This window comes from Protomyctophum parallelum (assembly GCF_964188405.1).
Source record: "Protomyctophum parallelum genome assembly, chromosome: 2".
NCBI classification, from domain to species: domain Eukaryota; kingdom Metazoa; phylum Chordata; class Actinopteri; order Myctophiformes; family Myctophidae; genus Protomyctophum; species Protomyctophum parallelum.
Window position 1 is genome coordinate 23,392,575 of NC_139699.1, and position 59,192 is coordinate 23,451,766.

The 59,192-nt window shown below is 43.5% G+C and overlaps 2 protein-coding genes across 5 annotated transcripts; one reads left to right on the forward strand and one right to left on the reverse strand.

Annotated features, from left to right (window-relative positions):
• Positions 1-6,762: 6,762 nt before the first annotated feature.
• Positions 6,763-46,499, reverse strand: ttc17 (tetratricopeptide repeat domain 17). 4 transcript variants are annotated; one of them, XM_083759426.1, is made up of 25 exons: positions 46,264-46,499; positions 43,260-43,349; positions 42,291-42,460; positions 41,173-41,284; positions 36,394-36,516; positions 31,955-32,064; positions 30,256-30,403; positions 29,970-30,109; positions 27,965-28,125; positions 27,354-27,466; positions 26,475-26,618; positions 23,224-23,339; positions 20,810-20,972; positions 19,933-20,004; positions 18,965-19,189; positions 17,011-17,230; positions 16,554-16,697; positions 15,395-15,684; positions 14,314-14,458; positions 13,773-13,893; positions 12,769-12,928; positions 12,070-12,153; positions 9,365-9,484; positions 7,754-7,897; positions 6,763-7,148 (listed from the first exon to the last, which is right to left on the reverse strand). In XM_083759426.1, exons 1-25 carry the CDS (start codon positions 46,462-46,464, stop codon positions 7,008-7,010), a joined length of 3,657 nt encoding a protein of 1,218 aa, XP_083615552.1. In that variant the 5' UTR covers positions 46,465-46,499; the 3' UTR covers positions 6,763-7,007. The 4 variants fall into 4 exon arrangements, with proteins under 4 accessions (XP_083615552.1, XP_083615551.1, XP_083615550.1 ...); XM_083759425.1 differs by having other exon boundaries at positions 16,554-16,694; positions 36,394-36,525; XM_083759424.1 differs by having other exon boundaries at positions 36,394-36,525.
• Positions 46,500-49,245: 2,746 nt separating this feature from the next.
• Positions 49,246-49,764, forward strand: LOC310854568 (achaete-scute homolog 1b-like; the record flags this gene model as incomplete). Its single annotated transcript, XM_083759245.1, has 1 exon — positions 49,246-49,764. The coding sequence occupies one exon, from the start codon at positions 49,246-49,248 to the stop codon at positions 49,762-49,764; it is 519 nt and encodes a 172-aa protein (XP_083615371.1).
• Positions 49,765-59,192: the final 9,428 nt, after the last annotated feature.

Sequence of the window (59,192 nt, forward strand, 5' to 3'; positions counted from 1 at the left end):
GGATCCCATTCTTAAACGTTTTTAGGATTTTGTTTAACTGTTAAGCTTAGAACCCCAAAAATAGCAGTGCCACCCCTTGAGAGATATACAACGACCCGGTTGTAATGATTGTGGTTGTGTGTGGGGTACGGTTGTGTCCAGTTGGGCCTTTCTGATAACAAGGAAGTGACAGGGAAATGTACCTGGCTACCTGCTTTCACTGTGATTTGAATTAATTAGATTTAGAAAGACAAATAGCAAAATGATGGCAGAACGTACACTCCATTGATAAATTAGGCCGGGCCATTGTCTATTTCTTCAATTCTACTACACTTGTGATGACACACACACACACACACACACACACACACACACACACAAGTGGTGGTGTGCTCACTCACATGTCTATTACATAACGGCTCTCTCTTCCTCTTCCTCTCCCTCTCACACACACTCCTAGCGCCTCTGACAAATCCATGCACGCTTTGCTGCACATGATCTATTTATACACACACTGTACCCAAGACATCATGGCTGCATGCTCAGAAATACCACCGGAGTCAATTATTCATTGAGAAACATTCCAAAACAGAGTGGCTGCAGTCAGCCCAGTACAGCCAGGAATAGACTGAATGAATGTCTAAGAATGATCACGTCCATTAGCCATGCAGCAGCATCAGCATAGCCTTCTGCTCAATGAAACACAGGACAAACGTGATGCCTTGATAGGGCTGCCAAATATTACATCATCATCTAATCGCAATTCTTTGAGATAATCACAATTATTTTTTGCATAATTGTTGAACTTGAAAAAAAAGCAGAAATATCTGATCTACAAACTTAAAATGCATCACTGACACATGTTGTCAAATTGTAGATCATCTATTTCCGCTATTTAGTTTTTGTATAAAATGAATGTTAGTCATGTCTAAGTTATTTGTCTATTTGCCCCGCAAGTTTCAACTTAATAATTTAAAAACAAAACAATGTGTTTTCTTCTTTTTAGTAGGCTATATACAATGGCAAAAATAGCTCGAATAGCAGATCTATACACTTGCGATGTAATGCACTGTGAGCTTGTATATCCACTATTTCAGCTATACAAGGGAGTAAGTGGTTACTCATACTAATTGATTTAGTTACTCACTGGTTTTCAACCAGTGGTCCGGGAACCACCAGTGGTCCTTGAGGGGGTCCAGGTGGTCCCCATGCTAAATGATGGAGTTGGTAACCAAATGGACCCTTGTAGATCTTTCATTCTTGAGTGTAAAACTAAAATGATTTGGTTTCATTTTACACTCTCAAGAGTTACATTACTTAATTTAGAAGAAGTCTACACAATTAGATAATGTAGAATTGCTTTTATTTTGGTCGTTTGCCTCTTTATCTCTCCTAATGTTACCACATCAATACAGCATGAATTGTGGACAAAATCGTATCCGATGATAATAAAATATTCAAAGTTTTGGCAAAATCTCATCAAATGGTGGTCCGTTGCTCAAATTCCAAATAAATAATGGTTTTCAATGCCTTGAAAAAAGGTTTGATAACCACTGATTTAGTTCATAAGGTTTTTCACAAATGTTGATATATAAAAATAAGTTATTAAAAACATGCTTCATGATTATGCAAATTGTTAAATCAATATAACAATTGCTGCAAGAAAATAATGGATGCTGTATAGTTGCAGCCCTGATGTCATGCACTGGTATTTATAGAAAGCCATGCGTGCATGCACACTGCACAGCAGCCTTCTCTGCAGCTGCGCTGTTGCCTTGCAGGATTCTATAAATAGCACGGCTGCACTGTGGGATCATGCAGCTCCTCAGATACGTGGTGGATGCATTTTCTTTCATGCTCTACCAGTTTTTAATTAACGCCCGGCGATGTTTATCTTATTTTGATTGATTGTGCCGCTGTCGGAGAAAGCATCGTTGCGCAAGGTGCTGTGCTTCATTGTGTCACTCAATGGTTGTGACAGTAACTAAGTGCATTTACTTATACTGTACTTAAAAGTACAATTGAGGCATTGTTTTCCCCTTTGAGTATTTCCAATTGTTATTTTTACTTCTACTCCACAACATTGAAAGGCAAATATTGTACTTTTATTCCACTACAATTATTTGGAATCTTTGTAGATTTAGATTAGAAAACCACTTCAGACTTATATAATATATAAGACTAATATAATTTAGCAATTTGACAATAGCCGATCTAAAAGTCACATTAATTGCAACGTGTTCATTTTTATCTAAAATCTTTATTTAGGACGGGGGGCTGTTGCCAAATACATATAATTTTGGGGGTCCTTGAAGTTTGAGAATCACAGTGACTGAAAACTGTACGTTGTTGCAATTTTACTCAATACAATTTTGATTACCGGACTTTTACTTTTTCTATACTTTTTTTTCTTTCTCCACTGCTGTGCCTCCAACCATTTAATGAATTGTAGATGATTCAAGCTTCATTCATCAAGTAGCTTTTTACTACAAAGCATTGAGGTGAATCCATGTGCACATTTAGATATATGCATACGCACACATACAGTACAAACACTACCCATACTGACCTCAAGTGAAGGCATGGACTATTCTATTGGATTGAAATTTTAAACACATACAATAGTGCATGAATTATGTTAAAACTGCACAAATTTGGTAGACATGATAAGACTACTGGGCCAACCATCTTTTTTCAGCTTTACTGTATCACTCACATTACCAAACATATTGCATTATAAATATGGCAGACTGTTACATTATGAACATTTAAGTAGACTACATACGGATAGAATATGGAATGCAGGTACCATTATGTGCTCAAATGGTATACATTTCCAAATAATTAATTAATGTGAAGTATATATCGTTGTGCTCGGGCAGAAACCTCTTCTCCATATTTTAACGGTTTGTGTTTTTTCGTGAATGAATGCCCTAGATTGCCTAGAACACTAACCATGGGTGATTTTCACCCAGACAATTATATTTTTTGTAATTCTCATAACGTTGCCAATGTCTGAGGTGGGAGGGTCTTTCAGTGCCTTCATGATGCTCAGTGACATCATAGAAGGTAGGTTTCCCTGCACACATCCCCGTTGTTTTTTTTCTACAGGCATGTATTCAGCTGAATTTCACCCGTGTTTAGTGATGGTGTAATAGAGAAAAATCCTATACACCCACAATGAGACTTTTGTGTTTTTCCTTCAGTGGACCATTCTCACATGTCCCAGGAATGGGTGGACCAAAGGAGAAGTTCACAGCTCCATTTTTATTTGTTAGGAATATTTTTAAATATGCACTTTTTTCACAGATTTTTCGAGATCTATGAGATCATTTTTTTTGCGAAAAGTCATGATACAATATTAAAGAAGAGTACCTCAAGTTGCCATGTACTACTTGCTGTACTTGCATATTCCATATTTTTTTATGGAATATTTTAAGTTGGATAAAATATACCAAAATGGTATGGTGTAACAAAAATGTTTAGTGTTCTAGGGTTAATGCTATAGTTTCACACAAGCATCAAAAGAACATTTTGATTGGTATAGATATACATCGTCAGTCGGGTTAAAACCTTACATGTCCATACTAGCCGTTGCCTTTCAGGATCCATATTCAAAAATAGCAAAAACTGCAGATCTACAAGCTCAAAGTTTGTACATGGGTTATTTCTTTTGTGTGGCACTGTAGTATGATGATAAAGTAACATTTATGAGAAAACTAAGTTAAAATATGGAGATGAGGTTTCTGCCCATAGTGACGAGGGTGTGTGTGTATGATCACTCACTCAGCGGTGCCTCTCGTGGCTCGAGACGTCATGCCTCAGGTTGTCGGAAAAACAGTGGTGGCAGCGGGATTCGATACCACGACGAGGACTCGAGTCAGGTGCTATAATAGGGTTTCGGCCGGGCTGTATATTAGAATGTAACAACGCCAAATATGAGCCAAATCTGATGAAAAGTTCCCAGTCTAACCAAATGACAGTTTTGCATCGACAAAACAGACAATCTACAAAACATCAAAACGTGTTGCATCAGCGATGCATTGTGAGCTTGTACATTTGCTTTTTCCGGCACAAAAAGGCATACATTAGGCAGAATCATCTGGATCACACTGAATATTGAAGGCCATTCTCATTATGAATATCAGGAAGATAATGTGTCAATCAAGGAATATGAAACATTTGTTGAACTAAATAAAATGTTTTGTTTGCATTTAGATTATAAATTATTATCAATCGATTTATGCATTAAAATTTAAAACCCATGGATTGCTTTTGATAGTGTAGCTAAAACAAAAAAGACACCGACACCTGCAGGCCATGTTGTGAAATGCACGCACAAAGCTGAGATGAGTTTGTGTTCGGTGTACAGCATTATAGTCTGTCTGTCTGTCTAGTGAAAAACTCATGTACAAAACTGTTACTTATTAAGGGACCAGTCCCTTATTGTTTTTGTCTTTTTTTATTCTCCATTAGTTCTGGCTGAACCGTGCATTCAGATTTCGAAACTCAGCAATGCCAAACGGTGACAATGGGAAGCCCACGACCATTGACCAAAGGGTGGCGCTATAGCACTCAAGTAAAAATGCTAACTTTGAACGTGCATAGCTCATGAACCGTTTGACCGTCGGCAATGCAACTTCGATATACATACGAGTCTCCTCATGCCGAACAAAGTTCGTGCTCTTACATTTGACTTCTGACCTTTAGATCACCTGCCATTTTGAATTATATGAAAAACAGATCAAATCTATCTCCTCCCGGGATCTTTGATCAAAACTAGTAGTGGATATTGCTTGCAAACTCATGATAGATCACGATACAGAGGCCATGATACAATATATCGGTATATCTTGATTAAACGTTCGCAGGGGCATTCACATGGAAAGGTTTGAGCACCACGGATATATTTAGCAAGCATCATAATTATGTTTTTCAGAAAACTGTTAGGATTTGTAGGATCGGCCTCAGGTCTTAATGGGTTAAGGTCGATTTGCTATTTTACATTTTACAAGTACCGGTAAAAGAAAATAAATATGGCAACATTTATTATTCAACTTAAGCATCAAGGAGCCAAAAAAGGCCCTTGGTTTTATTTCCCAAAGAGACAATGAATGGATGCATTGTAATGAGATTAGACAGATGAAATAATGCCTTGAACACTGTACATTGATTTACTTAAGATCTTACTTTAGACATTTTTTTTAAAAGATGGTTCAAAGATAAACGATATCCTCGGCCAGATTACTTGCATGAAGTAGAAAAATGCAGTACTTAAAACTCAATTCACCGCTTTATTTTCTTTTTTAAATGTAATCAAGTTCGCTTGGAGCAAAAATCAAAAGGTTTATTAATAGGTCCCACATAAATAGGAATGATGTAAAATTAGGACAAAGTGCAAATAAAACTGAGAACCGGTTCCTTTTATGAACCAGACATACTGTGGGCATACAGTATACTATAAATTATAATATTCAACACAATTAACCTCTGAATTACTGAATGTAGCAACACTTACACCCGACTTATACTCTGTCTGGCGCAGAAACTAGCAGATCTACAAGCTCACAACACGTCGCAGCTCTGAGAGCTTGTATATCGGCTATTTCTGGTGCAAAACAGAGCATAATCAGGCTTTCCTACCTCCTCAAGGCAGAAAGAAAAAACCCTCAACATATTACATTACGTCTCGATTAAAAAGAAGAAAAAAAACCTCAAGTTTAAGTTAAATTAAAACATGGCACCATCTCCAGGCCACATTTGAGCATTAACCACAGCAGTATCGTCCCAGAGAAGTAGAACTTTATCATATTATAACAGTATTTCCTTTGGTGCAGGATGTGATCCTAAACTGAAATTGTAAAAACGCGAATAAGACTGGAGTAATCCTTCCAACTATTTAGCTTGAATAAAAAAAAAAAAATAGGTTTTCTCTTTAAACTAGGCCGTTATGGGTAAACTGCTTGTTTGTGTGAAAAGCACAATAAATAAAATGAAGGCGTGGGCGGGGGATGATTACAATCTATTGCAAAGTTATTCCCTTTAGTTTCTTTTGTTCTCATCAAATGAACACAAAGTAAAACTAGGACTTTCTTCTGAGCTATAACTTTTTTTGTATTGCATATGATGAAGTACATCCGATCGGAACAAAATGGGGGAGGGGGGGTGTGACGATATTGTCAACAGCTTTTACTTTGCAGCGACTTTTGAAGCCTATTTTTGTAGGAGTTTCGGGTCTCCATGAAAGTGTAAATAATAAAATAAATAAAAAATGTTTTCTTTCAGATTCGGTTGGATATTAAACATATGAATTCCCATCTGAAATGTTTCTTTTACACTCATATTTGTGCACGAGAGAGAGTGTGTGTGTGTGTGTGTGTGTGTGTGTGTATGTGTGTGTATGTGTGTGTATGCGTTCATGGGGCTGTATGTAGAGTGTGTGTGTATGTATGCGTTCATGGGGTTCAGAGTGTGTGTGTAGTGTAGTGTAGTGTATGTATGCGTTCATGGTGTGTTCAGAGTGTGTGTGTATGTATGTGAGTATGTGTATGTATGCGTTCATGGTTCATGGTCCATGGTTCATGGTAGTGTAGTGTATGTGTGTGTAGTGTATGTGTAGTGTATGTATGCGTTCATGGTTCATGGTCCATGGTTCATGGTAGTGTAGTGTATGTGTGTGTAGTGTATGTGTAGTGTATGTATGCGTTCATGGTTCATGGTCCATGGTTCATGGTAGTGTAGTGTATGTGTGTGTAGTGTATGTGTAGTGTATGTATGCGTTCATGGTTCATGGTCCATGGTTCATGGTAGTGTAGTGTATGTGTGTGTAGTGTATGTGTAGTGTATGTATGCGTTCATGGTTCATGGTTCATGGTAGTGTAGTGTATGTGTGTGTAGTGTATGTGTAGTGTATGTATGCGTTCATGGGGCTACCGCCTATTTTCTATTCTGTCGCATGATGGCTCCACATGCCAAAAACTGAAGCTTTGTGATTGGCTCATGGCTGCTGCTGAAGCTTTGTGATTGGCTCATGGCTGCTGCTGCTGGCGGCGGTCCCGTTTGGTGAGCAGGTAACACTGGATGGTTCGGAGGCGGTCCTTGGCGGGGGCGAACTCCGGCTGCAGCTTCAGCGTGGACTCGTACCAGCGCATGGCCTTCTCAAACTCCTCCTAGAATACAAGAACCACCACAAGCACGGCATCACCGACTGGACAGCAAGCAGCCATGTTTGGAATTCACTTATTCTCGGTAAAGGGGGGTAAAAAAGAGACGGATGGTAACACAGGACCTAAAAGGGGAGTTCCGGACCAGCCATTTTCTTACCGCAATATGATGACGAGATAATATCCATTGATCACTGGAAGTAGTGGGGGGAAAGAATCCATGCCGAGCATACAGCATACAGCAGGTGAAACACGAAATACGAAATAATCGTGCAATTATTATTATTAAATATACATTTTGTAGATCTGTTGTAGATGTTGTGGGAATGTAGAATGTTGTCACTTTCGCTTCCTGCTTACGCAGCACAACGTTCACCGGTTTGACCCTGCCTACATTCTTAATTATTAAGATAATTTAATGGAAACAAGCCCTGGGCTTATTGGGTTATCCTTTTAGTATTTAGTATAAATCTGTGCCACCGTGCCATTTTTTTTCTCACAAACTGTTAGTAAAGTATGCAATCAATCAAAATCAATGTGTTTAACACAACTATGTAGTGTGAATACCCAATACTAAGGAAGGTAGTGTGAAAATGTGTGTGTGTGTTTACCATTGCGATGTAGACGTTGGCCAGGGTGAAGTGGTTGACCACAAAGTGAGGAGCGATCTCCACGGCCATGCGGGCCACGGTCAGAGCGTCGTCCCACAGCCGCGCGTTCTGGAAGATGTTGGCCAGGCTGATCAGTGGCACATCCTGCATGGTGACCACACCGACACACCACAACATTCATTCACATGCATCATGTACAACCATGGCTTAGACCAGTGGTCTTCAAACCTTTTTCATATTGGGCTTTTGAGCCACGGACCTCCAAAGATTTAATGAGATTAAGGCCTCTTTTAGACGGCAACCATCTCCAGATAAAAAGGCAAAGTCCTGTTGCTTTTTCATTTTTATTGACCCTTTACACGAGAACGCACACTTTATGAAAACGCTATAATGTCGCTAGGTGTCGGTAACGGGCTGCCAAATAGACCAGTCACCCACGTACAAGAAGAAGAACCAGGTAGCCCCTCCTTCACGCAACCCCATCAGGGTTTTGAATGATGCTCTCTGCCTGCTTTCTACTAACACATCGAGGTGACAGGCAGCCCAGAGCATGCAGGCATGCAGGCGTGCAACGGGATGGTTATATATTTTATAATACATTAGGCTACATAAACACTGCTGCCACCTAACCTATCACAAGGCATTTCATTTACATCATGGTTTTACATTCACCATCGCTGATGAGCGGCGCTCATTAGGAGGGAGGCTTGTTCATTGTAGGAACTAATAAACATATGCGCTGTGAGCCAACGTGAGCCATGATGTCACAAGTTTTTCAAAGATTTCCACTCTGGGAGGTGGATTCACTTTGTTCCGTTTTCACCTCCTGAAAACGCCGTTCTCGTCTAAAGGGAAATCAGCAAACGATACTTTATTTTACCGTTTCCTACAGTATGAACACCGTTCTCGTGTAAAGACCACCTTAGCCTCTCCGACCGAAAACTTCAAATATTTTGTCGTCGTTGGATAAGATGCATGCTGTATTGATGTTGGTACGATAGGAGAGATAACAGGCAAACGTTGATCATAACAAATATTCTTAAGTGATGCAGATGTTTAACAATAATTTAACTCTAGGTCTAATAAGAAATTCTCCATCCATTAGCTGGGTACCACCTGGGACCCCCTCAAGGACCACTAGTGGTCCCCGGACCACTGGCTTAGACCAGTACTTCAACATGTGCGTGTTGACATGCATTGAGTAGACAGACAGAAAGTGACGTGTTGTAAGCTTGTAGATCTGCTATTTCTGCTTTTTTTGAGTGGTGCAACCACTCCTACAACCAGGAATGTCCGTATGTATCATGTATCCATCATGAGCACGAGTGGTGTGCGCATGCGTGAAACCAGCAATGGCCAGCAATATCCGCGCGTGTGTGTACAATGCGCGTGCCTCACATCGAGAGAGCAAGCGAGAGCGAGAGAGAGAGAGAGGGGAGTTGCACCACTCGGTTCACACAGGTGTGATTTTTTTATGTATGAACATCTTTCAACATGGAAACGATGATGAAAGAAAATTGCGATTCTCAAATAATTGCGATTAGACGATTATATAATAATTGTGACAACCCTATCAGCGACTGTTAGTTGGTTGCAGAGTGTGAGACTTGCCTTCATGTGATGAGGAGCATAATTTAAACCCTGACGCAGGCAGTCGATGGCTCTCTTGCCCTGACCCTTCACCCTCCAGTACAGCGCTGCCATGCTGGACAGCACCCACGACGTCTGGTTCTGAAAGACATCCAAGATTGGGGGGGAAAACGTAGGTCATTTTGTGTGCCTCAAATCAATTTAATGAACCACAAAGCAGTAGTTGAACAGACCTGGGCCCTCATTTATCAATCGAGTGTAAAATCTGCCACAGATTCGAGTGCAGGTTTCGTAGTACACCCACGTCGCCACGGCATTTATAAAGTGATCGCAAACAGCTGATCCTTCCTTAATTTCGTTCCGACGTTAATAAATGTGACGGCTGAAATCTATCTATCTAGCCTCACCCTCGTTTTTGCGACATGAATGTTCTGCCATACGATCCTGAAACCATGGTTACTTCCTTGCTGCCCCCTTTCTCATACACACACACACACACACACACAGACACACGCACGCAACTTGTTGTATCTTAAATAAATAAACCTGCATGAATTAAATAAAGCTGTCTGTTTCTCTTCTCGCTTCGCTTCCCTTGCTGCCCGCCTCACCCCCCCCCCCCCCCCCGCACGCACGCACATATCGCAATTTGCAAGCAACTTTCACTGTGTGTTGTGAGTTGTATATTAAATTATTAAAGTCTTTTAAATTTAATATACAACATATATTAGTGAACGAAAACCTGAACCTGTGAACCATGAATTAAATAACAAATAGGCACACACACGCTGCTGTTTTGCATATTGCTCCTCCTGTCCTGTCTGTCTGTCTCTCTCTATCACTGTGGTCCGTCCGTGACCAACTGACCATGCACGTTCGACAGTCTATTTAGATTGCCTCGCAGTCGCCAATCGCTGCAGTGGCTGGGCTGTCAACTGTCATTACAGTATATGAATGTGCAGCCGTATAGCTTCATATGTGGCTGGCACGGGGGTGGTGGGCTGGCTGGGTAGCCTACCTATCTCTGATGCGGTTCCCACTTGCGCTGGCACGGTACATTTGGCATTCGAGCGACGCGTCAGGTTTATTAAACGAGGAGGAGATTGCACATACCGCAACTCCAGAAAGACATCGGCCTGCTGTAGATTAGGCTACAGTAGGTTACCCACGTTGGGACTCTCCACAACTGCAGCACAGCACTATACTCTTCAACGTCCCGTCATGGAAATATTTCAGCACAGACAGCCCAAATCCTCGCATGTATGCGCTCATGCAAAAAACTGTTTAAATGGCTTAAGCATCTAACTTGCAACATTGTTTTTAATTGCGCGATTTTAACTCCTACTAATTTCATATGACACAAAGACACATCGTTGATGTATTCCTTTACTTTTAATTTTTTACATGTAGCCCATATACATACCTATACAGTTTTATATAAACATTTTAGGAGTGGATACATATATGTTTAGATGCCTGTGACAGCCTCTCAGCTGGTCAAACAATGCTGCTCCGCTGTTCTACGACAGAAAAACTGGTGAGGACAAAGCATACGACAGCTCCCGACCAGACGCGACCAGCATACTCAAGTTCAATTTCAAGCTTTGCCGGAAATGGTAAATGCCGAAAATGTCGGTAATTTCGGCGTGCACCCATATTTTGGCGTACGCACGGTTGATAAATGAGGGCCCTGGTTTTTAGAGATTACACGTGAAAACATGTAAGGCCCTTCTTTACGACCATGCATTTTGTTAAGTAGACATTTGAAAGCAGGGCATTAAAACCCACCAAAAGCAGGTAAATTTCAATCGTGGAAATTGAATTTAGTGACCGGAATGGTTTACCAGCCTATTTATTAAGAGCGGAAATCTCTAGGTATCCGACGATTCCATTCCGATTCAGAGGGCTACAATTCCATTAAATCGATTACCGATGCATCTTGATTCCAATTCAAGGGATTCATAATCATCTATAATGAAAACTGATCGATTTACTTCCATTATCTTTTATTACACCACAAAACATTAAGCATCTTTCTTATAAAATATATATATTTTGACATTTGTGAATTGATTACCCGTAATTTCCGGACTATAAGCCGCGGCTTTTTACCCATGATTTGAACCCTGCAGCTTATACAACGGTGCGGCTAATCTATGGATTTTTACAGCTAACGCAGAGCCATCTCAGGCTCTGAGCTAACGTAGCTGCGGCTTATAGTCCGGTGCGGCTTATAGTCCGGTGCGGCTTGTATATGGGATTTTCCCTAAATTTGGCTGGTGCGGCTTATAGTCCGGAAATTACGGTAATCATAATATTCATCATAAATCGCTTTTCCAAGTGCTCAAAGCACTTTACAATGGTCCGTCCATTCATTCATAAATTGGGAGGTGAAGCAGCAAACAGTCGACACCAGCATGCCACTTTCACACAACACTGGCGGCAAGCTAGCACCGACCGACTCATTGGAGACCATGTGGGGTTCAGTGTCTGGCCCAAGGACACTTCGACAATCGACATGTGGACAGGAAGACCTGGGTTTGAACCACCGACCTACGGATTATTGGACGACCTGCTCTACCTCCTGAGGCACATTATAGTCCATGTCCACGCCGCGATTAATCAATTTTATTTTCCACCCGCTACTATTTATCCATACAAGTTGGGCCAGATATTTGATATTTCCAAAAAGAGCCCAGTACACATTTTCAGCCGTTAAGACTTACCTTTTCTAAGACCTTGGCGATGCGCGTCCCCACCTGCTCAAAGGACTGGGGAGGGAACTTATCTTTGCCCAGGTTCTGCAGCACCTGGGGGGAAGATCAGAGTAGACTGTAGGATTTAAAATGAAGATGGCCACTGACGTCCCTGGGCGATTTGTGGGAGTAAACCAAAATTAAATGTAGTCGTTACACTTTGAAACACAAATACAGCAAACTAGAGGATGAACATTTTCCGGGATTCCCACGGTTCCCGTGGGAAGTAAACGGGAGCGGGAATGACTTCAATTAGCCTCATATTACCACAGATTAACTGCTCCTGGTGCCATGTATCTTTTGAATTAAAACTGCATGAAACACAGAAATCTAAAAACACAGAATCCATTGCCTTTCCTAATGACTAATTTATTAACAACAAAACAACGGGAGCAGGATGGGAGTGGGAGTAATTTTGAGTATAGGAGGGCTCAGGGGGATGGGATCGGGAGTCATTCTGTAGAAAAGAATACCAGCACTCACGTTTTATCCTGGAAGGATTTAAGTTTTAAGTTTTATCGGGAGTCATTCTACCAGGAGTGGGACGGGATGGGATTCGTTCTGTGGGAGTGAGATGGGACGGGAGTGAAAATCTCCCGTGTCAGTCTCTACTGCATACACTACTTCAACCTAGTCTATAGTCTATCCTGTGGCGTGCCCACTACCTACCTCCCGGAGTTGGCTCTCGCCAGTGTAGTGGATGGCAGCACGGTTGGCCACCCCCGCCAGGTGGTCCAAGGTGTGCATGCTGGCTGGAAGGTTGGCGTTGCATAACGGCTCCACAGCTGGCTCCTGAAGCGGAGTGGCAAAGTCGATGTGTTCAGTGATACTGGAACACAACAAGTGGGTGATGGGACAATCAAGCACAAATCAATTAATAGCACTTTTTTTTACATTTTACATTTAACCACTGTTTTAACCTGTTCACAACATGCTCACAACATGTCACTTCATGCCGCGCTGCGAGCTTGTACATCTGCCATTTGTTTTTTTACTTGGAAAGTGTGAGAACTTAGAAGGCAATTGTATAATCAGCCACAGGTTATACTTACTTTTTTCCCTCCCCTTTACGAACTTTGACTCCAATAATAATTAAGGGGGGAAAGGTTATATATTCGATATCATTGTCTTTACTAGACTTGGAAACAACCTCTGCAGTGTCTTTCATGTTTTCCACAATTTAATGAACCTTGCATAGATAATCATGATAAAACAAGGACTTTGTGAGAAGACTATAAAACGATAAATCAGCAGTGCTGTAATGCAACTCCAGGAGTACAATATACAGTATAGGCGCCTGGGCGGATATCGCTAGGTACCCGACTATTCGATTCTGATTTCATTCATTCTGATTAATTTGGCTTCAATTCAGTCTTTCCCCATTACTGTGTGACTATAAACAAAGTGCTTTCTAATGATCCATAACGAAAACACATCGACTGCCATTATCTTGTATCGATAATAAAAACAAATGGGAGAGATGTGACACTGTCAACTGGAAGGTCAACTGCAGAAAACTCACAGGAAGATAAACTAGTCCTTTTTTTTTTTGCAAAAATGATATCAAATAATAATATAGCATACTATAGTAGTATATAGACTGTATGTCTATACTGCTCAAAAGATATATTCTATAAACGAATGGTGAACACAGCGGCGGCAGGAGGTCTTACTCTATATTTTTGGCAGACACAGCCAGCCAGGTGCTGGCCACAGTGGTGAGGTCTACCCTTCGAGTCCGCTGGCACTCCTCTGGTCCTGGCCATCCCAGGCTGGTGTAGTCTCTCCATCGACCTGCTCACAGCACAAACGCATCAATCAGTGCTACATGTTCAGTAGCTGTGTGCAGGGTTGCTTGCATTTTGTATGTCTGTGGCAAAAAAGGAATTTTGACATAAATGTCCACCATAAGGCAGTATGGCGATGTGATGACCCCTGCTCACAATACATTGCGAGACGGTGTGAGCTTGTAAATGGGCTATTTTTTGCCATAGGAAGAACTATATCTACAAGATCACGTGTCTCACTGCGACTCGAAGTGAGCTTGTATATTGGCCATGTTTTCCCCTCTACTTTTCTTTTTTTACAAATCTAATCTCTCAAAACAGATTCCGTCAGCACCCGGGAGGAAGTGGAAGGAGCCAGACTAACTTCTTGTTTCTGCAGGTTTTTCGTTCCCAGAATGGTGCGTGTGTGTGTGTGTGTGTGTGTTACCTGAAGGGCCAGGAGAGGGGATGGTAGGCCCACTGATCTCCAGGACAGAGTGCCCTCCAGACAGAGGCTGTTGGGTCTCATCAGAGCCGCTACCGTCGCCTCCATCCACCTTGTTCTTCCTCACCCTCTTGACTTGGAATGTTATCTAATGGCCAAGGACACATAGCGGTTATCTAATGGCCAAGGACACAGAGCTGTTATCTAATGGCCAAGGACACAGAGCGGTTATCTAATGGCCAAGGACACAGAGCTGTTATCTAATGGCCAACGACACAGAGCGGTTATCTAATGGCCAACGACACAGAGATGTTATCTAATGGCCAACGACACAGAGCTGTTATCTAATGGCCAACGACACAGAGATGTTATCTAATGGCCAACGACACAGAGCACAGTTTTCCTCCTGGCATTTCATACCACAACAATCGGGCTGAGATGATAGAGTGATACATTGGTCAACATTGGTCAATCGACTGAACATGTTTTAGTAACCGAGTAATGGCTTTAGTGATCATACATAACGTATTATGTCTCTGCTGTCGGGAAGAAACGACCCAACTTCTAAAATGTAAATCTTTTCAGGAAATAAAGTTTTCAGGAAATTAAGAAAACTATACATGTTTAAACAATGTAATACCGACTCATCAAAGTTGGAATTGTGAATTTATATAATTTGTCAATTACTTGCATGAGAGGGGGAGAGGTGCTGGAGTTAGCTGCTTTAACAGACAGCTTTGAGGGTCCAATGGAGTTAAGTGGTTTTGTCAGAAGCGCTTTTTAATATTCCTTTACCCATAACACAAAGGTATGAAAAAAAGAAAATTAAAAAACTCAAATTGAGTTAGGTGGTTTCTCCCCGACAGCAACAATGTGTAACATTTCTAATACATAGGGCTGTTCACTGCCAAGAATGAAGTCATTCTGTGCCGCAGTCTTGTGCAGTTTTATGGCGCCGCCGCCAACACACCTGTGTCATGTTCCAAATAACCTGTCATGTGCATTATTACCATCATTTATATTTTATGACCTACGGTAATTTAGCATGAAAACAGGAAGTGAGTGAGCCCCAACAGACACATACCCATTCTGCCCCTTCGTCGTCTTCACAGTTTCCAAAGCAGGGCCCCCCGCCCCCTGCCCGGGCCCCCATGACGCGGTCGTTCTTCAGCACGCGGATGCCTCGCAGGTCGCCCCGCTTGCCCCCGACGTCCAGCGCCCCCTCGAAGGCCCCCATCAGGTCCTCCTTGAGCTGCCACTCGTCCTCGCCCTCCCCCACGGCGCCGTAGGTTTTAGGAGACCCCCCCTGGGCAGAGGGAGGGTCTCGCTGTTGTCCGGCCGCCTCCCCTGAACCGTTGCTGTCCAGAACCACCTCTGTGAGGGCAAGGACATATTATAAGAATGATATTAGGATCGAGCGAAGACATTTAACTAGGGATGTTAGTGTCAAAGTGTCCTTGAGCAAGATGCTGAACCCCTAATTGCTCCCGATGTGCAGGTTAGTGCCTTGCATGGTTTCCTCTGCCATCGATGTGAATGCGTGTGTGTGTGTGTGTGTGTGTGTGTGTATGGGTGAATGAAATGCACAATCTATGTAAAGTGCGTTGGATAAAAGCGCTATATAAATGCACCATTTTTATCTGCCGATATTTGCCATTATCGGTATTTTTAAGCGTTTTACTCATGTCATAATTATTTCAAGGGCTTGTTTTTAACCAACTTTCACTTTCAATAGAGGTGTCACTGTCTAGCTGACACTTTGTAACTTGCATCAAGGCAATTAGGTTGTGTTGCTGCAGATTCTGTAATTTCTTATAATGAAGATGTATTTGTTTCCCTGGCACAAAAGGGGAAAAATTATATTGTATATATTTGTATATATATATATATACATATATATACATACACACACACACACACACACACACACAATATATATATTTTTTTATCGATATCAGTATTGGCCAATCTTTTTTTTTCTTTTTTAATGTTACATCGGTCAAGAGTTTCCATATCGGTGCATGCCTACATTTAACCCATTTAGACCTGAGGCCGTTTTTCAAAAGCCTTCTAAAACTGAAAAACAGGTGGAAACATTGTATGTCCTTTATTATAATTTTAAAAACGCTTTAAAAATAGTGAAAATAAAAAAGAGAAAGAGAAATAAAACTTTGTCCATTCAAATTCGACACGAAATGGAAATTTGCCATTGGCACAATTGGCAAAGTGTATTGGATTCTTACTCTCAAAGAGGAGGGACTCTTCCAGGGTGGAGACGGCAGGTGTTTGAGCTCCGCCGCCTACAGAGTCATGTTTGGTATCAGCGTTCAGATCCCAATCCTCCAACTGGATGCCCAGCTCCTCTTCTGCCACACAGGCGCCCCCTTCTGGACAAAACACGGTGCACTCAGTCACTAATGTGATTGTTAATCCACAGGATCCAGGAGGACTGACAGATAAGAACCAAACTATAAAAACATGTGAAAAATATTTTTCTCTTCCTCAATTTAGATTAGCAAATTATCTTTTCTGTGTTGTCACTGTTGCTGTAGGGCCTTCGTCCTACCTCCAATGCCAAAAACACAATTCAATCGGCTCTGCGTACCGCATGCCCTCTCATGTTGTGTTGGTAGTCGACTCACGTGGGCACGGCTGCCTGTGTGACAGGTTGTAGAGGAAGGGGTAAGGTAGTTGACTCACGTGGGCACGGCTGCCTGTGTGACAGGTTGTAGAGGAAGGGGTAGAACTGAATGCAGCGCATCAGAGGGAGGAGAGAGCGACACTGAGCGCAGCCAGCCATCAGCGAGGCGGCGGCGGGCGAGTTCAGCACCGTCTGCAGGAGAGCACGGAAGAAGGCCAAGGCACCCGACACGTTGCCCTGAGACAGCTCCAAGCTGAGCACGCTGAACAGAGAGTGGGGCTGAAGGAACACACACACACACACACACACACACACTAAAGACTGGGGCCATGGAGGAACACCAGAGGTTTACACCAAGCCCAAACCGCACCAATGATTTGCCACGCAACTCCTTGCAACCGTTATCCCCAAAGGCAGTTGCGAGGAGTTGCATTGGTGGGGTTTAGGCGTAAGTTCTCAAGAGGCACATGCCTGCCACAGGTCATGTGGCAGGCATGTTCTACTTGCCCAAAAGTCGAGCCCACTTTCCCGAAAAGTACATCGGCCATTGTAAAATGGTAGGTACATTTGAATTGCCGTTTAATCCTTTTCTTTTGGTCAACAATATTGTCAATGCACATTAACACACCCTTAGTCAACCATAGAGAACAAAACTTAATATGATATTATATCCCATAGAGAACAAAACTTAATATGATATTATATCCCATAGAGAACAAAACTTAATATGATATTATATCCCATAGAGAACAAAACTTAATATGATATTATATCCCAAGAACTGAAGCTAAAAAAAGAAGAAGATGCCTGTCTTTCATGTTGCTCTTTTTGTCCTAAATGGGTTGCCCTAGTGGGGGTCTGCCCTTAAACCCAGTTATGACATTTTTCACCGTTCTTGGATATAACATAAGATTAAGGTAAGAAATTGGCAATTCTTTTAAATTTGATTAGCTGTGCTGCTTACAATACGCCGGTTTACTATAAGGTCAGCCTTATGCAGCCTGAACCGGAAAAGTAACCCCGACAAGCCCTGGTTAGTGTGTTGACATGTAGCAGATTATCACTACCTCAGAGGACTTCAGTGTGTTGACATGTAGCAGATTATCACTACCTCAGAGGACTTCAGTGTGTTGACATGTAGCAGATTATCACTACCTCAGAGGAGTTTAGTGTGTTGACATGTAGCAGATTATCACTACCTCAGGAGTTCAGTGTGTTGACATGTAGCAGATGATCACTACCTCAGAGTTCAGTGTGTTGACATGTAGCAGATGATCACTACCTCAGAGTTCAGTGTGTTGACATGTAGCAGATGATCACTACCTCAGAGTTCAGTGTGTTGACATGTAGCAGATGATCACTACCTCAGAGTTCAGTGTGTTGACATGTAGCAGATGATCACTACCTCAGAGGAGTTCAGTGTGTTGACATGTAGCAGATGATCACTACCTCAGAGTTCAGTGTGTTGACATGTAGCAGATTATCACTACCTCAGAGGAGTTCAGTGTGTTGACATGTAGCAGATGATCACTACCTCAGAGGAGTTCAGTGTGTTGACATGTAGCAGATTATCACTACCTCAGGAGTTCAGTGTGTTGACATGTAGCAGATGATCACTACCTCAGAGTTCAGTGTGTTGACATGTAGCAGATTATCACTACCTCAGAGGAGTTCAGTGTGTTGACATGTAGCAGATGATCACTACCTCAGAGGAGTTCAGTGTGTTGACATGTAGCAGATGATCACTACCTCAGAGGAGTTCAGTGTGTTGACATGTAGCAGATTATCACTACCTCAGAGGAGTTCAGTGTGTTGACATGTAGCAGATTATCACTACCTCAGAGGAGTTCAGTGTGTTGACATGTAGCAGATTATCACTACCTCAGAGGAGTTCAGTGTGTTGACATGTAGCAGATTATCACTACCTCAGAGGAGTTCAGTGTGTTGACATGTAGCAGATGATCACTACCTCAGAGGAGTTCAGTGTGTTGACATGTAGCAGATGATCACTACCTCAGAGGAGTTCAGTGCCAGAGCGTGTTGCAGCAGGGTGTGTGCGTGTTCGGCCACGCCGTGATGCATCAGCAGGTTGGCGGCGTTGATGAGGACCAGGTGATGCTGGGTAGGCGGAGCTATGGCCAGCGATTGGCGCAGGCACTGCAGAGCGCGGCTACCGTTGCCCTTGGCCCGCCAAAAGAGAGCCGCCTCATTCTGCAACAGCCAAAGGGGGGCGCTGTCCTGCAGGCACAAACAAGATTATTTATTTGCGTTTATTTGGACTGCACACGTCTCACCCAGGGCTCGACAGTGCGAGTAGGTACTCACATTTGCTAGTAAAAATAGTACCGTGTGAATTGTTAAATGCAATTTGTAGGACCCGTGCGACTAGAGAATTTGACCGTTCAAATCGTGATACAGACAAGGCTCTGATACAGCAAGTGCACATTCTATGAGTCGCAGTTCTATACCTTAATTTATATTTCTGTAGTACGGCAAAAGAGTAGATCTACAAGCTAACACCGTGTCGAGGCTCAATGCATCATTAGCTTGAAGATCTTGCTTCCACCACACGACGCACATGGCCGAATTGTTATCGATCAATAACCCTTTGCATCTCTCTTACAAAAGCGTGTGAACAGCGTGAATGATATTAGGAATGACCGATCTAGATGGATACACATCAGTGGTCCATCCATTGTGATCTGCTTAACAAGCAAAGGTTAAAAAGGCAAAGATCTGTCTCTCTAGTAGCACGTGCTACTTGGAAAAATGCTCTGGTATCACCTACCTAAAATGACCAGTTATCAAGCTAAATTTCTTATTTTTTAAATAATCAAGTAAAAACTTTTATGAAATAGATACAATTCATTGCAATTATGGATGGGTCATAATAATCAAATATTCCAAAACGGGGATGCGTCCGACTATTCCATGGACGTTGAAAATATCCACAATAAGTTGTGAAGAAGTCTCTCTCTTACTTGTTTCAAAGCTTCCACTATCCTGGAACCAATCTGCTCCATGGGCATCCCCCCACTGCGGGACCCAAGCACCTGGAAACAACACAGCTCATGTAGGGCTGTCACCATTACAAATTTCCCCCCCCAAAATCACAAGACATTAACCCATTTTGGGCGGGAACCCCTTTGTGTTTTAACTAAGCATTATGTTATACTTTAGCTATTGAAAAATAGCAGATCATAGCGCGCCACCGAGTGTCGCGCTACAAGCTTGTAGGTCTGATATTTTTGAAAAACCGCGGCACAAATCTTTGAATATATATTCTTTCAGAGGACTTTTATTTCGACGTCAGGCCTAATGCCCTAGAGCAGTGGTTCCCAAACATTTATGTCATGGACCCCCAGATTGACACCAATTAGCCCGCGGACCCCCATTTGAAGAGATATGTCAGGGACCCCCATGAGAGAAGATATCCACGGCTCTAGCAGTGATTCTCAACCCGTTTCATTGCAAGGACCCTCAGTTTGACATGCATTATTAGTCTATGGACCCCCATGTAATGGCATTTCTATCTCTGGGACCCCCATTTATATTGTAAAATCAATGTTAATTTAACTGATGGATCAATTTAACTGATGGATCAATGTTAATTTAACAAATGGAACCACATGGACCCTAACGGGTCCATTTGTACACTCTCAGAGTTACAGACCCATAAGGGTCCATTTGGTTCCATTTGTACACTCTCAGAGTAACAGACCCATAAGGGTCCATTTGGTTCCAAACTATCCTTTAGCTGGGGGTCCCTTGGAACTCCCTCAAGGACCCCTGGAGTGTACAGAGTTATATTGATCTAAAAATCAATCAATTATGAAAATCCTTGTTAGGATTCGTTACCTGAGAGGCCATTATGTCTGGCAGGACTTTGCTGCCCTCTAGAGGCCAGTCCAGTGATGCAGGCAGAAGGGCTGGGGGTGGTTCCGCTGTAGGGCCGCAGTCTGGCACCGAAACAGACTGGGGAGGGCTGCTGCTGCTCCCATACAGGACAGATGCAACCGGGCTGAAAACAGTCAGAAAACACACCCAATAATTCAACCAGAGGTCATCAATGCGTCCGTGTCAAAGAGTTTGTCTTGTCCGTGGCAAAGATTTTGGTTCTTTTTTTTTTACACAATTATAATGTTCTTAATCATAAGACCGACTGAATGTCAAGTCTCCAGGTTTTCCTCAGAATATGTATGACACTATAGTATTTATAGTACGAGTCCAACTAGTGGTTCTCAAATGTTTTATTTGCAAGGACCGCCATAACTCTTATTTGTACACTATGGCCTCACTCAGACCTTCACAACAGATTGTTGTATAGCTGATGTATGAGACTTGTTTACCGATGCAAGCTCGCAATGCATTTCCAATGGGAGTCACATGGTTTGACACAACATTTTTGTTGTATGAGGGGGAGGGGGGCAGTCGAAACACAGCCGAAAGCCGTACAACAAAAATGTTGTGTCAAACCATGTGACTTCCATTGGAAATGCATTGGGGCGGCCATGACACTTAACTTTTGTTTACATCTAGCATCCAACAATGTTGTATGCTAGATGCGAAGGTGTGAGTGAGGCCTATGAGCTACAGACCTGTTATGGTCATTCAGTGCTATCCACCACAAGCCAACATGGATTCGATGACCCCTGAATCCAACACAATGCACACGTTTACTGTAAGGGAGTGGTACTTTTTGCACCACCCAAATGACGAGGCAGGCTGACCCGAGGCCCTGGGTTTCAGTGTGAGTAAGGCAGGCTGACCTGAGGCCCTGGGTTTCAGTGAGTAAGGCAGGCTGACCCGAGGCCCTGGGTTTCAGTGTGAGTAAGGCAGGCTGACCTGAGGCCCTGGGTTTCAGTGTGAGTAAGGCAGGCTGACCTGAGGCCCTGGGTTTCAGTGAGTGAGGGAGGCTGACCTGAGGCCCTGGGTTTCAGTGTGAGTAAGGCAGGCTGACCTGAGGCCCTGGGTTTCAGTGAGTGAGGCAGGCTGACCTGAGGCCCTGGGTTTCAGTGTGAGTAAGGCAGGCTGACCTGAGGCCCTGGGTTTCAGTGAGTGAGGCAGGCTGACCTGAGGCCCTGGGTTTCAGTGAGTGAGGCAGGCTGACCTGAGGCCCTGGGTTTCAGTGAGTGAGGCAGGCTGACCTGAGGCCCTGGGTTTCAGTGTGAGCGAGGCAGGCTGACCTGAGGCCCTGGGTTTCAGTGAGTGAGGGAGGCTGACCTGAGGCCCTGGGTTTCAGTGTGAGCGAGGCTGACCTGAGGCCCTGGGTTTCAGTGAGTGAGGGAGGCTGACCTGAGGCCCTGGGTTTCAGTGAGTGAGGGAGGCTGACCTGAGGCCCTGGGTTTCAGTGTGAGTGAGGGAGGCTGACCCGAGGCCCTGGGTTTCAGTGAGTGAGGCAGGCTGACCTGAGGCCCTGGGTTTCAGTGTGAGCGAGGCAGGCTGACCTGAGGCCCTGGGTTTCAGTGAGTGAGGGAGGCTGACCTGAGGCCCTGGGTTTCAGTGAGTAAGGCAGGCTGACCTGAGGCCCTGGGTTTCAGTGAGTGAGGCAGGCTGACCCAGGCCCTGGGTTTCAGTGAGTGAGGCAGGCTGACCCGAGGCCCTGGGTTTCAGTGAGTGAGGCAGGCTGACCCGAGGCCCTGGGTTTCAGTGAGTGAGGCAGGCTGGCCTGAGGCCCTGGGTTTCAGTGAGTGAGGCAGGCTGACCCGAGGCCCTGGGTTTCAGTGAGTGAGGCAGGCTGACCTGAGGCCCTGGGTTTCAGTGAGTGAGGGAGGCTGACCTGAGGCCCTGGGTTTCAGTGTGAGCGAGGCAGGCTGACCTGAGGCCCTGGGTTTCAGTGAGTGAGGGAGGCTGACCTGAGGCCCTGGGTTTCAGTGAGTGAGGCAGGCTGACCCGAGACCCTGGGTTTCAGTGTGAGTGAGGGAGGCTGACCTGAGGCCCTGGGTTTCAGTGTGAGCGAGGCAGGCTGACCTGAGGCCCTGGGTTTCAGTGAGTGAGGCAGGCTGACCTGAGGCCCTGGGTTTCAGTGTGAGTGAGGCAGGCTGACCTGAGGCCCTGGGTTTCAGTGTGAGTGAGGGAGGCTGACCTGAGGCCCTGGGTTTCAGTGAGTGAGGCAGGCTGACCTGAGGCCCTGGGTTTCAGTGTGAGTGAGGCAGGCTGACCTGAGGCCCTGGGTTTCAGTGAGTGAGGCAGGCTGACCTGAGGCCCTGGGTTTCAGTGAGTGAGGCAGGCTGACCTGAGGCCCTGGGTTTCAGTGAGTGAGGCAGGCTGACCTGAGGCCCTGGGTTTCAGGTGGGATGTAGAACGTTGGCAGCAGGTGGGCAGGGGGAACGCTGGAATACACCTGGGCACAGTCCGTCCTTTGGGGCCACATCCAGCTCTGAATGGCCTGATAACGATAAACAAAAACGATGTATGTCATTAGTGCCTTAAACAAACAAATGTGCATAGACGTGGATGCCATATGACGTAATCTTCAATAGCCATGTATTGGAGGGGCTAGCGCACCGCTAAAATAAAAACAGGAATACAATAATCAACCTGACCATATGTGTGTCTGTCCCACATTGACCTCTCACCTCTGTTTTCCCTGTCGGTGTTGAGTGAAATCACCCCTGAGCAGGGCTCGAAGCTTGGCATTTTTCCAAGTAGCACGTGTGTGCCTAAGTTGAAAAATCTAGTAGCACACAAATTATTTTAGGAGCACGATGAAAAGTTATCAAATAATGTGTTTTTGAGGGGCGCTAGACCCTCAATATATACAGCTTTAGTCCCCACACGTCTCAATATTTGCCATTGACAATGAACGGAGAAATTAGGTCAAAATTCCGCTAAATATGACGTAAATTAAATCGTGATGTATGATGATAAGAGTGCCCCTCACTTCACACAGGTGTGATTTTTCTTTAATAAAGTGATATGAGGTAGGGGCAGGCAATATGACAAAATATCTTTTCAGAAATGATCACAATATTGATATTCATCTGGATATCATTTATTTATACAATCAATTTGTTTTTATACTGATAGACTATTAGTTTGGTACGCAGATAGATAGTCAATTCATTTTATGAATGGATGGACAGACAGACAGACAGACTATCCGTTTTTATCTTGCTGTTCTATCATGCGAGTGTGACATTTAGTGCAGAGGCTACTCGATGGTGAATTAGTAATGTAACATTCTCCTTGGTTTTGACTGCTTCAGTTCAGACCATAGACTGTAAAAAATATGGACAAAGCGTTCCCCGGGTCTAACATGAACGTAAAATGAAGCCTGTAATAATATGCTAATTCCTGATGTAAGTCGCCATCTTTGGTACCAGCTGGCCATTGGCTGGCTCCGTTTTGTATACCAGCTGGTCATTGGCTGCCCAGACAACGAGGCGGGACTTCCCCCCTTCTTCTCCGTTGGTTTTTATTTTGACTCGAGTGGGAGGGGAATCCCGATCATAGACTGTAATGGTAGCCACGCCCCTCAGAACATACGCGATGTTTTTTTTTCTTTATGGTCATTTCTTTAATTAATGGGACCATAATTTTCCAAAAAGAATATTATGACATTAGAAATGAGACTTTAAACTAGTGACTGGAAGAAGAAAGTATTCATGACCATGTTTATTAAGGTAATACAGTCTAGGTGAAGTTGGGCCAAAATACATGGGCCTCTATGGAGCTATGGGGCTTTTTGGGTCCGGTCCAGCGCCACAACAGGCCATTATATGAACTACCGATTTCAAATGAGGCTTCACGAAATATCTGGCTGACTGCCCCCCTGGTTCAGACAGAACATCGGACATAAGGCTACACCTCGGCGTGGTGGAAGGAGAAGGTGGGGGGATCTTTGCCTTTTTTACGTTGCTCGTTATGCAGGCCAGTGAGGCCACTGACTAGCTCTGGTCCATAGCTCTAGTCTAATGCGTTGCATTTAGAGTTATGGACCTGAGCTAGCCACTGATTAATATATCCAGCCATCGGTCATTGTCTCCACCAGCCAAGGCATGGGGAGAGTATGTTTTGCACTCCGTCCGTCCGTCCGTGTGTCCGTGTGTCCGTCCGTCCGTGACCAGCTAATCTCAGCCACCGTTAACCCGGTCGATGCCAAATTTTGCACACACACTCCCTGGATGCCAACCATGAACCTCTGCCCCAAACTTTCCAGAACGGCCTGTTATAGCGCCACCAGGAGGCCGCTTTGTGCAAAACAGGTTTTTGCACAGCACACCTACAGATTTTGTCCAAACATCACGCAAATTGGTACACAGTCTCTCTAGAGCCATTCAACCAAACCGGTCTTTCATATTTCTCACACTCCATCCTGATTGGTTAAGATTGGCTTCCAAAGTTCACAGGAGTGCTCAGTTTCAAACAAAATGCTGCAAATCATGAACACATCGCGTGATTTCCGTGAAATTGTGCACCCACATTCCCACTAGGCCGAGGACAAAATGCCACATGAACAATTTCAACTCAGCCTCAAGGTGGCGCTATAACTGGCCGAAAAGTGTTTTTACCTCTAACTGCACGGATCTGTGGATAACCTGGTGGAGACCTGTGCCCAGAAGGGCACTTTTTCTAGTTCGTATTGCGCTGCGCACACGCTTTTAGCGAGGTGCTAAGCAAGGGTTGTTTTGGTATATCAATCAATCCGTCCACTCCATGTGCGTGCGCACGTGCACTCTTTACGTGCGCAGCTGCAAGCTGTTTCACCCACATTTGGTTAAAAGTTATATCAAGTGATGTTTTAACATTACAAACTTTCTAAATAACTTTAGTATTCAACATGTCGGGGTCCTAGCAACTCCTTCTGTCTTCTGTGCTACCATGCTATTCTGCTGCGTTCGCTCCGCTGCTGACAGGGAAGAGAAGAGAACTGAGCAGCAACACAGGGAGGGGCGGGGCGGTGAGAGCAAAAGGACAGATCTTCAAATGAACACCGCATTGAGCCTCGACACGTTGTTAGCTTGTAGCTCTGCTCTTTTTGGCGAACGACACCGCCGTTCAGAAATATAAATTTAGGTATAGAACCGCGACTATAGAATGTGCACTTGCTGTAGACAGAGACTTGTCTTTATCACGATTGAATGGTCAAATCCTGTAGTCGCACCTGTGCTACAAATTTAATTTTAAACTCGCACGGTGATATTTTTAGTCGCACATGCGAGTACCTAGTCGCACTGTCGAGCCCTGCCCCTGAGCTATATCTGAGAAATATTGGTGGGGTTTTTCCTTACTGGGTAGGGTTTTTCCTTAGCATTCCAGCAGCCAGCTCGTAGCATGGCTGGGGTTCGAAACCTGCTCACGCCTTCATTTTTGTGTCCACCGCAACTTTGCGACGTCACCGACGTGCTTGCGGTTATGTTTATGTTTGGGGTAGGGTTTGTAATAGTAATGTCCGACATACAGTACATGTTCTGGGATGGGCTTCCTGGAACCATGTTCTACCCTAGTATGTCTGTCAGAAGCAGCTGAGGGGTGAAAATACCCGTGCGCTGTCTCTGTCCCAGTCAGATTGACCCCTCACCTCTGTGTGTCTGTCCCAGAGGACCTCAGCAGGGTCCAGGTCTCCGGACATGGTGTGGTGCAGCAGGGGGCTGTCTGCCGATTGGTTGGAGCTGTGTGCTGACACCAGAGCCACGCTGGACGCCACAGACACCTCCTCACCAAACTACACACACACACACACACACACAAACTCAGTTTTCTGAAAAACGTATGTTTCTATAGCAGTGGTTCTCTAATGGTTCATGTCAAGTACCCCCAACATTTGATGTATTTATTTGGCCGCAGACCAAGCCATCTAAAAAATATCTGGTCCAGGAACCCCCAGAAACAAGGAACAGATTTGGGGGGGGGGGGGGGGGTTCTATTGTACCCTTACGGGTCCATTTTCTTCCATTTGTACACTCAGTTATGGGGGGTCCTTCTGGATGGGAAACCCTTTTGGTGTTTTAACTCAGCATTATGCTATACTGAAAAATAGCAGATCTACAAGCCACCGAGTGGCGTGCTACGAGCTTGTAGGTCTGCTATTTTTTAAATATCGTGAAAATGAGGCACACATCTTTAAATATATATTCTTGCAGAGCAAACGTTTTTTTTATTTCAACGTCAGGCCTAAATGGGTTAAAAAAAGGTTTGAGAACCACTGTACACTAAATGTAACAGAGCCTTGATTAGCATCACTTACACCTGTTAAGGAAGTAGGTCAAGGAAGTAAGAGTTATTCTGTGTGTGTGCCCATTAAGGGTGGGAACTCCTTTTGGCGTTAGCATTATGTTATGCTTTAGCTATTGAAAAATAGCAGATCTACAAGCTCATAGCACGCCACCGAGTGGCGCGCTATGAACTTGTAGGTCTACCGTCTGTGTGTGTGCCTATTAATCATGCGTGTCCCTCTCACCTGGACATAGTGCACGTGTTCAAACAGGTCTCCACGGTGGTAGCGCACGGGCAGGTCGAAGGGACAGAACAGGCTGCGCTGCTGCTGTCCCAGACGACACATCTGATGGTTACCTGGAGACATTTTAGGATGGACATTTTATGAATGCCATTATTAAAAAAAAAGATTAACCATATGCCTAAATAGTCCAGCAGATTAAGTCAATATTTCAGAAGAATCATTTCACTGCTACAGATGTTATGCGTTTTGCCATAAAGACGTGCCGTGATTGGCCAGCAGTCACTTTGATTCTGATTGGCAGTTATGCCAAACGGTCACCCCCGAAACCCCATATTTATGAGATTGTGGCGGCTCGTGTGGAACAACCAAGGCATAGATGCTACCAACAACTAAATGCATTTTGAGGACCCAACATTTTTGGTCCTCAAATGCGTCTATCATTCTGCAGTCATGGCCCCCTGCCTAATCCAGTTGAATACCCCTGCTGTAGTATGATCAAGTAGAGCGCTAATTAATTTACGGAAGGAAAGAAAAAAGTTAAAATATGGAGATGAGACGGCGACAATGTGAACGGCGGTGTGGTGAGTTGTGTCAGTGTCCCTCTCTCTCACCCAGCTGAGCCTCCTTGGCCATCTGGGTCTCGTGGATGATGTTACGGAGGATCTGCTCCTCCTGGAGCAGCTTGTGTTTGTCCAGAGCCTCCTGCTGCCGGAGGTAGTGGTCATGTTGCTTCTGGTACTCCTTCAGCTCGTTGAGCGTGCGCTGCAGTGACCTGTTGGCAGTGGTGGGAATTAAAACGTTTTTTTAATTTGTTTTATTAAACCCATTAAGAGCTTGAAAGAATCTGTCACTTTAGCTTTCATCCACTTTAACCATTATTTTAAACTTTGGCTATTTATTTATTTAATAGCGAAAAATGTAATATATATATATTTGTTAAAGAGAACATTGGTAACTAAAATCTTTGCTTCTGGGGGTCCATGGAACAAAACATTTTGAGATGGGAGGGCGGCGGCCAAATCTAACTATAATTTACTCAATGAATCAATGAGTCTGTCTGTCTGAATTTTTTCCATTTAACAAATTATAACTTATTTCCCATCGTGTCGCCTAGCAACACCTGCATCACAGGCCACCGTTCTCGCAGTTACTCCACTGTGATGCTTCCTCTGCAACAACAGCAACACAACAAACAGTGGCCTATACAATTTCAGTTTAATACACTCCCAAAGTTTAATTACGGTGTACTTTTTATATCTGTTGTATCCTAATATATCGACAATATAATCCACCACTCGAGGGAGGGGGAAGACAGCTACAGCTCTTGCATGGAAAGGACTGAGCTGGCGCGAAGGGACTTATTTTTCTTCCTTAAAAAAAAAGGGGGAAAAAAATCACACATGTGAAGTGAGCGGTGCAGCTGTAGAATGTGGGGGTCCGCGGGGGGGCCCTGCAACATCGAGACCCCCAGGAACGCACCCAGGGGGGGCGGCCTGGTTCCAGCAAGCTGCCCCTCGTCCGAAATGGTCGAGAAATTACAGAGTTACCGGGTCCCCACAACATCCAGACCCCCAGGAACGTGCCCGGGGGGTGTTCTGGTGAGCCGTGTTGCGACTTCCCGTGCTCGGACACATATACATACATAGCTGCGTAATGGAGCGGAGGCACCGCTCAAAAACAACGCTGACCTGTGCCACCAAAGTGAAGCAACTGAAAACATATCTTCAGGTTTGAACGCACCTTCAGACCCCAAGCCTCTAGCCTGGCTTTAGCCATACTGATAAGCAACGTCGATTCCTCCCCAATATCATAGCAACAACTTTGCAATGTTTGAATGTCACTCGATACGCGGGTGAAACAGCACAGTCATTGTGGTGGGGGGTGTGTTGCAGACAGGCAGCGGAAAGCCTTGTGAGTGACGTGCAGTTACAGATAGTCATGTCCTCCCTGAAGTAGTCAAAGCCAAGGACAATGTTACTTACAATAGCCTAAGCCTACTGCACCGAATGTCATACAATGAGCAGCAGCATCGCCTCCATTCTGTCGTGTGTGGGTGCGTGTCTCAGACACACAGACACGTATTTATGCGAGTCCCAGGAATAAACAGACTTTTCGGACAAGACTTTCATTATTTTCGGTATCAGCAAATAAAATGCCATGATCGTGACAGGCCTAGTCAGCACTGGCCCAGCGGGTGGGTGTCTGTCTATCCCCTTATACATAGACGTCAATTGGTCTCGGGCACTGACGACATGATTACAGCAATGAGTCAAAGAGGCACCGCCCCACTCCATGTCCGTACAACCGGATGGTTTTTCAAAGGGCTTATGACTCACTGTCACAGTGGTGTGTGTGGACGTTTTGTCGTGATAGACCATGGGAAGTGAGATTAGAAAAGCATGTCACGTCCCCGTGTGGCCTTGGGCAATATGGAAGACCTCACAGACAAATCTGACCTCGACTACTATATCGTGCATTTTTTACAAATGTATTGCTTAATCAGCGGTCCTTAAACATTTGTCCGTGCACCCGTTACCTCCTCCTCACCTAGCTGACGCCATACAAAATGGCTGGGTGCCCTGACAAACAGTTTGGGGAGACACCGTCCTGCAGTACCTGTGTTGGGCCTCCAGACGTTGCTCCAGCTTCTGCTGACAGAGCACAGCGTGCTTCCTCCGGAGGGCCTGCTCCAAGCCTGGCTGGGCCTGCAGCGCCTGCTCATAGCACAGCACAGAGTGGTTGTACTCCCCAAGCATCTGAGAGAGACAGAGACACAGAAACACAGCACGTGGTGGTACAGTAGAAATCCTTCATTGTGTCACCGTTTGACAGATACTAGTCCTCGCTAAATGAGATACCTGTGGCTGGTGAACAGATATGAGGTCAGTTTAAATCTACTTACAGCATAAATGTTAGCCAGTGTGTAGTGGCTGGTGAACAGATCTGAGGTCAGGTCCAAGGCAGCGTGTGCCAGGATGGCGGCGTCCGCCGAGAAGTGGGCGCGATGCAGGATGTTGGCCATATTGACCAGGGCAACGTCCTTGTGCTGTCTGCGTTGGAGAGAGAGAGACACACACACACACACACACACACACACACACACACACACACACACACACACACACACACACACACACACACACACACACACACACACACACACACACACACACACACACACACACACACACACACACACACACACACACACACACACACACACACACACACACACACACACACACACACACACACACACACACACACACACACACACACACACACACACCATTTTGGGCATGTCATGCAAGGCAGCAAGGGTGACTGATGTTTCGACTTTCGAAGACGAAGTTGAAACGTCAGTCACCCAGACACCCTGCAAAACAATAAAACACGTGCAGACCAGTCGAGTGCTCCAGGATATTGTATTTGGGATAGTCTGTCCTGAAGTGCTCACTAGGTATTATTTTGACTCATGCAAGTTGTGCCGTTAAGCATTGATGAGCCCTCTACCTAATGTGCGCATTGGTGAAGAAAGTAGGTGGCTAGAAATGTTGGCATAATTGTAAAAAATATGATTAACGGTATAAAAGGCAGCACTCATTTGCATCATCAGCATGCCACAGGTACATGTGATCACTTGAATAGTTTAATTGTGATCATTTGATCCCTCAAAACATACAGTAGGTCTAGACACATCATTCGTTCACTTACAGTACAGTAGGTGCAACATTGGCTGCTTTATAGTGGAAATAGATCTTTTGATAATGGCGGCACGGATTTGCATATAAATGGTAGATGGAACATTTTGACAACTTGTTAAGTTTGGCAACATCTGCTTTACATAAAAATAACATTTTATTTAGCATAAAAACTATTCCAGGTTTTAAGCAGTTAAAGACACTAGGGAACATGATCACGACACAGTGTTTCAGCTGTACCTGGGGAGAAATGCAGGGCTCGAACCATACAGTATTTCAGCTGTACCTGGGGGAGAAATGCAGGGCTCGAACCATACAGTATTTCAGCTGTACCTGGGGAGAAATGCAGGGCTCGAACCACACAGTATTTCAGCTGTACCTGGGGGAGAAATGCAGGGCTCGAACCATACAGTATTTCAGCTGTACCTGGGGGAGAAATGCAGGGCTCGAACCATACAGTATTTCAGCTGTACCTGGGGAGAAATGCAGGGCTCGAACCATACAGTATTTCAGCTGTACCTGGGGGAGAAATGCAGGGCTCGAACCATACAGTATTTCAGCTGTACCTGGGGAGAAATGCAGGGCTCGAACCACACAGTATTTCAGCTGTACCTGGGGGAGAAATGCAGGGCTCGAACCACACAGTATTTCAGCTGTACCTGGGGGAGAAATGCAGGGCTCGAACCATACAGTATTTCAGCTGTACCTGGGGGAGAAATGCAGGGCTCGAACCACACAGTATTTCAGCTGTACCTGGGGGAGAAATGCAGGGCACGAACCACACAGTATTTCAGCTGTACCTGGGGGAGAAATGCAGGGCTCGAACCACACAGTATTTCAGCTGTACCTGGGGGAGAAATGCAGGGCTCGAAGTCGAACCACACAGTATTTCAGCTGTACCTGGGGGAGAAATGCAGGGCTCGAACCACACAGTCCACCGCTTTGCGCGGCTCATTCTTCATCCGCCAGTAGAACGAGGCCAGGTTGTAGAGGACCCAGGATGTTGAGTTCTGGAACACACACAAACACAGCAGTGTTGATGTCGTCTGTAAAGATTTGGCTATTGGTGTTTTTTTTATTTGGCTATTGGAGTTTTTTAATTTTGGCCTTCAAAAAGCAGTTACCAAGTGCATAATTGTTATCGTTTACAATTAAATCCCAGTTCATAAAAAGTTTACTTCCTGGCAGCCATCATGTAAAAAACCATAACATTTATGCACTTGGTAACTGCTTTTTAAAATTTGGCATGGTGTGTGGACATAAGGCTTTCAAAAAACATCACAAATTAATTTGGCACGCTATCATGGACACCAAACGATGCCTTTCTAGTTGTTAGTTTTTCATACATTTAGTTTTTGAAAACGTATGCCCATACCAAACACTATGCTAAAATTCAAAAAGTAGTTACCAAGTGCAGAATTATTTTAGCCACGTGGACACTTCGCACCCAGCAATAACGAAACATTTTTTTGACTAACTTTTTTCACTGACGAAAACTAAATAAAAACTAAGCTATGATGACTAGTAAAAACTAATACTAAATATATTGACTATAGAGCGTCGCAGTCCCTCCCCCTTTCAGAACAACGAGTGGCCCAGGAAATAAATCCCAATGCATTTTTCCCATAGGCATTTCTTAAAGTATTTATTTAAAGACGGTTAGGCCGTGGACAAAGCCAACTCGGATCGTGACAAATCATGACAATGAACACAATGTTTTGGGCTGATCAAAGAAGAAAAACAAAACAAAGTGTTGTCTCCTGCCTTTACTTTCTTCTTTCTAATGATTTGATCGGCCCAAAATATTGTGTTCATTGTCATGATTTGTCACGATCCGAGTTGGCTTTGTCCGCGGCGTAACCGTCTTTAAATAAATACTTATGCCTATGAGGAAAATGAACGGCGATTTATTTTCCGGGTCTCTCGAGGGGGCGGGACTGCGACGCTCTATAGAGCACTGAAGTCTGACGTCACTTTCAGTAGAGGGCGCCAGTACACAGGTTCATGTATTTTTTTAGTTGCATTATAATCCCCATAGGGGGATTTTAGATCGCCCGGCCTGTCTGTCAGGGGGGTGGCTGTGTGTCGTTAATGATGTTCATTAATATTTGATACAGCCAGTTTCTGGAGAAAATGGAATTAATGTGGCCGCAAAAGCCTTGAAACTACATATGAAGGCAATGTCGCTGCTAATATATGTCACGCCCAGCTGTCAACACATTGCATTCCTGAGATTCCTCGCTGACATAAGCTCAGCTGGTGGTGACTCAACTCATACTAACCACGAAACATTAAATATCAATACATAAATAAATAAAAACGTAATTAACATTCAGTTTATGTTGTGCGACAGGCAGATGCAGCCACCCGCCTACCCGGAAATGTAGTCTCTGGGTTATTTGACTCGTTTCTAACGCTTATTTTGTTACTCTTTGGGTATATTTGTACATTTCCACCTTCAGTCGATGCTTCATATCCATATGAGTGAAAAGGCCGGGGTGTTCGGTTTATTTTTCAAATGCAGTTCTTATATGAAGAGATCTAAAATCCCCCTATGGGGATTATAATGCAAATAAAAAATACATGAACCTGGGGACTGACGCCCTCTACCGACAGTAACGTCAGGACTTCGGTGCTCTATATCAACAAATAAAAACTAGAAGAAGATAGCCAGTAGAACTAAAAGACAAGTCATGTTTGGTTGCACACAGGTGTTGCACTCTGAAAATAGACGATCTGCAAGCTCGCGATGCGTTGTGAGCTTGTAGATTTATTATTTTCAGCATGCAATCAAGTGCAGAAGAAATTTAGTTTTTTCTGCAAATACACTTTTACTGCTCCGCCTCCAAGTATTGATGATTTCTTGTATAGTATTGTATGTCTTTTACACAGGACCACAATGGAAACTAAGGTTGGGCGATATGCCAATTTTTTTCAACCGCCAATCGTCTGACCAATATTCGCCGATTGACGATGTATTCATGTCATAAAAGTAGAGTGAGAACAGCTCACTGCAGGTTGCAAAAAAGCCAGATCTACAAGCTCTCAAGGCGCCGCGTCCTGCCTGTTTTCGCAGCTCCGTTCGCTAGGCGTTGAGAGCTTGTAGATCAGTCTGTTTCTGCAGACTGCAGCACAGCTGCGCAGCCAGGGTAACTTTCTCCCTTCCCTCCCCGCACCGGTCGTCGGAGGCTCGGAGCGGAGCAGCGGAGCAGCGGAGCCCACAAGCTGCTGTGGCCGGGCTGATCCACACAGGCTCTCAAGGCATCGCGTCCTGCCTGTTTTTGCAGTGCCGTTCGCTACGTGTTGAGAGCTTGTAGATCTGTCTATTTTTGCAGTGCTGGTGTCGGGGTCCGTTCACGTTGTCAATAAAAATAACTTAGATTACAGGCGGATATGAAGTTCAATCAGTGGGTTGCACCAGTATTGGCTACACGCTAAGCCAATCGCTAAGCTAATGAATGATCCCCGTGCCTATACACTAACACTAGTAGACAGTTGTTTTTTTTTCCCCCCCCGCCACTCACGGGTGGCGCATTGGGATTGTGATGAGACACGAGACAGCAGTGTGCATTCTGTTGTGACTGTATATTATTAAACTGCATGGGTCTGGACTCCGGAGCTTAAACAACATGTAGGCTACAGGGCTCCCAGGCAGGCTCAAAGCCTTTACTCTGGCTGGCGGCTGCCGTAAGTGCCGTGCCCAGGTGCCCTATGCTGCTGACAGTGCTGAGTGCGGGGACTGTGGGAGCATACCATTATAACGGGACGGATTTCCACCCAGCCGCTGTTACTACTTTGCTGGGCCAAATTGATTCACATGTTGCTCACACTTTACAGGTTATCTGGGCTAAATCGTCCCGAGAAATCGCCTAATAAAAATATTCGGCGATTGGATTCGTATATTCGTGATTGACGATGTATTCGTATCGTCACCCAACCCTAGCTTAGCCCTCAGGGTCTTTTTGTCTGATCCTTTTAGCATTATTGTATAACTGCACCTCTGTACTTTTTGCAAACGTATCCAATAAATACAAAAAAACTGGTAATGGAATACCGCCGTCTCAGAAACGCATGTTAGAAAGGAAATGGACTGCAAGAGCAGTCCACTCTTTAGAAGAAAGTGCTCATAACCCAGTTCTAAAGTGCAAAATGTAATAATCAGTAATGCTGACTGTTATCAATGGTTCTGTTCAGCCAGGACAACTCGCATCCCAATGTTTAAAATGTGTATGTTTCGTAAATGGATGCCCTACCAGAGTTAAAATAGGGTGCATTTTGTATCCCAAAACACAGTTTATAGTTAAGGGACGCAATAAAACAACGACCTCTGCATCCACGGAATGCACTACTGTACTGTTTTCTTTTTATTCTAGTTTATTTTGCTAGCTTTAGTTATAATAATCTGTTTTCTACATGAATACAATCACATTATAACCATATAAAATGAAATGGGAGTTAAATGCTGCAATTTGTAAAAATGGCAAAATATGTCCCTGGGATTCATCTAAAAGACCATCCCTGCATCCCGGGACTCATTACATAGAAAACCTATTTACATCACTGCCCTACTTCTGCATACATTGCAAAAAATAGCCGATCTACAAACTCAGAGCGCATTGCATGCCGATGCGTTTTTAGATTGTACAGCTCAAAAGCAACTTTTGAATCCTGAAAAGTGGCAGTTTGGACATATGAGGTTTCCACCCGACAGCAATGATACGGTATATTCATAGTTATGATGCAGCAACGATCTAGATTTATAGCCTTTGTATAGCCTTGTATAGACATTGGTCAGGAAAAGTAATTGTTCCGCAATACCGGAAAGTCTGGTTTCTTGTCAGTGTGCAGATTGAAGTTCCACTTCTCAGAGGAAGTAGCCTCGCATTTTTAGGAACTTTATGAATCCCACTGCATGCAATTAGTTTCCAACAACTTGTACAAAAAAACACAGCACTCAAGGAGCTAATGTGGAGTAAATTGTAGGAATCTGTTCTTTTTGGGAAGCGAAATGGTCACGCAATAGAGTATAAATTAAGTTTTATTTCGTTTCTAATAATATATCAAATTTATATAGCGTTTTAAAAGACACTTTACATGGGGCGGGGGACGATGACAAGAAAACAAAAGTAAATACATTTTATTAGGAAAAAGAAAACACTAAGAAAGGGCATGTGTAGTTACTAGTTAGCCATATTGAAGGAGGGCTTTGAAGGTTTGGGGGCCCTAGGAGATTTGGGGAGTGAATTCCACAGGGTTGGAGAAGCAAAAGCAACTCCGGGGAGCCATTAAGCATAAACATCTTGATGTTTGGGTTAAAACATTTTGACGGTTCTTCTTACCCTGAGTAGCGCCTGGTGTATGCGGTGGCCCACCTCGTCCATGCTGCGGCCCAGCTTGTGTGACAGTGAGCTGAAGATGGGGTCCTCTTTAGAGAGCAGTGGGGAGGTAAGGTTCACCCTCTCCTGCACACCCTGCACAACGCAACACAGGGGACCCATGATCACACACCCAAACCTGTCAGACCCTGAACACAACACAACACAACACAGGGGACCCATGATCACACACCCAAACCTGTCAGACCCTGAACACAACACAGGGGACCCATGATCACACACCCAAACCTGTCAGACCCTGAACACAACACAACACAACACAGGGGACCCATGATCACACACCCAAACCTGTCAGACCCTGAACACAACACAGGGGACCCATGATCACACACCCAAACCTGTCAGACCCTGAACACAACACAACACAGGGGACCCATGATCACACACCCAAACCCGTCAGACCCTGAACACAACACAACACAACACAGGGGACCCATGATCACACACCCAAACCTGTCAGACCCTGAACACAACACAACACAGGGGACCCATGATCACACACCCAAACCTGTCAGACCCTGAACACAACACAACACAGGGGACCCATGATCACACACCCAAACCTGTCAGACCCTGAACACAACACAACACAGGGGACCCATGATCACATACCCAAACCTGGGCCGTTACACCCTGCACAACGACACAGGGGACCCAAGATCTGATGATCATACACCCAAACCTGTTACACCCTGCACAACGACACAGGGGACCCGTGATCATACACCCAAACCTGTTACACCATGCACAATGACACAGGGGACCCGTGATCACACCAGAGACAGCGAAATCCATTCGGGGCGGAGACGTAGGTCCCAGCGTATTATCTTCCTTCGTGGCTTATTATTCAATAGGTCGCTGTTTAAATATTAATTCGCCCCAACGTTTATTTTCGTCGGGGCTATTTATGAATCCGTCGGCGTTCGCGACGTATTTTATAATAAGTCGCGGCGGTTTGATAATAATTCGCCTCGACGGTTTATTTTTCGTCGGCGTATTACAACTCGTCGTGCCGTATTAATTAATACGTCGAAAGGGTGCATGCCTTTTGTGGAGAACCTGCAGGGCAGCAGGCCTTTTTACACGCGCATCGTGCCCGGCGATCGGCCCACGCGCCCGGGCCCGGCACCACGCCACCCGGTTCCGTGGAGCTCTCCGCCGTCTCCAGGCGAGCTCTCACCTCTTTTGCGCACCGAAAAGAGCAGATCTACCCCTGGGGGGGTCCCCGTGGACCGCACGTGTGTGTGTGTGTGTGTGTGTTAGAGACCTGCAAGCCCGTACCGACGGGGCCCGGCCCACCAAAACGGGCCGGGCCCGGGCCGACTTTGTCACTGCCCAACGGGCCCAGGGCCGGGCGGGCTCACGCGCCGTTATATTCATTTTCCGATGTGAATTTCACCCAGACTGGACTTGCTTCAGCAGCGCGGCAGCATGCTCCATAGTGACGTGACAATAACCCCTCCGCAGTGTCCGCACACACACAAGCCAAGCACACTAAAATCTGGTCAAAACTATAAAGACTTTGAAACAACGTGTTTTACATTCTATCTCTCTCGTTCCGCGCCTATAAACTCTCGTCCTCTCTCCTAATTATTGTGCAGCGCAGCTGTACACACACACACACACACACACACCGAGTACTAAGTAAGTAGCCTATAGGCTACGGCTCTAAAAACATTAAATACTGTGGGAGCATTATTACCACACTAAACAAAGTTGGATTTGTACATTGCAGAAACTGCAGAATGCAGATACATAACGTAAGTGTTATTATTATTGTCCGTCTACTCTGGGTTTTATAATGCAGCGTGAGTCCGCGATAGCCGATCTGCAAGCTCACAATGCGTTGCGCTGATTGACAGTGCACGTGCAGCAGCTACTGTATAAAATTATATTTAAGTAGGCTACTATTTTAGGCCCGTGCAGGGCTCTAGTGTGTGTGTGTGTGTGTGTGTCGCATGCGTGCGTGCATTACATTGCATTTTGATTTGAACTAAATAATGATGAATAGATGTCTATACTGTTGCTTGTGTGTGTGTGTGTGTGTGTGTGTTTTTTTAGACAATAGACCACTTAGCATTTTATTTAACTATGAAAGAAATGAAGACGATGAAGGATATCATGAAATGTATGTTTCACTATTATATAAAATACCATGGCTCTCCCTCTGAATGAAATTAAAAATCGGGTCCTACTAAATTAACCCTAAAAATATATAGACCTACCTTATAGGGTTAGCTGGAACACACGCCCTGTATGATCTGTGGTGCGCATCTACAAGCAGCGCGTTGTGAGCTTGCAGATCGTCGGTGCCCCACTAGCCATGAGTACAAGTAGATGATTTGATTATAGATAAGTGAGCGCTATGATATTAAAATGGACTGAGCTGTGATTGCGCCGTACTGCGCAAAATGGAGTCGCCGGGGGCCACTGGCCTATTATGCCTATAAATGCATATCATGCCTGTTGGTGAAATATAAACATCTAAAATGGTTCAGTAATAATTAGCATTTAGTTATTATTAAAGAAGTTATTATTAAAGAAAAACATCTAATACTATTTTAAATTGGTCTAGTAAAGTTAGTAACTAATCAGAAGCAGCAACCATTTTGTTTCAAACAACTGAACTAGACCAATAAAATAGTAGGCTAGTATTTATGTTTTTCGTTAATAATAATACATGCTAATTATTATTGAACGCAAGTACGCTGGTATGTACGCTATGGTACACTATAAGCTTGTAGATCTGTTTATTTTAAGCATGCGCCGCTGCATTCTGTCAGAATCTCGTGTGTGTGTGTGTGCACGCACATATTTAAAATCATCCTGGCACGTAGGCCTATAGACAACGGTGTCACCGTCGGGCAGTCCGGGCCCCGTCAGTACGGGCTTGCAGGTCACACACACACACACACACACACACACACACACAGTCCCCCAGGGGTAGATCTGCTCTTTTCGGTGCGCAAAAGAGGTGAGAGCTCGGGAACGCAGGCTCGCCTGGAGACGGCGGAGAGCTCCACGGAACCGGGCCGTCGAGGCGCACGCGGTGGTGTCGGGCGCGTGGGCCGATCGACGGGCACGATGCGCGCGTAAAAAGGCCTGCTGCCCTGCAGGTTCTCCACAAAAGGCATGCACCCTTTCGACGTATTAATTAATACGGCATGACGAGTTGTAATACGCCGACGAAAAATAAACCGTCGAGGCGAATTATTATCAAACCGCCGCAACCTATTATAAAATACGTCGCGAACGCCGACGGATTCATAAATAGCCCCGACGAAAATAAACGTTGGGGCGAATTATTAAACCGTCGGGACGAATTAATATTTAAACAGCGACCTATTGAATAATAAGCCACGACGGAAGATAATACGCTGGGACCTACGTCTCCGCCCCGAATGGATTTCGCCCCACCTGGATCACACACCCAAACCTGTTACACCCTGCACAACGACACAGGGGACCCGTGATCACACACCCAAACCTGTTACACCCTGACCCATGAGCCATGATGGGATCTGGAACCGGAAGTATTTGTTTCCAACATTGAGGAACCGTTTATCACACCGTCATAGGTGGCATGTGGACTTCACGTCTGCCATATATACCAGGAGTTTGTTTTAATTTCAAGGATCACCATCTGTAAATCTGAGAGTGTACAAATGGATCAATGTGTACACTTTGAGTTACAGACCTTTAAGGGTCCATTTGGAACCCCCTCAACTCCTCAAGTAAGCCAGAGGGTCCATGTACTGTACCTGATTCTGAAACATTGCTCTCAAAAATGTTTTTGCAAACATTTGAGCGAGAAATAGACGAAGCAGTACACGGAAATGGATTCTATTTCATCAACTCACTTCCTCGTTTTCCGATGCTGCAGCTGGGCAGACGCCGGTCAGTGCAACACTTATGTTATACTTTCATCACAGCAAGCAAGGATAAACAAAAGTGGCCATGGCCATGGCTCAGTGGTCCAGGCACCTTGGCCAGTAATCCAGTCTGGCAGTGTGCCGCGGGTTCGACTCTTTTCTGCATGTCTTCCCCCCCCATCTCTCTCCCCATTTCCTGTCAGCCTACTGTCTGTCCCTCCATAAAAAATATAAAATAAAAGGCGAAAAAAAACATACCATCGGTGGCTCTTCAATACGAAATGAATCTCCTTCATTTCTCTGCCTGCACTTGCACTCCTACAACGGCACATTTTAACGGCCCTAGTCTGATGTTAAACAATCAAGAGAAATCTCAAGTATACAGCTTTTATTCTGTCTGTTATGTGTTGGGCTTGAGTTGGATTTCAGCATTTCAGCATGCACACCTTGTTACTCAAAGATTCTGGACAGCATTTTGTCATTGTTCCAATAATTTAAAAAAACATGCATTTTTGCATGAATCAAAGCAATTGTCTACACCCATGTTGATAAGTCTTAAACTTTAAAGATATCTGTTTGAGGTAGATTTATAACAGATCAAAAACATGCAATTAATTTGCGATTAATCTCAATTAACTATGGACAATCATGTGATTAAATATTATCGGATTAAATAATATTAAATAATATCGATTGACAGCCCTAGTTTTTACTAATAAAGTTGATTTTCTTTTGTAGTTTTCTCCAACCCCTCCACCCTTATATTTGAGATTATCATCATCATCATCAACACCATCATGCAACAACCAATGTACAGTATAGATGAGGCTAGAGGCTGTCCTCTACTCACCCGGAGATGCTGGAATGCATGGATACTGTAGGGCAGTTCCAACACTTTGGAACAGTCAGGGCGTTCCAGGTCTGGGGGGAGGGGCGACCGGGAATCCACATACTCTTCAGGACTACAGTAAAAAATGAATAATCAATGACATACTGTAAACTATTCCGTAATAAAGTAAAACTTCTGGACATATGCGGTTTCCACCCGACAGAGACAATTTGCTTTCATAAAGACCACCACCACAGCAGTAAAACAATCCAAAGTCAAACGGAATTACAAAGTGCCAACTGCCATGTTCTTGCATAGAATTATCAGTGCCAAGTCATTACTTGTTCATGTTATCCAATTAATTTGTTAAAATTATGGCATTTCTGATATATTTAAGGTCCTTTATGGAATTCGTTCACCCATCAAACTTTGTGAGCAAGCTTGTAGATCTGCTATTTTTTACAGTATAAAAATGCCAGTAATTTCTTGGAATATTTCAATTTGTCATATCTGCCCTGTTTTCATTATGAAGCCTAAAAGGCAAACAGAAATGTAATTTCTATTCATATTATATCATATCCCATTTTCAATGCCATAAAAGCACAATTAAATCGTTAAATCGCAATTATTTATGACAATCGACACCTATTTCGCCCAGAATCTTTCAGAATATCATAACTGTGTGGAAAAAATGTTGTGTATAACAGACTGAAAGACAAGACAAGTGAATTTACTAAATGTTAATGTTTTTGTATATTTTTCTTTTGATGCTCGCTTTGATTGTAGTGTGTTAAACTTTTATTTTTGTGAACAAAGGAACATGGATACTGTTCATTCAAGTGCTGTGGATGATATAAAACATTTGAAAAGGGAAGGGTGACTGCCGTTTAATTCTCAACTGTTCTGGATCTCATTATTTACATCACAAGGTTTGAGCTTTCTATCTAGCACCTCTGCTGGAACACTCCATCATCGCAGTTGCTGTCTGCACATGTGCAAACCTCCCGCAGGAGACCGGGCCACACCTCCGTGCACCTTCCTCTTTATTTTTCCTAGCTACGGATGTAGTCTGGAGACATCTGGGGCACAAAACCTGTTAATGGTCAACTTAAATGTGTAGTGTAATGGTGACAGCTTACCTGATGTCTTTGCTCTCCAGGGAGATGTAGGTGCCATCGTACAGGTCCAGATCCCCCAGGGGAACCTTGGCCATGATGCAGTCAGCATCCTCTTTGTAGTGTCTCTGCTCCAGTCCTGTGTCCCTGTCCTCGTTCTCTTCGATGTGGATCTTCTGAGCCACTAGCTGCTTCTACACAACCAACACACAGAGAAATACTCAAAACAATGTTACTTTAAACCATTTAGGCCCGACGTTGAAATTAAAAAAGAATCTTCTAAATCCTGACAGTTTTCTGAAAATACCTCATGTTTCTATATCAGTGGTGCTAAATAGTTCATGTAAAGGACCCCAAAAATGTAATTGGCCGCCGAACCCCATCTGAAAATATGTTGTTCCAGGGACCCCCCCTTAAGTGCAAATTGTGATATTGGTGAAAATAGAGCAACATTTTCCAGCTATACATGCGTACCAAACACATTATGCAAGAGTATTGGACATTTTTGCTCTTCAACATAATTGGTATGTGCAATATTATTTTAACCTAGTGTTTCGCATTCAAGTTCAAAATGACAATATTGAATCTACCGCAAAAACTACTAGCTCTGGCTAGTTCATGTGATAATACAACTTCCTAGTCCAGTGGTTCCAAGTGAAATCAGATGTTTGCCTGGGACATAAAACTAGTGGGAAAAAGAAGCAGGTCTACAAGCTCACAATGTGTCGATTCACAGCACATTGCAGGCTTTCAGATCTGCAATTTTCAATACTTAAATTTAGGTAATTTATTTTTTGTATTCATCAAATTCCGTTTGAAAAATGTTTGAATTTGTTTTTAACTTTGTGTGTGTGAAAATCCTTTTATTTAGGAAACAAAAAAGAAAGGGATATTCATTTGCGATCCATGGAAATGGTTCCGGGACCCACTGTTTGGGAAACCATGCCCTAGTCCATATATTGACACTGGCAGTTGTAACAAACAGTCACACACCTCTAGTTTCTTGAGGTAGTTGACACGAGTCTCCTGTCTCATGAAGATGACAACATCATGAGGGTGTTTGAGGTTCAAAGGGGAATCCACCTGCAACCACAAACACGTCATAATCAGAGATCAGACCACAAGCTTCCAAAAATAAACTACTTGTACAAACACCTTCCGTTCCCTCGCTGAAGCAGATGAGTGCCAAGGACATTTACACAACCACACATCCACTGATGCAACATTGCGACATATCGTCGCTCATGTCGGGATTCAAATGTAGCAGATCTATAAGTTCAAAATGCGTCGATTCGTGTCACGTTTTGAGCTTATGAATGTTCTACTTGTGTGTGATGCTGTAACTAGTATGACCAAGCATTCATGTAATGTAATATAAATTTGTTGTTGCTAGAAACCTGTTATCCATAGGTTTTTTTGTAAAAGGAAATAATAATAAAACGCCCTACTAGTCACATAAGTATCAAAAATGGATATACTGTACAAGCTAAATATGCTCCGCTTATCTTTTTATTGAATTCTGAAAAGCAACAGTTTTGGACATAATGAAGACTTTCAGTGTGAGATCGGAGTAGTGTCATACACGGTGCCCCCTGGTCAACAAGCAGGGTAAAATGTACACATCACGTAGCTACAAGGTAACTAGGATACCAGGTAAACATCACAACCAGGATCTGTCTAAACAACATGGTATCTAATTTAGATACCCTGACACGTAGAGATTATCCCAATTAGACTTGGAACCCTTTTCGTTGTTGTTACAAAGGGTTAGGAACACCTTTTTGTAACATTACCCATCACTATATACAGTGCCTTGCATATTAAAGTATTCACCCCCTCCCCTTTGTCCCATTTAGTTATGTTACAGCCTTATTCAAAAATGCATTTACTCAAAATTCTCCAAATCTCCATACTATAACCCATATAGTATTGATCATATAATTTCGAAAGGCACACACGTCTCTATCAGGTCACAGTTAACAGTGCATGTCAGAGCACAAACCAAGCCATGAAGTCAAAGAAATTGTTCAGACCTCAGGACAGACCTCAGACAGGATTGAATCAAGGCACAGATCTAGGGGAGGTTATCAAAAACGTTCCGCACCACCAGGACTCTTCCTAGCAGCCTATCATGTTGGTTTCACATTAAAATGAAACCAACATGATAATGAGATAATGATAAAGAGTTTACATAGTACATGCATAAACTTTCCTAAATGATTATATCTGGTTTTAGTATTCATTTATGATATATTTTCTCCATTAAGGTTATTTTTGCAGTCAGTTTGTATTGGGCCACCCCCATGGGGGCGGGGCGGGGGTCACGAAACATGTCCAAAGCATTTCCGGCAAAAACGTTGAGAACCCCCGGTCTAAATCACTGGTTCTCAAACAGAGCCCTGTATGCAGATTCAAACACACTGCCTTATTTACTACAGCAAACAACCTTTCATGGAAAAAGCGATATTATTTTTAGTATATGTAAGGTTTTGCCCACTCAAATGTTGACTCGGAGTAGTCAGATAATCCCCACATAGCCTACAACAAGCGATATCGGGTAGGAAAAAGTGTCAGAGTGCAATATATATACAGTACACACGTGTGTGTGTGTGTGTGTGATGTTTCAATGCTATATTATGATTCTGATTGAGGAACAATGGTAATCTAGCATCTGGGGTCCAGCAAACAGTGTTTACGTTACGTACATTGGTTAATTGAGATGCTTATATTAGTTTCATTCTATAAATGCACAAGTGCCGAATCTGCCAATAGTCATTTCATTCTAGTTTAAACTTGTATAATGAAATATGCATCTTTATTTATTGTATTGTTTTACTGTGCCACCATGAATCTTTATTGCGACTGCAGGTCGCATTTACTATGAAATTGTGCATTTCCGGTCAGTGTGTCGTTTGGTTTGTTGGTTGGTCACCCCCAGGCGTGACATCATGTGACATCAGGGATGGAGATCTTTCCTCTTTGATGTCTCCCTTTTGACTGATACCTGTCCATTTAAACTCTAGACGGGCCTGACCCAAAGTTATTAGTGCAGGCCCTACCTGGGCCCTCATCAAACCCTGTACACTCAATACACTGCCCCTGCTCCCATCCTTAGATCTTTATAATTATGGAGCTGACCTGTTCTGACCTTCCATGTTGATCTGACCTCATCAAACCCTGTACACTCAAAACATGCTCCAGTACAGAATTAATTCCATATGTTGATCTGACCCCACCCCCCCCCCCCCCCCCCCCACCCACCCCCATTTCAAAGCGCCAGCGTTCGCCCAGCAGTCTGCTGTCACCCAGGCGGATATGTTGATCTGACCCCCAGAATTCAAAGCGCCTGCGCTCGCCCAGCAGTCTGCTGTCACCCAGGCGGATATGTTGATCTGACCCACCCATTTCAAAGCGCCAGCACTCACCCAGCAGTCTGCTGTCACCCAGGCGGATGTGCACGTGACCTCGCCCTCAGGCGTCTTACTGGTATAATAGTTCCAAAGTGGGAGTATGGTATACTGTATATAGATAACGTGTCAGACAGACAGTCAGTCCATGTATTCCTATGTTTAAATGTTTACTAAAATACAATCAATGAATCATATAGGTAACATAGCATATGGCCCCAACTAATGTCAATCATAAGCTGCTGGCGTTGTTTTAATAAACCACGAAGACACACGTGACACTGTCAATAATTCATCTTTTACGTGGGTTAATCAATAATTGAAATAATAATCAGCAAGGTTGGCTAGCTGCACCGTTAGCTGCTAATAGGCTAGCATATATATTTCCTAGTACTGCGGTGTCGCCTTGGGAAAGAAAGAACAGATCTACAAGCTGTCAACGCGTCTCGAAAGCGACGCGTTGACAGCTTGTAGGTCTGTTTTACAAGCCATCAACGCCTCTCGCGAGATGATGTTGAAAACGAAGCCTTTTAGCAAATAGCAATTGTGCGGCTAACAGGTTAGCATGTCGGTTTGTTTGTTTTCCTCACTTGTTGTTGGATCTTGCCGTCCTCCGTGACGACCCAGTGCGTCGTGGCTCCGCCGGGCTCGGCCAGCAGCACGCAGAGCAGGATGAACAGTTTGCCCGGGCCGCAGCGCGTCTGCAGCGGCGTGGAGAGAGAGGAGAGGCCGCCGCGGCGGCACGGAGAAGCACCAGAGTCAGCATAGCTTCTCCTCCTGATCTCCGCCATTTTTAAACTGTATGGTCTCCTTTTTTAATGCTCTTCTTCTTCTTCTGCTACATCCTCTTACTGCTCGCTGCCGCTGGTTGGTTCTGCTTCTTTGGGGGGTTAATGCATGCGTGCTGAACCAACAGGGGTATTACCGCCACCAACTGGACCTCTTCAATATTGCGTTTGGTTGGTTTTCATCACCACACCGTGTTGTAATAATAATAATAATAATAATATCTGGGACTTTATAGGCCTAGCTATAGCGCTTTTCAAATAGGCTGCCCAAAGACGATTTACATGTGTGGGGGCCGGGGGGGGGGGGGGGAGAAAATTACAACTTTATTAGGAAAACAAGCAAAATAAGAATAAAACCAATCAAAGCAGTACATGTAACAAGTTAAAGACACATCAGCTAGGGAATGCTATTCTGAACAGGTGGGTTTTGTGCGGTTTTGAAGGTGGGGAGTGAGAGGGCATCTCGGATGTGTTTGGGGAGGGCATATTCCAGAGGGTAGGGGCGGCCACAGAGAAGGCCCTGTCACCCCAGGTTTTGAGCCTGATCTTCTTGGGGATCACAAGGAGACCGGCGTCGCTGGACCTGAGGAAGCGGGATGGTGCGTGTTAGAGAGGTAGGGGGGAGCCAGGTTGTGCAGTGACTTGTAGGTGGTGAGAAGTACTTTGAATTCAATTCTGTGTTTGATGGGGAGCCAATGGAGGTCACGGAGGACTGGAGTGATGTAATCTCTGGAGCGGGGGGAGGTGGGCAGGCGGGCGGCTGAGTTTTGGATGTATTGTAGTTTGTTGAGGGTTTTTGCGGTGGTGCCATAGAGGATGCTGTTGCATTAGTCCAATCGGGATGAGATGAAGGTGTGAATGAGGGTTTTGGCAGCTGAGGGTGTCAGGGACGGGCGGAGACGGGCGATGTTTTTGAGGCGAAAGAATGCTGTTTTTGTGATGTGGTTTACGTGGGGGTGGAATGAGAGGGTATAGGGTCGAAGATGACACCTAGGTTGCGGATGCGTGTGGAAGTTGTGACAAGGGAGCCGTCGATGGTGAGTGAGAAGTCCTGGGTGGAGCGGGTGAGGGAGTCGGGACTTTCAGATTTGCTACAGTTGAGTTTTAGGAAGTTTTGTTGCATCCAGGTTTTTATGTCTGTGAGGCAGGTGGTGAGGGTGGAGTGGGTAGCTGCAGTGATGGATGAGGTGTCGTCTGCGTAGCAATGAAATTGAAGGCCGTGGTGGCGGAGGATCTGACCAGCCTAATGTGTGCAGCCTAATACACACACATAGGCCTACATAATAAATGTTGATTTTGGGTGTGACAGTATACAGTAGAGGGAACCCCTGGGAAACACACGGTAACTCTGTCATTACTCAACCATTTCAGATGCGGGCGGCTCGCCGGAACCGGGCCGGCACCCTGGGCACGTTCCTGTGGGTCTGGAAGTTCCGGGGACCCCCTGGGGACCCCCACACAGAGTTGCACCACTCACTTCACACAGGTGTGATTTTTCCCTAATTAAGTTTTTGGGACAATGCACATTATTAATCAACACTTCAGCTTTCACATGCATGTAAATGAGCCAGAGTTAATCAGAAGCTAATTTTCCTGAGCAGTCTGTTCAAAAGTGGTGATATAACTATAAAAAACAGACATCTATACAAGAGAGACAATTAAGTAGACATGGTGCAGGAAACAAAGTAACCATGACAATATTTCATTACGAAATGAGTGGGAAAAGCCAAGCCTATAAATAGGGTCAATATAAATAAATTAATATATTATAAGTTATCATATATTAATTTACTAATATCAAAAATGTAATTGACGCCTCATGGTACATTTGTATTTCAGACTTGCCTATTTACACTATAAAGAATGACACAAATGAGACAAGAATGAGATAAGAAATAGTAAATGTCAGTAGAAGTATAGGCTACATAATCTAGGCAATATATAAGTATACAATCATGCAAAAATGCATTAGCTAAAATGTTCAGTAGATATAATGGTGTATTGTTGGATGACGTGTGGTTGGTGTAGATCGATCTGCTACTGAACATTGCAGTTTACACAATGTAAACCGGTATTAATATGCATATTAATACCGGTATGTTAGTTCTTTCCATGGGAAGAACATGTTATAGTTGTTGGTAATGGTAAGAAACCCCTGGGCTTATAGATCCAAGCAAAAAAACATATAAAAACAATAGATAAGGAAAGTATAGGACAACAAAGAATATAATATAGGCCTTCTTACTGAGCAGAAAAAACAAAAACTGGGCCCTATAGTCAGGATACAAATGCCCGGTGTTCAATTTTGTGGTTTGTCAAAACTTTGTTGGCTATCTGAGACAATAAAGAACCCTTCAAAGATGTTTATAGGCTACATCATAGTTACACTCTTTGGCATAATTTGAATGAGCCAATTGGCTTTCAGGGGGACCTCTATTGAGATGGTAATGAGTGGCCCCTAGAACGCCGGAGGACACGCGTCTGGCCCACGACTCTGCTGCTCTGCCAAACGGCTGGGCGGGGAGGGGTGAGGAATCTCTAAAAGAAGGCTGTTTCTACCAGTCGGGCACTTTAGGTCCCCTGTCATTGCGTCTGGAGTGACTCATGCTGGACATTCGATCCCCACTGCTCTACTTAATTTGTTGAAGAACTGAAATAGAAAGGCTTTTCAAACTTCGACTGAGTATAGGCCTAATGGAGATGGCTTCATCGAAGGACACTTCAATCCTGAATCAACATTTTGCGCAATGTACGCTTCTGATGATAACAGAAAGCCAGCCTTCCATGCCTGGTTCCCACAGAGAAAGCTGCGCACCCAGATCAAAAGCGCACCACCCGTCCAGACCCATGGTGCTGAAAGGACAGCGCTCCGCGTCTCCACTGCAGCTGCGATGCAAAAAGAGTCCAAACCAAATCGGGGCAGGTCTCACTTTTGTCCCTCGGCAGCAGCCAGTGGCATCGGTGACGCGCAGAAACGAGCGGGAGAGGAACCGTGTGAGGCAGGTGAATGCAGGCTTCCAGACCCTGCGCCAACATGTGCCAAACGGAGCCGCCAATGGGAAGCTCAGTAAGGTGGAGACTCTCCGGTCGGCTGTGGAGTATATCCGAGCCCTGCAGCTGCTCCTGGACGAGAGCAACGCGGTGTCAGCGGGGTTTCAGAGCAGTGGAGTGCCATCCCCAGGCTCCAGTGGGTCACCCCTGCACTCCACCTGTTCATCTTCTTTGGAGGATGGGGCCATCTACGAACACTGGAGCCCAGAGGAACAAGATATTATAGATTTCACAACCTGGTTCCACAGGTAGGTTGTGAAATAGTCTAAAGGCCTATTCATAGTCTAAAGGCCTATTCATACCTGAAATCTCAACTATGCCGACTTGTTGGTGTACTGTGTACTATATCTATATAGGTTACTGTCAAGTTTTTGAACCTGTTGGTTATTAGGCTTTATGCCTAGATATACTGTAAACACAATCTGTGGCGCACTTGTGCCATTTCTCTAAATAGTGCTTTGTTCATTTTCATTAACCAGATACTGAAAAGTCGACCATTTGGATTTTGAGTCCTGAACGGCATGAGTGGAGTGGCCATGAATTAATTAATTGCAAAAGCAACACAGAGCCTATAGCCTTGGATCAAGACGGTCAAGACAGTCTCGCATCAAGGCTACAGAGAGCCATGCTGGGACCTGTAAGGACCTTCTGGGATTTACCTTTTATACCGTATACTCTTGTTACCAACAACAGCTTATTTATAAATGTATGAATACTGTGCAAGGGCTATATGGCTCCATCTTGCGCCACCCTTATCCCTTATCCCTAAACGTATTTGCCATTTTTTCACTAGTACTACTAGTTCAACTATTCGATCTACATCTACACGTTGTGAGCTTGTAGATCACCTATATGAACTATTTGAACTATTGAACTACTATAAAAGTTTTTTTTAAATAGTAAAAAATGGCAAATAAGTTTAAGGATAAGGGGTGTCGCAAGATATAGCCCATAGTCTAAAACGTGTAGGCTATATGCTGTGGAATTTTGACGCAATTGATAATAAACACTTTTATTTGTATAGCTGTTTATAAATTACATTATTTTTCATTTGACAAAAGTGTGTGTGTGTGTGTGTGTGTGTGTGTGTGTGTGTGTGTGTGTGTGTGTGTGTGTGTGTGTGTGTGTGTGTGTGTGTGTGTGTGTGTGTGTGTGTGTGTGTGTGTGTGTGTGTGGTGCGTGCGTGCGTGCGTGCGTGTGCGTGCGTGCGTGAGTGTGCGTGTGTCTTAGGCTTATACTCCATTTACCCTGTGAATGCTGGGCCTCAGACTTGTGTGGTGTGGCCTCAGGGTAAAGCTGCTTCCACTGTTCCACTGTTCATATGCCATGCATTCAATTTGCACAATACTATTGTACAGGTCTACGGTCTGCAGGCCTCTAGTATGGAGCCTCTCTACCTCTTCTCATCGGTAAGGGTCAGTGAATGGCCTGGCGAGCACTCTGCACAAAACCTATTTTTATATATATACAGCCCCTACCAACCAGAATGCATCTCACCAGGCAGACACTTTGATACAGGTGTTGTGATTGACAGCCACCATAAGAATCTTTGTAACATGATTGTGAAACTCTGCAACAAACAGACTTAACTTCTATTTATTTTCCAGCCAACATGATGATGTTGCATTTTAAAGGGGGAGGGGGGTGGAATTGATCTAAATAGATCAATAAAACCTATTTTGTCGGCTAATTTATTAATATTAAGGGGGTACTTGTCATTGTTGTCAGGTAAATTAAAAAGATAATCTCATTACTCTCCAACACCCCGTTTTCTAAATGTACTGCAGATAGTCCTGACATAGAAAAGGTAGAATATAAAAGGTAAATTTGTCTGTAAGTCTTTGAAGTTCTTTTGTATTTTAAAAGAGAAAAAATAAAAGCAAGGTGAAAACACCTTTTTCACCTTTTCAATATTATTATTCTTGGACTCAAGGATTCAAACAGCTGGCAGGATCTGTAATATTAACCTGGAAATCTGGTTCACAAGTAAATTTCACATTTACTGAACAGCATAACCTAAACATGTTAATAGCCTATTAATCTGTGCTGTTAATGTTCATGTCTTGTGGGGATTTCCACCAAATCCTCACGAATCACAATTTATTACACAACAATTTTCCAAATCAACTCTGAATCCACTATTCCAGTGGGATCAATGTTATTGAAAACCTATACAGTATACCTTGGGGTTTTGATAAAAGGAAAATCAATATTCAAGCTTCATGAAAGGTATAGGATTGGACCACCAAATGCCAAAATTAAAGTATTGAAATTCATTGATGATTTTTCATACTCATTAATCCAATCCTAGGGCCATTAATCTTTGGAAGAAAACAGGCACAGGCATCCAATTCCAATCCCTTTAGACCAGTGGTTCTTGGGTTGACTGTCTCATACTCCATATCCTGCCTTCTCCCTCCCAAAAACCTTGCAGTCTTTGTGCCCCCTCATTGATCCCTGACTGGGTCATATCGGGGAACCCCTGGATGTCAAAGGGAACAAAAGACCCCCCCCCCCTCCACACACACACACACACACACACACACACACACACACACACACACACACACACACACACACACACACACAATCCATATGAAGCAGACCTGGTCTGTCAACTAGGAAGGGGATATCCCCAAAAATGGACATGAGCGTGGGTGTTAATGACCATGGAGCCCAATAAATACAGGCATTATGGAATCTCCTATAAGGGCAAAAAAAAGAAAAGAAGAAGAAACAACATTTGAATGACACTGCAATGAGGCAAGTTTGAAGTTATTTTATAAAGCTGACCTCATTATAACACACCTTTGTGGGGTACGTAGCCTCTAGTCTGGTGTCAGCATGCTAACAGTGAGACTATACTGAGACTATACATTATCATAGACGTCATCTACATGTCACTATAATACAGCAGGATAACCTTCCTACAATATGTTCATATATACCGTATAGCTTTATATGTCTGTTTCAACCAGCAAGTTAACAAATAACAGACAAACCAAAGGAGAAGTAGATAATGATACAAAAAAGCAGGTAATAATACAATAGAAAACCAGTATAGTGTTCTCCTAGAGGAGTGTAAGCCTATACTAATGGTTTCACATTCAAGTTCAATTTCATGTTGTTGTTGTCCTTTAAGGTTATCTTATATATTTAAACAATAAACAGATGCAATTCATTAGACTGAATACCGGACGAAATAGTTGTTATGGTAATTTGATCCTTTATCTCTGTGTGCATTCAGACTTTGGGTTCCCATTATTTAAAACATGACCACTATACAATTAAGCCTCTTTCACTCTGAACAGGGCTAATGCAGACTCCCCTGTCTGTACTTTTAAAGACCGCCCTAATGACTTGGAGCACCCTCTAACGGTTTCCTTATTTAGTTTCACTGAAAGATTGAATTGATCAGTTCAGATGAAATACTAGGCAATATGCCGTACACAATATTCAAGTAGGCATAAAGGGGAAGATTCAGGAGCTGTAGTAAATAAAGTTGCAGTAGATCAGATCTTTTCAATGGGAGTGTAACTTTCTATCATGTAAACATAAAATGTCTTTAATAGCCCAGTGCTATTTATAAAACACTAGACTAGATTGAAGCTATTTATTATTAACATGGCAATGTGTTATGTGGTATGGCAATCTTAATGTAAAAGGAAGAAGCAAGCTGCAGCGAATAGTGAACCTAGCCTCAAAAATCATTGGAAAGAGACAGAAACAATTAAGTTGTATCTACAAGGAAGTACTTCGGGAAAAAGCTGTCAAGATAGCAAATGACCCCTCTCATCCACTCTGCAGGGAGTTCGAACTACTTCCCTCTGGTAGACGGGTACCAAAAGCTAACCGTAATTTTATTTTCATCCCAAATGCTATTAAGGCACTAAATGATACCATGTCTCGCTAGATTTGTTGTTTTTCAATGTATTTGCCACTGTTGTCCTGCACTTTTTTGCCATGAAAAAATGTTATCTGTAAGTGTTGTTGCTGTTGTTGTAACAGTTTGTTTTTTTACTGTTGTTGAGACCGAAGACAAATTTCCACACGTAGACAATAAATGAAACTAACTAACTAACTAACTAAATAACTATATGTGCTTTATTTAGTGTGGGTATTAATGCAGCTGGCCCCAGGTCAAGGGACATATTAGTTACATATTCATATCAGCCTTATCTCAGAGAACATCACTGTTTACACACACGCACGCACGCAGGCACGCACACATGCAGGCACATCACACACACACACACACACACGTCTCAGTAATCTCTATTCATTGCTGAAACTCCAGATTCCGTAAAGATGAATGCACCTTGTGCTGCACAGTTAAGAGAAGATCAGACTTGCTATTGATATCAGGGGGACAAGGACAAGCCATGGGATTAATACTGAATTAAACGGCACCTCCCTTCCTCAAGCTGACACTCTTATCTCCAACTCCCAGGACTTTCTCTTGACAGGCCACATCAAGATGGACCAGTGAAGAGTGTTCTGTGTTTGGCTATATGTTAGCAGCAGGTCATTGTCTGGACATTCTCCCTCCTAACTAGATTCAGTTTGTTTGTTTTGGTGGTGGTGGTGGTGGTGGTAGGGCCTGGCTGCCATTGTGACGACGAGGCTCCTTGGTTGGTGGCCATGGGCCTGGAAGAGCGGCCAAAGTCTTCCACCATATGGACCATAGACACAATCAAATTACCCTGGGAGTTAAGGAATGGCAGTGGCCCTGTGACTCCCCGTCCAGCGGGAGGGCATAGGGGTCAAAGGCAGTGGCCCTGGTCTCTCTGGGTGATAATAGCTAATGAAATAACACGATCATCTTCCCCTCATCTATCTTATAGCTGCCATGCCGAGGAGCCTTTGAGCCACAGTGAAAGCTAAAGCCATCTCAGCCCCTCTGCGTTATTGGCTTGTATTTCAACCTGCCTTTTCTCAGGCAGGAAGTCTAATCCAGTAACCTTTGCCTCATTGCAAAGGATAACAAACATGAATGTCACCTTTTGACGCTTTCTCTTTACTTTTCTTTTGATGTTTTCTCAACCAAATTATTATATGGCAGTATAGTTTCTTTCTTTCATTCTTTCTTTCCTTTTTCCATCCATCCATCCATCCATCCAATCTATCTATTTCTGTGTGTGTGTGTGTGTGTGTGTGTGTGTGTGTGTGTGTGTGTGTGTGTGTGTGTGTGTGTGTGTGTGTGTGTGTGTGTGTGTGTGTGTGTGTGTGTGTGTGTGTGTGTGTGTGACGTGTGTGTGTGTGTGTGTGTGTGTGTGTGTGTGTGTGTGTGTGTGTGTGTGACGTGTGTGTGTGTGTGTGTGTGTGTGTGTGTGTGTGTGTGTGTGTGTGTGTGTGTGTGTGTGTGTGTGTTCGTGTTCGCACAAGGCCAGCTGCTGTAGTGTGGTGAATTGCTGTATGAAGGACAATCACATCTCCTGTGAAAGACACCAAATAGTCCTTCCCGGCTGGCCAATCAATTGCATCTCTGTGGCTGCAGAGTCTATTGTGCTTGTCGAAATGAAGGGGACACAGGGCCCCCCAACACAGGGCCCCCCCCAACAACAATACTCCACAACAGAGCTGTAAATTATATTTCACTCTGGTAGGCTCCTTGTGTTTCATCTTTCACGCTGATATATTTTTTTGTTCCAAAGAATAGATCACATGCAAGGTGTGCCCTTTGATTGAATCTCCACAAGATATACTATTACTAATACAGTCTTTGAACAAAGTCTTAGGCTACAACCTTTTCATCAACTCTCCCTTGTGGCCAGCCACAAACTTTGTGGAACATACACCATTTACTGTAGCAAATTAACCATTGTGTTTTTAGTTTTGTTTGTTTTTTCTCTTTTTTAATTAGTGGCCAAGCCTGAAGGGCCTATGGTCCATTATTGTTTTGTATGTTTTTCTTGCACTTGACCATCAGCAATAAAACTTCGATACACATATGCGTACCCAACAACTTTCAAGCTCTGACTTTTGACCTCTGACCTTTAGAGCTCTCATTATTTTTATATTTTATATAAAAAAAAAACTTTGGGTCATTTCAACCTGAGTAGATACTCAGACTTATGTGAAATACCCCAGACATGAATCTATCATGGTTAAAATGGAGTTTAGTTTGAAGTTACAATGGGAATGGGCCGGGGCAGGTAAAATTAATATCACATTTCTAAATACTGAATCGAGCAACATAAAAACTGTCTGGGGTGTTCACATAAGCCTGAGTAGATGATAAAATAAAGAAGTGAAATATCCCTTTAAACAGTAACTTAATTAGTTTAACTGCAGTTTGTCCCATAATGTAAATTGGTCTTTTGTGATTTGTTCCCACCAGTTGCCAGTTGAATGTGACATTGAATGTGTTAATTAGATCTAAATGATCTAAAGAAAAACAATAATAATTAATAATGTTTCTACATTTCATTGCATCGTTTGTTTCATTTCACATTTACTGTTGCAATGTACAATATTTTTTTTAATTTTATTTTCAAAATTGCGTTTTCGTTCAAATTATTTCACATAACGCTTCACTAAAACAAATACCCTTTGAGGTGAATTTAATTGAATCCCACCCCCTTCCCCCCATGCTTGAGTCTGTAATGAAAAGGTGCCACCAGCAGGTGGCAGCAGGTTCACGGTCAATCTTTGAAGTTTGAACCCAGAATATCACTGCATCATGTTCAGCTTTTTTAGTATGCCAAGATCATCGTGCAATATATTACAAACACAAACAACAAAGTTAGTAGTACAACAATACAACATCAGAGCCAGGGGGGTGATTATACTAAAATAAAACATTAAAGAGTGAACAAAGCAACAGTTCTCGCAGCTTTCTTATTTTTTGAGTTTATACATTGTTTAATGTATACTGCTTGGCCTCAATCTCAACTAGAAAAAGTGCCCCTCGGGGCACAGGTCCACCAGGGCAGGTCAGGTTGTGGCGCTATAATAAGCCAATTTGAAAAGGGTGCCATTTCTTCTTACAGCTATAGGCATTTTGTATGTGTTTTGCAAAAAATCACCTGTTGGTTTCAAGCACAAACTCAATACAAAGACTGTTAACTGTGAGTGGACGACCCAATTAAGCAGTACACTTGTTTACAAGAGGGTCTACCATGTTCAATTCATCAAAACATTTAGAGACGTACAAATAGACACTTCTATATAGTCAAAGAACAGAACAGGATTTCATCATAAAGGAGGTAAAAAGGGAAAAGAAACTTATACATTTTTGAAAATTAATTCAACCCACACGGTTTCAATTTCATCATGCTGTAAGTCAGTACGAGTAACATAATATCAGTGTCTTTGCCTGTTTCTGTCATTTCTGATGATAGAATAGTTCTCCATTTCAATCTCAGGGTCCTTGGTGTACTCATCTAGTTTTGTTTCAGAGAAACTTAGGATGTTAGCCTTACTGCTTTGAAACAATTGCCTGATTGTATGTGACAAATAAAGATTGATTGATACTCTCTCCCCATGCCTTCGGCCTGGTGGAGACAATGAATGAAGGTTTAGAATGACTACATTTTGATTTATGGATATGAAATTTAGCTAGAAAAACGATCAAATGAATTATGTATACTTTATATTTCTTCCTATTACTATCTACTGAAGCCAAACAGCACATTTTGCCAATACAGATAGAAGTCAGAGTCAATATTATCAACACTAGATACATCCTTCCAAAACTTGTTAGTATGGGTATACAGTTCCAAAATAAGTGCATTGTCTCTAGGTACATGAACAGTTCACATAAGTGGCAGGAAATGCATTTACAAGCAGGTGCTTCTTTTCATCATTCATAGCAAAGAGATACAGTACATAGCCTATAGGGCTAGAGGGCTAGCTGCAGGCAACTCAAGGGCATAGGATACCCATAGAGATTCCAAACATATTAAATCTATTATGTCAAGACTAGAATCCAGTCCCATGGTGAATCATGACCATTTCTGTGGAGAGAAAAAATTTGAATTTGATATATGCCTTTAACTCTTTGCCATTTATATAATTGAATACGTATAGTCTGAATTGCAGGTCCTAGCTAGAACCCTCCACTTGAGTTCTCCATGTGTAAAAAGATATATCATTATCACTAGCTGTGTGACATTGGCTAATTGAAGGGCCTGAGTCTGTGAACAGCTACCTCTGGCATGCAGCATGCTGTACCAATCAGCATGAACATTTGCAAGCACATGTAAGCCAAGGAACCTCTACCTCAATTCAGTTCCCTTCAATTCAGTGACTGCCTTTATTGTCCCATGTTTCCCAAAGGACACATGGTGTAAGAGATATGTTGTTGCACATGCTCAGATGCCCTCTAGGCCGCACACAGAAGCCTGTGGACATAGACATTTTATGCATAGATGTGCCACATATATATATATATATATATATATATATATACTGTCAGCTGTCCAGCAGTCCAAATATTATTAAATAAAATTTCAGAATGCTAGACCTGAGACCAGATTGCGTGGCACATCTATGCACGAAATGTCTATGTTCACAGGCTTCTGTGTGTGGCCTAGAGGTCATCTGAGCATGTTCAACACCATACATCTTTCCTTTGGGAAACCGGGCCAATTGTTTGTTGTGATATAAGACCTATATTGTTTTGACTCATTTCTAGAAAAGAGTAGGCTACATTATGTAATAGTACAGTATATCCATGCACAAGCACAGAGATTCAGGTTGTGCACCATGGATATCATTTTCCATAGCACGGGTTGTGCGTGCGTCGTGTAGGAACTGTTTAGGCCACTGCACACAAGATTAATTGGAAACTGAGCTACATTTCCTAACCATCTGTCCACTGTACCAATCAGTCACATACTTCCCACAGATCACCCAAGGAGTTTGAAAATATGACAAACGACAAAAAAAAACTCCCATATATGCCCTGTGCAAACACAGCAGCAAGATTTGTGAGCTGATGTGATGATATAAAATGGAACGCGTGCGTGCGTGCGTATCAGCGGAGATTTAAAAGAATACATTTTGCAGAGAATTCCGCTGATTTCCAATCAATTTAGACAGGCCTGTTACTGTATGAAGGATAAATAAATGCACCTCATCAGATGCGAGATGGAAAGCAAGTGAAAACGGTATTGAATTATTAATGCATCCAGAACGAACTTTATAGTCTGATCCTGTAGCCCCATATGGACACCTCACTCCACCACTATATAGCTCCAAGTGAGAGGTTCCATATGGGGCTACTAATGCTGCACAATCAGATGTGGGGAAAATTCTATTGTTTGCTGTCAATGTCAGCGAGTCTTCACAACACCGTTGCTGTCGGGTGGAAACCAAAGGTGGAATTCACGTGTTTTAACTTACGTAAAAGTATCAATAGCCTACTGTTTTCAAATACATGTAGTGGAGTAAAAGGACAATATTTTACTCTGGGATGTAGTAATAGAGTAAAAGTAAAAGTACTAAACATTGGAAATATTCCAGTAAAGTAAAAGTAGGCCTATACCTATACCTCAAATGTACGTTAATTTACAGTACGAATAGTATAGTGGAGAAAAGAGGTTTCTGCCTGACAGCAATAAATTACAGGTTGATGTACATGCACGCTGTCAGGTGCAAGACAGAAGCCTGGTGTCTGTCTTTTTTGGGGGGGTCATGTCTGGGGTCCTGGGGGACAGAGGGACGGACCTCTGGGG

Coding starts and splice junctions, on each gene's coding strand:
- ttc17 (XM_083759424.1), bottom strand. CDS start 46,464: ATGGCGGAGATCAGGAGGAGAAGCTATGCTGACTCTGGTGCTTCTCCG. Junction 14,459..15,394: donor ACGACGAAGGGGCAGAATGG/GTATGTGTCTGT, acceptor CTTGGCCATTAG/ATAACATTCCAAGTCAAGAG. Junction 12,154..12,768: donor GCGAGAGCCAACTCCGGGAG/GTAGGTAGTGGG, acceptor TCTTCCCCCCAG/GTGCTGCAGAACCTGGGCAA.